This window comes from Pantherophis guttatus, chromosome 1 (genome assembly GCF_059756535.1).
Source record: "Pantherophis guttatus breed Tessera chromosome 1, ASM5975653v1, whole genome shotgun sequence".
Lineage (NCBI taxonomy): Eukaryota > Metazoa > Chordata > Lepidosauria > Squamata > Colubridae > Pantherophis > Pantherophis guttatus.
This window is the reverse complement of record NC_142063.1, coordinates 156,006,631-156,078,719: the sequence shown is the minus strand read 5'-3', so window position 1 is coordinate 156,078,719 and position 72,089 is coordinate 156,006,631. Positions and strand designations below refer to the sequence as shown.

Sequence of the window (72,089 nt, the reverse complement as noted above, 5' to 3'; positions counted from 1 at the left end):
AGGAATTTTATCAGATATAACATTTTTGATTTTGCAAAAGAAACAAACAAAAAACCCCAAACTTATTGTATTTTGCTTGCTTAGATCTTCCTATATACCACAAGCCTACCTCCATGATTCCAGACTCTTGGTTAAAACTTCAATCATTGGAAAATACCTGGTCTAAAGACTGACATTTGATGAATGATTAGGCAATAATAATGTTACGTAGCACAATCCCGCATCTACTTATTTTACTGATTTCAAGGGGACAGAATAAGATCGTGTTTCCACTGAAATCAAAGGTTTTGTTCACTGCAATGAATTGCTTTTTGTTATCTTGGTTTAGCATAGTGTGTTTTTAAAGCAACTTTCTTTTAACCATCACAAACCTCAGCCAGGTTTCTGTGCTGTGAAAGAGATGTCATTATAAAAGGGAATTCAGTGCCTTGACATTGAAAACTGTTTGAGATATTTCATTATCTCTTGACCAAAACACCAAGACTTTGGGCAACTGATTTCTCCAGGAAATCTGAGCAACAAATTAATGTGGTGTCAGCAGCATCTTAAAACAGATCGCAAAAAATTGGGGTTATTAAAAACTACAAACATTAGGATTTATGGTTTTACAAATATGTCATATTCTATCCAGGCTTTTAAATTTAAATCACTGTCCTTCCATGTAAGATGGGACGGGTGGGGGAAAGTATTGAAAACTTAGAGCCTTTCATCCAGGGGTGTGGAATTTCTAAGAAAAGACAACAGGAAACTATAAACGTAGTAACACCATGAAAATAATTTTCTGATGCACTATTTCTTTCAGTGTTCAAAGGCTACATTGCCCAGACCAGAAAGGAAGCTGTTGTATCATTAAAAACCCAGGAGCCTCAAACAGCAGCTCTTTTGTAAAACAGCCCCTCCTTCCTCTTCGGATTGGCATATCTCATAAATCTTTGCTTCAAACTCTGCTCAAGCCATTGGCTGACTCTACCTCTTGCGTTAATGGCTGGAAACTGTTGTGCATCAGGTTCAAAGGGAACAGAGAACATCTCTGAAAACAACTCCTGGTAAAGGAGGCAATTATAACTGACAGCCAGATGCCTCCTCTGTCTGGCCCAACCAGTTTACCAAGAGCTTGTAAATGGTTCTTAAGGCCACTGGATCTAAACAGTGTGTCTGGCTGACTGACAGCTTAAGTAAACAACAATGCTACAAATCACTAATACAAAACAGTGGATTTGCTTGGGACTGATAACAAGATTTTAAACATGGAAGCCAACCCTCCCCGCCTCGCCATCCACCACCCCAGGTGCCACCTCCAGCTGTCTTCCTTTCTTTTGCCTTTTTTTTAAAGTATCCCAGAAAGAAACAGTTCAGAAGGATTAAGAGCATAGTCTTTTCTTATTTCATTCCCTGAAGAGGACGTGTTGAGGCAGCAGGATTTGATGCATCCCCATCTTGGGATCACATATCTCATGAAGTTGCTTTATTTTTATTGCATCGTTCACATTCTTTCTTTCTTATAAAATATTCCAGCTGTCTGGAATGACAAATTGCTAATTGTAATTTTTTGTAGGGTAAGTGTTCCACCAAATCCTAAATAGTTCCCCAACCTGGCAACTTCCTGGTTTCTTAGACGTCATCTATTTTAGAATTTAGAATAGAATAGAATAGAATAGAATAGAATAGAATAGAATAGAATAGAATAGAATAGAATAGAATAGAATAGAATAGAATAGACTTTGGAGAACTTCTAGTCCAGCCTCCTGCTCAAGCAGGAGAACCTATACAATCTCAGACAGGTGACTGTCCATTCACTTCTGAATGGGCAAGCTGTTCCACTGGTTAATTGTCCTCCCTGTTAGGAAATTTATCCTCAATTCCAGGTTGCTTCTCTCCTTGATTAGTTTACAACCATTATTTCTTGTCCTGCCTTCTGGTGCTTTGGAGAATAATTTGACTCCCTCTTTGTGGCAGCCCCTCAAGCAGGGATGAAATCCAGCAGATTCTGACAGGTTCTGGAGAACCGGTAGCAGAAATTTTGAGTAGTTCGGAGAACCAGCAAATACCACTTCTGGCTGGCCCCAGAGTGGGGTGGGAATGGAGATTTTGCAATATCCTTCCCCCAGGAGTGGGGAGGGAATGGGGATTTTGCAGTATCCTTCTCCTGCCATGCCTATCAAGCCATGCCACACCTACCAAGCCATGCCCACAGAACAGGTAGTAAAAAATTTGGATTTCACCACTGCCCTTAAGTACTGAAATGCTGCTATCATGTCACCCCTAATTCTTCTTTTCTTTAGACTAGCCAAACCCAAAATCTTCCTTGATTCCATCAATGGCTGTGTTGACTGACTGAGGATTATAGTATGTGAAGTGCAACACATGCAGAGAACACCGGTTAGGACAATACTACCAAGCACAAATCTAAGGTCTCACCACCAAGGAAGCCTCCAGGGTCAGTGCTAGATTTTTAAAAATGCAACAAGAGCGGAAGCCTTGCTACTACTTAGGAAAGAAAGGGATCCAAAATGTGCTCTGGAAAGTGAAAGTATGCAAAAGAGAGAATCTCAGGCAGGAGAAACTGGAAACAGGAGAATCGAAAGTGGGAGCACAGCCTGTATTCATTCTCTCCTCCCTTTTTTATCTTGGCAATTCAGTTAAAACTCCTTCCTCTCAGCTAGATTGCCACACATTCTCCAGTCCCTGAGTCGGATAGGCATAAATTGCACATTTCCAAAGTTTGAGCCTATTCTGCCTCAGTAATGAGCTTTTGACTGGTGCTGTCCCAGCAATATTTGTATGGGACAATCTAAGGGTAGCACTTGGCTGCCTGTTCCCCACCAAGAATCATCACCCACTAATAGAACAAAACATGGATCACTGCCCTTAATCAATAGCAAGGTGAGTTTGGGTAATTATTTGTGGGGTACCAATAAAGGAGAATATTTGTAGCTCCAGGTTGAAATGAGGTGTCCTTGGTGCTTTCTGAGCTTGCTTGTTTTCTAGTCTAGCACTGATGATGTTACCTATTTAGGGTAGTAAAACATCTGCAAGAACACAAGCAAACTCAGAGAGCACCAAGGACCCTTTATTTGTGGGTACATGGAATAAAGACTTTATTCCTTTGTTGCCTGAGTGAAGGTTGCCACCACAAATGACTGCTGTACCACTAAGGCAGGGGTGGGCAACTGTGGCCCTTTTACAACCTGTGAACTATCCTCTTTGAGGATATCCCTGTACTTTGCTCCATTCAGCTTTCCCTCAACCCTGACCAGTCTCCAACTTCCTGCTGCTGAATAACACCTCCATAGCATGATGCTGCCACCATCATGCTTTACTGTTGAGATGTATTGAATAGGTGATGAGTGGTGCCTGATTTCCTCCAGACATAACATTTAGAATTGAGGCCAAACAGTTCGATCTTGGTTTCATCAGACCAAAGAATACGGTCCTTCAGGTGCTTTTCTGCAAACTCCAAGTGGGCTTTCATGTGTTTTGTACTGAGGAGAGGCTTCCGTCTAGCCACTCTGCCATAAAGCCCAGAGAGATGGAGAGCTACAGTGATGGCTGTCCTTCTGGAATTCTGTTCCAACTCCACACAGGATCTCTGGAGCTCAGTCAAAGTGACCATTGGGTTCTTGGTCACCTCTCTTACTAAGACCCTTCTCCCCAATTGCTCAGTTTGACCGGGTGACCAGCTCTTGGAAGAATCCTGATTGTGCCAAACTTCTCCCATTTGAGAATTATGAAGGCCACTGTGCTCTTAGGAACCTTCAGTGCAGCAGAATTTTATTGTAGCCTTCCCCAGTTCTGTACCTTGCAATAATCCTGTCTCTTGAGCTCTGCAGGCAGTTTCTTTCATCGCATGGCTTTTGTTTTGCTACAATATGCATTGTCAGCTGTGTGGTCTTCTATAGAGAGGTCTGTCCCTTTCCAAATCATGTCCAATCTATTTAATTTACCACAGGTAGACTCCAATCAAGGTGTAGAAACATGTCGGCAACAATCAAGAGAAATGGGAGGCACCTGACCTAAATTTCAAGTGTTGTTGCAAAGGGTCTGAATACTTATGCCAATGTGATATTTCAGTTTTTTTCTTTTTAATAAATTTACAGACATTTCCAAAATTCTGTTTTCATTATGGGGTACTGAGTGTAGATTAATGAGAAAAAAAATCAGCATCTGTAGAATCAGGCTGCAGCATAACAAAATTGACAAAAGTGAAGGGGGTCTGAATACTTTCTGAATGCACCGTATATGTAATCCACTAACCAAGCAAATTATTCCACTTGCTTTTCTTTTGCCTTTTGATCTGGTTGAGGCCTCTGCCAAATTGAGTTGCCATTCATAGATGGGAATCATTTTTCCAAGATTTAAAGTGCCCCAATACTTTAGTTCTGATACATCTGGCTGTATTTGGGAAAGTAAAAAAAAAAAAGACAGATGAAAAATGGGTTGCTGCACAAGTATGTCAGGAATCATCTCATTGACACCATGGAAGGTGGGTGTGGATGGGGGGAGGATAAAGCAAATGTTTCCTGCCACATTGTGACATTCACCCTGTGCAGAGAACTCCCATTTCCACTGGCGTCATTGGGAATACCATGGACAGAAGAGGCTGCCAAGTTCACTCTAGCTGCATGTACAGGGATGAGAATGCAGGGAAAGACATTTCAATGAGCTATCCATTTTTTGTTTCTAAACAGAACAAATTCTTCAAAATGAAAAAGGTCTTCTGCAGTCATGACATAAGGCTAAGACCGAAAATCAGGCTTGTCAGATGTTACATCCTTTCTATCCTGCTCTACAGGGTAGAGAGTTGGTCTCTGACAGAAAACCACTTGAAGAAACTAGAAGCATTTGAAATGTGGATTTACAGATGGCTGTTACGTATAAACTGGGTTAACAAAATCACAAATGAGGAGGTGATAAGCCGTCTGGGAAAGCAAAGGGAAAACAACAAAGCCATTAAAAAGCGAAAGGTAAAATATTTTGGACATGTGATGCGACACCCAGAAAAATACAGCATCCTTCACTTAATCCTCCAAGGAAAGATTGAAGGCAAACGAGGTCCAGGCAGAAGAAGAACATCATGGCTTCAAAACCTAAGGGACTGGTTTGAACAAAACTCAGCAGCACTTTTTCATACGGCTGTTGACAAAAATAGGATTGCCAACATGATCGCCAACGTCCAATGACGTTGGCACAAGAAGAAGAAAAAATAGAACAAATGGCTTGGAATGAAATTTCCTATCTGACAATATGTATAGGTGTTGCACTACAACTTCCATCAACTCTAGCCAGCAATGCATAAACTGCTGCTGAGGGATGGGAGTCACAATAGTTATAAAGTTGTATACATTTTTTAAATAGATGATAAATAGATGACAGGTAGACGGATAGGTAGATATAATAGTGATTAAAAGAAAAAGTAGACAAATGGACAAAAAGAAAAATAACTGCAGGAAATGAAGTAACTGTGCATCTGTATACTTATATGTATGTTTTGTGTTCAGAGAAATACAGGTTTTAAAATAAGATTTCAATCACCTATATTTGATACTTATATTCAATACAGTATCAGAATGACATTTGTAAATATGAAGGTATTCTATTCCAAAAAAAATCATTGTTGGAAATAAATGGTAACTAGACCTGAATTAATTTATCTTCCATTGTACAGTTTTACCAAGTGACAGGTTTTTCAACAACAGCAAATCCTCAGACCTTTAAATGCCACCAATCAAATGAAAGATAAATTTAAATGCTTCTGTGTTTTCCCATAGAAAACCTGGCAGCTAACAAAAGAATTGAATCCATTTCTTAAATTGCATAGATTTATTTGCCTTAGAAAACATGGACACTAAAACAAGATTCAGCATAAAATCCACTCGAAGTCTTCATAGAGTTGACCAGCCTTCTAAATCAAATCAAATCGATCCAATCCAATCCAATCAATTTGGAGTGATTTTCCCAATTTCTTCAAGAACTTTCGACCCAAAAGACTAACTACTATTTAGAAAGATCTCTCTCTCTCTCTCTCTCTCTCTCCCTCCCTCTCTCTCTCTCTCTCTCCCTCCCTCCCTCCCTCCCTCCCTCTCTCTCTCTCAGAGAGAGGGGGAGAGGGGAGAGGGGAGGATACAATTTTGGTGGAATAGCGAGCCACCAACTTCCTTATCAATTCCTGACATGTGCTAAAATAGATTTCATCAATATATCCTTGGCTGAACCACTCTCAAAGAGTAAAAATGATTTGAGAATCAGGTTTTCTGTTCTGCAAAACTGTACTATCTGGGATTATTAGGAAAAAGACATGACAGAGTTACTGAACTGAAAAATTCACATTCAGCTTCACATTTTATAATAAGTCGGGATAATAACACAGGAAATGTGAGGAATTAATTTAGAAGCCGTTCCTAAACTCTGCTTCAAAACATCATATTTAGAGGCATTTTTTCTACATTTAATATTTTATCCTGTAGCATTTAATTGGCCAAACGCATCTATGGGATTCACTCTGGATGCTTAGAACAAACCCCCTCAGTGTAAAATATTCTAGCAAAAATTTCATATTAGCAATGTTTCAACACAATAAAACTCAAAATGACTCAAGCATTCTCTATTTTGCTGGAACTAAATTATTATTATTTTTTTTGCGAATATTACAGTCTTAACAAAACAATGAGGATAAGGAATAAAGTAGGCAAAAGTGCCAGAACTGTTATGTAAACATGGAGTGTGGGTACATTCCACTTAAGGTTGAGAAAATAACCACCAAGAGTTTATTAACAGCAAAGGCCATGTGAAAAGTCAAGTTTTACATCCTAGCACTGACACAGATACAAACATAAAGATTTCTTTACCTGCATTCTGTAGATTTTCAGTCTATATACGACTTTGGGGGAGGGGGTTGTCTCTAGTAAAAAAAAAGTTATTTATCAATAGGGAGATTTTGAAGTATTTGCTTTTATTGACTTCCTCACTACTGTGTTGGGTAAAATAGAAGTTTACAATAATGCTATCTTGAAATCTTGACAATCGGAATTCAGACTAATCCCTTTATATCTTTATTTTTCATCCCAGGGCTAAAAGGCTAGATACTGTGCCATCCATGCTGATTGCTACTATCCAGCAAACTTGCTGAAAAATTGAACAAAAAGATTACTTTTTTTTTAATGTAAACATTAAAACAATTTCTCATAGAAATCAATGAGAACATAGCTGTGTTTTCATTTACTGAAAAATGATCTGGATTAAAAATATAAATGTTAACATAAAAAGTACTTTATCTTTGAAATTTCAAAACAGAAATTTCAGTTCTTTAAATCCTGAATGGTTAGTGAAGACATTACCAGCCCCTCCCTCAAAAAACTGATCTATGTATTATTCCGTGTACTAAGCAACTTTCCCAGCTTGAACATAATCAAGCCAACCTGTTGCTATAACTCATACTCAGGGGTGACATTTACCTACTTTCGCTACCGGTTCGCAAATGTGAGTGTGCATGCCTCCTTCACACATGCGCAGCCTTCTGCACATGCGCAGAAGGTAAAAAATGGGACTCGATGACATCCGGGCGGGTGGGCGGAGCCTCCCGCTGCTGGCACTACCATTCGCCCGAAGCGGATAGAACCAGCTCAATTTCACCACTGCTCATACTGCATTCCATCGCTATGAGTTTTTAATTTTTTTTAAAAAAAAGAAATAATCCTGGCCAATTTTTATATAGACATTGCCACCTCACCTACTTAGCAAACTCAAGGAACAGATTTGGCATGTTATAGTTTTGATGTTGGTTTGCAACTTGCTTGCCAAGCAGAATCTCAGCAAAAGGAACTGTGTTGATTTATGTCACTCTTTTTGCCTGCACCAGAAAAGGAGGGAGGGAGTGGACAGAAGGCAGGCAGGTTTTTCTTAACTGTGGGAATTTTACAATACAGTGAAAAAGCATGCTTAAAGCACATACACATACTAAAGCTCCACAAACCAAACACAAATTGTCATATCAAGCTTTTATTTATATAATTTCAGCAGCATTGCCAAAAAAAAAAGCCAACACATAGCCAGTGGTGAAATCCTCCGAGGTTTGCCACTGGTTCTACCGTGCAGCACGGAAAAATGAAGCTTAAGAAGGTAAATAGAACAGCAAGGGGAGGGGGAAACAGCTATGCAGGATTTCCTGCTTTCTAGCGAATATAAATTGCGCGGCACAGCTGATCATCGGAAATACCGGTTCAGACAAACTGGTAGCATTTCACCCTTGCACATAACCCAGGCGTCCCCAACCCTAGGTCTGGGGACCGGCATCAAGCCACAGCATAACAGCAACCAGGCCACATAAACAAGCAAAGCCCCATCCGCAGGATGCAGGCAGCACATGAAACCACGCCCCTTCCGGTCCACGGAAAAACCTCTCTCCACAGAACCGGTCCCTGGTGCCCAAAAGGTTGGGGGCCGCTGACATAGCCTATCATGCATGCCCTCCTTTGTGTTACCCGCCAGCAAAATAAAGCATGATACAACACGCTGCGATCCAGGCATCTAATTTCTAACTGCGGCCTGCCCACCCACCTGAACAAAAATATATAGAACAAAAATATTTGTTTAAAAGAGCCGAAACTTCTAGGGGCGGCTGGTCCATATGCTCTTCTGTTTGGCCACCTGCTGAAAAAGTTGCTTAAAATAGCCCAAACTGTTGAAATACATTTCAAGTTTGGGACGGTTGGAATGATTCTTATCATTTGGAACGTTTTGCATATCTGTACAGCTGTTCTAGGGAATAGGAGGCTTCAGCGGAAGGAAGGACTTGTTCTCCCTCTACCTTCCCCCTCCCCTTTTCCTCTAGTGGGAGTTTTGTCACAGGAAATAGGGATCCAATCCAAAATAAGTACGAAAGAGGTAAAAAGTCCTCTGGGTGTAGAGTTGATCCTTAATGAATTCATGGACATTTCACACAGTTATCTTGGTAACAGGATAGAAGTGGTTTGCTATTGTCTTAGAAATTGTTTTTTAGCTTTTCAATTCCCATCAACCTAAAAAAAAAAAAAGATGAAATATTGGAGATCGTGTTGGAAAACAAGTGCAAAGTAATACCACTGGCATACAAACAATCCACCTATCCATTAATAGCATCTGAGCTGGCAGGGATTTGGAGGTGTTTTTTAATTTGATTTATATGCCACCCTTCTCCGGAGACTCAGGGCAGCTTACAATGCGTTAAGCAATAGCCTTCATACTTTTGTCTATTTATACAAAGTCAGCTTATTGCCCCCACAAACTGGGTCCTCATTTTACCTACCTTAGAAAGGATGGAAGGCTGAGTCAACCTTGAGCCTGGTGAGATTCGAACTTACAGTAATTGCAGACAGCTGGTGTTAATCACAATGCTTTTTAGTCTGCTGAGCCACCAGGCCCAGCAAGCCCAGTTATGACAGAAACCTCAACAAAATAGTTAACTCCGCATGCAGCTCCTGCATCAAAAGACGTGGAGGATGAAGGCGAAATTCGTGCTAAGGACCACTAGGGAGGAACCTGGATATAAAACACCCTATTTAAAATTATGATGAAACCGTTTCTGGGTGCTGCTATTGAAAGGGGCATTGTAAAACTGGAAAAGGGATGAAAAAGGACAACCCAAACCATTAGGAAACCAGGATAGATCCCCTGCAAGAAAAGACAATATTATCTGGGGATTTTTAGCTTTGAGCCAAGTAGTTAAGGCCAGACAACATGAGTACAAAAAAAAAAAAAATGGGCTAGAGATTCATCTTCTGCATAGGCTGCATCAGTCCTGTAGCCGAAACACACTGAAAACCTGGAAACTATTGGCAGAAAAGGAAATATATGCCCTTTTATGATTTCTGCTATTTTTTTTCTTAGTGGAGGAAAAAAAAACTAATTAAGAAGAGAGATGGCTATGCTGGGATTTTGTATAGCTACCATTAAAAAGCAGCATAAATGGTTCAACTTAAAAGCTAAAATCTTGAACAATATATGCTTGAGAGGAAATAAGGACAGGAAAGGTAGCCTTGCTGGTTTCCCTCTCCTTTTTGCAGTATTTCAAAAAAAATAAAACATACACAAAGAGGAGGAGGAGGAGGAGGAGGGCCAACTCAGTAAATGTAGTTTAAAAATACTGCCTCCACCCCCAGCTTTCACCCCCCAAAATCCTCTTTCCTATGAATGATTTTAACATCATGAAACAAATAATTGTTTAAGGTAAATGGTAGTTGCTTTTAAAGCAACATAGTGGAAGATTAGAAAGCACATGGCAGAGGTGTGATTAAATCAGCAGATTAAATAAACAAGAAATACACATAGAGTAGAATATTGTTACAGGCCTTGTTTGCGATGGTTGATTCCATTACATACCAGTGAAAGAGGTCATCACTGCTGCCTGAAAAAGCCAAGGTTTGGAGGAGTGTGTGTGTTTGTGTGTGTGTGTGTGTGTGTTGGGAGGCAGAGTTGAGAGACAGAGAGAGAATGTGTGTTCCTGAAACAGTCCAGAATCGCATGTCCAAATGCTTAGAACTCCTTTTAAAAACATATTTCAAGATCACATGATTCACTTTCCAGCATACATAGACAGGTGAAGCTTGAAACATTCCAGAAATTTACCAACTCCACTCCTCCTATTCCAGCCTTGCCTTTTAGCTTGCTGACGTGTGGTGTGTGTTCGTATACTTCGCAGCACATCTGTACAGCTATTAAACTGCATAATCCCTCTGGCCTTTGATACATTTCTGGACATGATTATTTCATTACTCGCAATATATCAGTAGGATCATAATAAAAAGGACTTCTGACAACCTGCCAAGACTTTTGTAGCCTTGTAAACACAAAAGTGCTCTAATAAAATTTTATTAAGTGTTAAAAAGTCATAAAAAGTGAAATAACATAAACTGCAGAATTTACTGTCCTCCGAAAATGCTGAAAATATCGTCCACAGTAAAATTAAATTAGCCTGTAATAGAAAGGAAAAGAAAGTGACGTAGCGTGGGCCGAGGATTAAAAGATAGCAGAAAAACAACCATATTGCAAGTAATATGGGTCAGGGGGATTTAACTTAATCTTTTTTTTATAGGAGTGGAACATCTGACTAAATATGTAGGTTAAAGTCCAAGAATCTAAGGCCACACACTCATATTCCTGAATTTGTGGAAATCCTTGGCTGCAAAATACGGTAATGTAATTTCGGTAGTCGGAAATAATGGGCGAAAACATCTCCGCCGTCCGCCAGGGTGCGCTGTGTGACTATGAATATCTAGGTTATATTCCAGACGGGAGGGAGAAATCTTACACTGAAAATAAACCAATACGTCAAGAAAGAAGGCTGTCATTCCCCCCTCCCCCCCCTTAAGAAAATCATTTACTTTTTGGTGTTTTCTTGCCAACAGGAAATTTTGAAAAAGGAAGTAGCGAAAACGAGGCAAGGGTGTGCACAGCCTCTTCCCTCCTGGGAATCTGTTGTGAGATGCCGGGGCTCGCTTTCAAAACCCACTTGAACTCTTGGCGCCAAGAGCAGGGAGAGGAGCCCCTTACCCAGCTACCCGTTCCTCCCCCTCCCGGCCGGGGCTTATTTTGCAGGGGTTCCGGGGGGTGCGGTGGGGAATACCACGCTCCCTTGGGCTTTCCTCAAATTTCTTAGCGACGATTTTGGCTCGCCCTATCGGATTGCCTCCGTTTCCTCGGCAGAATTGGGGCCAAGATCAAAGAGAAAGAGAGCCAAAGGATCTTCAGACGCGCCCTTGCCGAGAAAACCTGGGACTTAAGCCCGCTTCTTCGAAACTGAACTCAGCGAGGCTTACTTCCATAGTAAACTCCCACAGGACTGGACTGCCACCGTCGCTGCGGTTTACAGATTAACAGAGTTGGAAGGGACCTTGTAGGTCATCTAGTCCAACCCCCCGCCCAAGCAGGAGACCTTACACCATTTCTGACAAATGGCAGTCCAGTCTCTTCTTGAAAATCTCAAGTGATGGGGAAGCCGAGCGCAAACCCGTCCTGGGAAGTACGCCCCGTTGAGTTCAGCGGGGCTTGCTTCCAGGTAAGCGGGTTTTTAAGCCTGTCAGGGATGGCAATTCTGCGCCCGTTCGTTGGCGTCCCGGCAGGGCAGAAAAGAGGGCGATGCGGGGCAAGAAGGTGGATCGGTGGGCCTCCATCCGATCCGGGTTCTGCACGCCGATTCTGCCGGCAAAGCAGCGCGAGAGTCACCCGCGATGCGGGTACGGGAAAGGAGCGAAGCCTGTTTGTGTGCGATTCGCACGAACGTCAGCAGCGCTAACGAAGCTAGAATCGGCGCCCGAGCGAAAGGCCACAGCAGCCTCTGGGGCAATTACGTGCCGAGGAAAACTAGGTCGACCGCCGTTCCCAAATAGCTTTTGTGCTCAAAGCCAGATCCTCTCTGGTTCGTTTCATACACAAGCACACACGTCGCTGCTGGAGGTTCACACCCACCCGCGCCCCAGAGCAAAAACCGGCAGCCGGGCTGCCGATCGGAAGGGAAAAGGGATCGGCTGCATTTCCTGCTGGCATATCCTCTGATTGTATCCCTATCAGAAACGCGGGAGGCGGCGGGGAGGCGCATTCCTCCGGAGTGGGGCAGCCAGTCTTGCGGGCGCTCCAAGCAAACAGGAAGAGGCAGTGCCAAGTTGGCGTGTGTCGTTTTTTCCCAGGATATCCCCCTTTTTTCCCCCTCGTGGTCCCTTTAGGTTTGGCCAGAAAGGAAGCCCGCGCGTTCCTCACGCTCGCCTTACAATTCGCGAGCAAAAAAAAAAAAGCGGGGGGGGGAGCGGGGTAGCCGAGGGAGAACAAACAGCAAACAATTCTGTACTGTGGGGGGGAAGACATGCTAGTCTCTTCGCTTTCCTGTTCGGGCGGGGAGTCCGGAGGGAGTTTCCTGTCAGGGGGGCTGATGTTCAAGGCCAAGCAAGACCTTGATGTTGAATTAACACTGGTGTGATGCGAAACACAAAAACAAAGAACTGCGGTACTTAAAGAGGAACCCTTTTGAGATGGAGCCGGTCCGCTTTGACAGATCGGTGGTGCTTGTTTGCCTTCCTTCCTTCCTTCCCTCCTTCCTTCCTTCCTTCCTTCGATCCTTTCTTTCCTTCTTCCTTGCCCTTCCTTCCTCTCCCCTTCCTTCCTTCCTCCCCCTTCCTTTCATTCCTTTCCTTCCTTCCATCTTCCTTTTCCTTCCTACCTACCTTCCTTCCTTCCTTCCTTCCTCCTTCTTTCCTTCCTTCTTCCTTCCCTTCCTTCCTTCCCTTCCCTTCCTTCTTCCTTTCGTTCCCTTCCTTCCTTCCTTCCTTCCTTCCTCCCTTCCTTCCCCTTCCTTTCCTTCCTTCCATCTTCCTTTTCCTTCCTACCTACCTACCTACCTTCCTTCCCTTCTTCCTTCCTTCCTTCGATCCTTTCTTTCCTTCTTCCTTGCCCTTCCTTCCCTTCCTTCCTCCCCCTTCCTTTCCTTCTTTCCTTCCTTCCTCCCTCCCTTCCCCTTCCTTTCCTTCCTTCCTTCTTCCTTCCCCTTCCTTCTTCCTTCCCCTTCCTTTCCTTCCTTCCTTCCTTCCTCCCTCCCTTCCCCTTCCTTTCCTTCCTTCCATCTTCCTTTTCCTTCCTTCCTTCCTTCCTTCCTTCCTTCCTTCCTTCCTTCCTTCCTTCCTCTTATAATGATTCACCCAGCCAATGGAATGAGTGGAATGTGATCTATGAAAGTTTATTCCACAATAAATGGGTTTCTCTTCTTTGCTCCCCCTTGAGCCTTAATTGTTGACTCTGCATTTGTTTTAATCATCAATCTTAAATTACTCATCAGATTGTTATGGAACAAGGCACAAACTTTCAGAAGGGCGCATGCTATGCACAAATTAAAAGCATCAAAGGAAAAGGATTTGTGGGAACATTTGTTGGACAAGTGCAATGGTTTCAGCCCGCCTTTCTAAATATTTGGGATCAGTGGAGGACAAGTTTACCTAAGAAATTCCTCAACAAGTAGGAACTGTTTTCTGAGAAGCTCCTTTTCTGCTTTTATAAGGTTGGCCCGTGTTCAACTCCATCATAATTTAAGGGAAATCCAAACCATTGTGTGGAAAATACAGTGGTGAATGAACTGTGTGCTTTCTATTATATGTACAGTAGCTAGATTTTAAGCATATTTTTGTAGATATGAAATAAAGTTCAGGCCGTGGTAAAATTGAGGTTTTGAAGTTAAAGTTGTATCCCTTCCCCCTCCCCCCTTTCTCCTTAATTGCAAAACCACAATTCTGCACAATTTGCTTTGTAGTAATAATGATTAAGGATGAAGATGATGGTTTTATAAATGAGAATCTGAGGCATTTAACTAAATCACTCATTTAGAGAACTGGAAATGAATTAAGAATAAAGAATGAAGAGTTAACCTCTGATTGTTTTATTTATATAAAATCAATTATCTAAAAGTTTTTTTTAAAAAATGGACACAGAAACCTAACATAGTCCTGTACCCACTACTGAAATTACAACAGCTTGATAACTTGTCAGTAAAAGTGTAAAAAACTTGAATAAAAAAAGTAGGTGATATACAATGAAAATTAGATTTTTTTTCTTCATTTGGATAAGAGATCTGATTTAGGGAGGTATTTTTATCAAACTTTGGACTACAGTACAAAGATGGATGCTAGGCTGCTGAGAGTTGTAATTCAGTACATCTGGAAGGGACTCCAAATCTAAATAAATAAGCAAGCTTGGAACTTGCATCTAAATCAGTATCTTTCAACCTTGGCAACTCAAAGCATGCTGGCTGGGGAATTCTAGGAGTTGACGTCCATACATCTTCAACCTGGTAAGGTTGAAAAACACTTTATTTATTCTATAATTTATGAATTTATTCATTAGTTATGCCTTCTTCCAACATCAATTGTTTAACATTAGTCAAATGATAACTGTGTTTAGTTCAGAGTTATGGCTTAGAGACAAGTTATACAGTATTAATATGTAATTTATATGTTAGAGGACTGAGGCATGTATATGAAAACCAGTTTTTCTGACCTCAGCATATCATGGTAACCTACTTCAGGGAAGCTTCATTGTAAGCTTGCAAGAAATGAGAGTATCCTTTCTCTTCCATTCTGACCATATCAGATTATCCAATTCATCAGCCTACATTATAGATTCTCTTTTTAAGGGTAATTGCTTCAGGAAGAATAATACGTATTTCAGGTCTGGTGTGTCTGTCTGTCTGTCTGTCTGTCTGTCTGTTGTATGTTTGTTTTATTACAGTCCTGGAAAAGGCAACAGACATGTTATAAATATATCTTATAAGGCTAAAGTCTGCATAAATCCAGTCAGAACAAGAAAGGAAGTCTAGTACAACTGAAGAAAATGGTGGCTTTGTAGAGGGGTTACATATTCAGTTTTCATTAGCAACCCAGATTGCTATCAAATCTCTTTTCGAGTCATCTACTATAACATTAATTCTTATCATTTTGCAGGTTCAAATTTAGATGTCATCTTTTAGACTTAAGAACAGCCTATTCTGCATAATCATATATATGACATGTTTCTGCAGGAAATTAATAGTTTCATCACTTCCCTGATTATATACCAAAGTTGCTTAATAAAGGAATGTGTATAAACTGAATTAACTGCATATTTTTAAACTTTATTGGAAGAAATTTAAATATCTGCTGATGTTGTGTTCTAATGTATTTGTTCTGTTTGTGAAATCATTTTTTTCACAAGTACATTACAAAATCACAGAAGTACAACCCATTATATAGCATTTTAATTTTCTTAATTAGTCAGGTTCTACAAATGTATTATTGTAATTTGTCAATTGTGGGCTAAAGCACTTGGGTGGCATGTAATTTAATATATTTGAATTCACTCTCAAGCATTCTAATAGGAGATTCCATTTTAGACATTTTTTAAAGTTGGACTGATGGATTAAGAAACAAGCAAATAAAAAGAATCTTTCTCCATTCTATTAGTCATTCTCTCTATGTTCATATCTTTATTTATTTAAAACATTTTTTAAAATTTAAAAGACATATATTTAAACATTTAAAACATATACATATGTCATATTCATATTCATTTTTTTAATTTGGAAATTTAAAAGTTTCAGAATTTTTATACATGTCTGGCATTAAAAAGTACAATAATAAGCTAGGATGCAAGCTGGATTTGGTTAGCTTTTCCCAAAATCAGACTTAGTATCTAAATAATTTAAGCTACAGAGGTTGTTAATCAATACCTTTTTGCTAAGATAGCTAAATAGAATATCCAGGCTCAGATATCATGGATTCCTGATTACTAAAAGCTGGAAATAAACTAGAAACATCTGTCCTCCTGATGTTCTTCCTTGTAAGGTCTACAGACATTTGGATAGCCATAGCTAGAAACTTTACACCAGGCATTGCCTTATGTAAGAATCTGCTTATTGTCTGGTTTCACACAAGACACTACATCCTAAAGTTGGGTTAACAAAACACAACGAAATAATATGTCGACTTAATCTGGTGATCTGACTCAAACAAGGTGCATAGATGGTGTTTCCAACAGTTGCACACTGAACCACCCATAATCTCATTCCATTTTGGTCTAGTGTGGTATGTTTGAATGCAACCATTATTTTTTAGGATTTAATTTGCTGGCTTCATTATGAAAGAAAGCATATAGCTAGTTTTCTGCAAAAAAAAAAAACCTAAAAATACTATTACTAACTTTGTATTTCTTATACTTACATTGGAACTATTGCAGAAGGTAGACAATTGGTTTGTTTGTTTGTTTGCTTGTTTGAGATTTCTTGGGAAGGGTAAAAGAGGAATAATATTTTTAAAAAAACACTTGGTAAAGTCTATATACATTTTATAGACTGAGTTTATTGTAGTGCTTAAGGCATCAGTCTAGAAACTCGGAGACTGTGAAATATAGTCCAGAAATGTGTGTGTGTGTGTGTCAGAGAGAGAGACAGAGAGAGACAGAGAGAGACAGAGAGATGGTGGATGGATGGATGGATGGATGGATGGATGGATGGATGGCAGGCACAGACAAACAGACATTTACAGAATCAGAGTTTCACCTGCCCCCTCCCCCTTCATAGAATAAGATCACATTTAAGGTATAATCTTACTGAGAGAGGCAGTATTGGTCATGGTTGCAAAATTAGGCATTTATAATCTACACTTCTACCAGTAGTGGGCTTCTAATCATTTTCACCTTTCACTCTTGCGAATGCCATGCTTGTGGTTCCCAGCATCCTAAAGTTTATAGTGGTAAGGAGAAAATAATTTAATAATGTAAAGGGATTTTTAACATATTTTTATAAAATTCTGTTCAATCCATTTGCATACTAAACTAAAAGAAGTATTGCCAGGAGCATGAAACTTTGACCATTGAACCAAAGAGTTCATGCAAAGGGCATATAGATTTATTTGGCTTCAGTGTGAGATATTTAAGCAGGTACTTGATCCATTATTCCACTTTAAGCATGTTAAGTACTTGAAAATATCCATTGCTCTACTCCAGACTTATGCAGAAAAGTCAGACTTTATGCTGGGTATAGTAATTGGCTTATTGGTAGATGTAATATTTAATAAAGAGAAGATGATATGTTCCATCTGGCCAGTACTAAACAATAACAGCATTTATACATGAAGCAATGAATATTTCAGTATCATCAAAATTTGAAATTATTGAGGTAACCATGAAAGGTACAGTAAGACCACAGTCCACTGGAAGGAGGCCTCAGTTTTGATCTGCAGATTACTTCTATATTGGTTGAGGACCAATATGATGGAAGAGAGAAATCAAGCATGCCCTACAGCTGGAAACCATGTATTGACTCCTCTTCAAAGACACATTTGTTTCCGTTTGTGGAAGTGATATATTCACTATGAAAGTTAGTGCAATGAAAAAGCCAAAGAAAACCATAAGGGTTTGGCAGTGTTCTTTGAGTGCTTGCCAATTCCCTTTCAGATTTTAAGGGTTCTTGCAGGGAATTATTGAAAAACCTTGGTGGTTATTGAGACAAACCAAGTGCCAAATAACAGCATAAATACTGACCATCCTCAATAATTCCAGCACTTAGTTACTACCATTGATCAATCTATATATATAAAAGCCAAATACCACTCACTCATCACGAAATCTCCAGAATGGTAAAGCCTACAAACCTGAAATATGGCACGTATGTTCCTCTTGGCTTCTAGGTGCTAAGAAAGTTTTTTTCAAAATAACAATCAGATCATTAGTATTTCATATTCAGTATGATGATTCACACGCTCTGATGCTAAGGAGTTAGACATTCTACTCCCCCTCCCCACCTGAAAGGAAGTCTGTCCCAACTGCCAGTTGCCTTATATTAACACGCTCTGATGCTCTTCCTTCGCTAAACCAGGAGTGGGCATGGCCAGCGGTGACTCATCCGGTCTCCAGCAGGGGTGAAATGTAAAATTTGTTCCTACCGGTTCTGAGGGCGTGGCTTGGTGGGCGGGGGGTAATGTGACTGGGTGGGCATGGCCAACTTTTTTTAAAAAAACTTTTCAAAGCATTTTTTCTACAACCTCTTTGGCCGAAGAGATTGCAGAAAAAAGTACTTTGAAAAGCCTCTGACGATCAGGCAACACAGCTGGAATCGTCAGAGGCTTTTCAAAGCATTTTTTTTACCACCTCTTCGGTCGAAGAGGTTGCAGAAAAAAATGCTTTGAAAAACCTCTGACGATCCCAGCTGAGCCACACGATCATCAGAGGCTTTTTTAAAAAAAACTTTTAAAAGCATTTTTTCGGCGGAAGAGGTTGTAGAAAAAATGTGTTTAAAAGTAAAAAAAAAAAAAGCCTCTGATGATCGTGCGATTCAGCTGGGCATGGGGGGGGGGCGGGGATTTTTGCTACCGGTTCTCTGAACCACCCGCTGCCATCAGTACTGGATCAGGTGATCCGGTCCAAACCAGGAGCATTCACTCCTGGTCTGCAGGCTGGGACCTTCTACTCCCCCTCCCCCTCTGTTCCAACTGCCAGTTGCCTTATATTAACATGCTCTGATGCTATGGAGTTACACATTCTACATTAAGTTTCAGGCTTTAAGTGTCAATTTATCAGCCCAATCACATAGTTTCATAGTGAAGTACGGGGGTCCAGCTAGTACCAGATAGAATTCATTAAGATTCACTACCTTCCCCTTTTCCCAAAGGGCTGGTGTAATGTAGTGGCTATTAAGAAGTTGAACCAGATTTGAATTTTACCAAAACCACCAATGGTAACCTTCAGATGGAAGGTCTGTAATCCTACCAATCCAAAATTTTTCCATCCTTAATAAACTTGACTTGGTATGAGAAAATAAGTAGAATAAGTATGAAATTCCATGAACGTAGCACAGGAATTGCAGTCTAAGATACTACCTGGAACCCATCAAGAAAGGCTTTTGACAATTTTCATTTCCCCAAGAATTAAGTGTACATTAAAGAGCTGTGAAACTAGCTCTTCGGAGAAGATAAATCTCAGAAGACATACTGTGTTTCAAAGCCACCTTTATAACTGTTGCTGAGAAAATCAGAGGGACAAGTTCACACATTCACCAGCAGACAAGTTCAGTTTGAGGGAAATTGCTTTTTACTGTAATGATTACTTAGATGTGTGAAATTTTGTGACCACAAAGTACACAGTGATGGTATAATATTAATGTTCAGATGTGAGAAATTAATAGAAAAATGGTCTCAGTCCATTCTGTTTTGGAAACCAATTCTGTGTAGGCTGACTTTGGAATATAGTATGCAGTAAGTGTGTAAGGTTTCCTCCCCACCCACTTCTGATCTTTTTCCTTCCTGAATCCTCCACCCCATAACTCTGGGGAACCATGTTGCTGCCAATAATGCCACCTGTGCACAAAGAGAGCTTCCTCTGCGTATGTATGTATGTATGCATGTATGTATGTACAGTATGTATGTATATATATTTGTGTGTGTGTATATATAAATACCCTGTTTCCCTGAAAATTAGATGTCTCTTGGACTCTTTCTCCGTTGCGACCATGAGCAAGCAGAAGTGGGATGGTGGCCACATGGAGTCCAGCTGGATGGGGCTGCTGGAGCCACCGCCACGAGGCGAGGCAGGTGTCGGGGCGTGGGTGGCCTGGCTGTGGGGGCCATGAGGCAAGTTGGTGCAGAACATGTGAGGCAGCTCCACCCCCCTCATGGCACCGCGAGCAAGCAGAAGAAGTGGGCCTCCCATACATGGGGGGGGTTAGATGACCCCCAAAAATAAGCCCTAGTGCTTATTTGGGGAGCCAAAAGAAAATAAGACCCGGTGTGTGCTTGTGTGTACACACACACACATACACACACACTCACACACACACACACATCCCATTTGCAAGTCCCTGCCTGCAGAGATCCAGTCTTGTGAGCACAATTTGGTTAAAGCCCCAGAGTTCAAAGGAAAGCCTGGAGCCATGCATTTCACCTGGATGCAACAGAAAGAAGGCAATGTTCAAAAACAACCCAGCTGTATCCCTAGAGCTATGCAATGGAGTAGTGTGCAGTACACAAGGTGTAGGGTCCATAAGAAGACAGACCAACAGCTGCTGCAGAGCTAGCAGACGCAATCATGTCTTTCATATGTGTATTAACCACAAAAGGCGAGGGGCACAAAAGAACACTGTTGCAATATATAATGTATTGTGATTCTTAAGCAGTGGTGGGTTGCCCCTGGTTCGGACCGGTTCACAAGAACCGGTAGTAAAACCGGCGGGAGGCTCCGCCCACCACTCCAGATGTCATCATCAGCGATCTGCGCATCTGATCCCATTGCGAACCGGTAGTAAAGGTAAGTAGAACCCACCCCTGTTCTTAAGCATGCTTGTTTTGTATGGCTCCTGGTTGCTGATATGTCTGGACAACCACCTCACTTTTTACCTTACCTTTGCAAATAAGATAAATGCTTGAAACGTTTCATCCTCCAAGGGCTGGAGGTTCTTCAGAATCACAGTTCACTTGTTAAACATTTCTTCCTTTTTCATTTCTATTGCTTGGCTCATTTCATATCCTCAAATGAAAAACCATTCGCCTCCCTGGCATAAAGTGATGAATCTTTTCTTCTTCTTCATTGTCATCTTGGCTCTAGGGTCATCTACAGGACATTCTTTTTCTTATGGGAGCCGCTATAGCTGAGAAATCGCTGACTTAAATCCTGTGGTGGCTGATTTTTATTTTATTTTTTAAATCAGAACATGAAAATGCCTCCAATTTGCATGTTCTGATTTAAAAAAAAAACACATGCAGAATATATCTACCTTTTTCTTTTTCTTCATTTATAATGTATACATTATAAAATACAATGGTGTATGTATTATATTTTGCTGCTTTCAAGTAACATCCAATACTACCCAATTTCTTTGTGGGTTATGTTGTACTTCTGACCAAATCAAAACGAGGAGGAAAAAAAAGCCTGGAGCATATGAATTTCCTGAAGGACTCCTCCATATTGTTGAATGTAGGTTTGGTTTGGTTCGCAGGCTGCTCCAATGGCAAACAATTGTCAGATTCCTGCCTAGTATTGCTGGGACTGAAACAGAAGCAGACATCGCAAAGGCAGGATTACTCAGCTTGCAAGATGGCGGAACGGTGAAGATCTTTTCCTCCAGTGTATAAAATTCTTTTGCCTTCGCAAGAAGCTGTTGCTGCAATCAGTTGAAGCCCTTGGGTTTAATTATATAAAAGAAACAGAAGAGTCATGAGAAATGGAACATAATTATACAAAAGCTGTTGCATACAGGATGGGCGGTAGTAACTCTGAGTAGCCCAGGCATAGTTGAACTGTCAATAGCAAGTAACACACACTGCTCTCTGAGTGACTTGAGGCAAACTGATGGAAAGGAACAGACTTCAGATCAGCATTTTTATAAAACTCTGTATCTGCAGTTCTACCTGTGCTTGCCACTGACAAGAAAATTGCAGCCCAAAAGCTGACAGGGGCAGAAAGTGTCTGTGTATACAGAAAGATGACCTTTCACTCCTATGAGTTTGTTTCCTTGATGGAGAACCAAGGAGCCTTGAAATATCAGACACCAGGATTTTGATTGTCCATTCTGATGACTTCCGCCAAGTCATCTCTGTTTAAATGTCTTGGGCTTTTCAAACTCTAAACAATAAGTTTAAAATACCTCCACTGTTAGGCGAACAAGCACTTGGTGTCAAATGCATTCTACCCAAAACTATTATCATTATGGGAGTGTAGACCAGCTTTCCATGCCTCAGCAACCTCCCCCGCAGAACACCTGGAAGGTACTAGCTTAGCAAATGTTGTCAAAAACAGTGCCACCTGCCACTCATCACTCCTTGGTAGCCACAGCAATTGTCTAAAATATTCACAGAGCTTTTCTACAGCTGCAGTAGATGCTCCAAATACATCACCATACAATAGAAAGGCTGACCACCACCCGTTTAGCTGGGGTTGTATGATTGGCATCTCATCATGTGGAAATAAGCATGTCAACAAGTTTTAATTCCTACGTTGTTTAACTGGAACACCCATCCCTTTTCTGTAGGGCTCAAGTTCAACCTTTCAGTAAATGATCTGATGGGGATCAAGAGCAGAGTACTAATACATTCATGTCTGCTCCTAAAAGGCATTCAAAGGACAAAACCTCAAACAATCCTAGCTCCACATCAAACAGTCAAACAGATCCATCTTCCTGCAGCACCTGTTTTGCTACAGATGCAGGTGAGTTAAGAAATCTGTCAATTCATCATGTGAAATGCATCAATCTTTGAAAATCTTTTCAGCACTTGCATTTTTACATACTGTGTGTAATATAGTAGAAACAGACATACATTTGTTACTCTGTCTTTTAGAAATAGATTATTTCCTTTTCTTCCTCCACCTCCTTCCCAGGTTCGAATTCTTTAGCCCAGAGAGCAAGATTTGCTAGGGCTTGTTGAGATCAAAGTGGGATCCCCTGCACATTGTATCTTCACAACAATCCTGTGAAGTAGGCTAAGCTGCAGAGGGAATAACTGTGCCTGGGTTATACTGTATACAGTATGAGCGCCTCAGCTGAGAGAAAGTTAGGTCTCAGCTTCTCCAGATTGTAACACAGAGTCTAGCAAAATGTTGCATCTCTTAGCTTTATTTTATATTTATATGAACTGCAAAGGACGTGGCGGTGATGCAACAGTTGGAATAAGAACGGAATTGCAGCCGTTATATACTTTTTCAGGTTGCTTTGGGTTTATTCAAAATAGATATATTAATTCTACAGGAGGTTTAAACAGTCCGGTTCCAAGTGTTATTTCACTTTTTTGAAAAAGCACCGTGAAAAATTGATTACTTTCAGTTGACTGTTCAGTGGGGTCAGTTTTGGGGGGACAGCTGGAAAAATGGCACAACTCATGAGCTGTTGGGGCACAAGCAATTCAGAAAATCCAGTGTCCACCCCACTCTAATGCCTGTATCAACCTTTTGATTATATGGCAAAAACACACCTTTAAAATTCTGTCTCTTATGGCTCCAGTCTGCTACCGATATAATTACTGGAGCACTTACTTCCATAATCCACTGGGAACATTTTTCCCCCTAGATTAAAAGCAATGTGAATTTCATTACTGACTCTAAATGAATAGAAGATTCTACCCACTGACTTGGCTGGATTCTCTGGGAAATTTACCGTATGAGCTCCTTTTGAACACTTCAAGTTGACAGCAGTAGAAACTTTTAACCATAATCCAAATATGCGGTTTTAAGCATGTGACTTTCCCCAAATTGTCTGCAACTCATTTCAAGCCCCTGGATGCCTTTTGTGTTTTGTGTTAGATGCATCATTCCATTCAGTGAGGCTATCATTGCTTTTGGCAAGGAAGAAGATGCTTTCCAGGAGGCGGATCGGTGGAGAGATTATGGGATTTATGGAACAGTGATAAAGCGAGGATCTTGAATATTACCAGCAAGTAGGTGAACCACAATGGAGATACGGTCATGTGTTCTCCATCTGCTGCCATGTCTGTGTGGTCCAGGATTTTGTGGCAAAAATGTGTCATCCTCCACCAATACTCTTACCCTCCAACCTATGTGCCAAGAATTCATTTTCATTTCCTCAGTGCCATGCAATTATTTTTTTCATCCTGGGATCACTTCTGTGAAGAAGGAAACATCATCTCAATTCTGTTTGGCAATATACATTTACTATGGCTTGCAAATTGTGATGGGCAATTTGATTGGATTGAATAACCCCATCAAAGAAAAAACTGCCACACGACAACATATGCAAGTTCAGAGGCCAAAGTTCACACTGCTATAGGGCATCTGCCTCTTTCTTCCAATACTCACAAGAGGCATTTTGTGCTCATATTTGGCAGTAAGACTGCTGTTGAAAGGGTCAGGTCAAGACCACAAGGTAAGGAGATTCAGTTGGATTTGACAGGGAAAAGTACAGCACCTCTGTCTGTGGCACAAGGCACCTCACTGAAGATAGCCCAAGCCACCTCCCATAGACTTAATAGTTACATTAGCCCACAAGATATGATATGATCTTCACTCTAAAAATAAAATGGAAACCTTGCATGTTGCAGAATGAAATGTTTGCTTCAAGAATCACCTTTCCTTCTGAGAATGCTTCTGAGCCTTGCATGTAACACAAGAGAATTGTAGTGTTAGAAGATAAAAAAATGATTGGGCATTGGCGACCAATGTTTTGTCTCTCTAGATAAAAAGATAGAAGTGAACAGACATGGTAGGGTAAGAGAAGATGGGGAGGAGCATGTTTTTCTGTATGCCTGGCCACACTTCCAACAAAATGCCATTTTAATGAGTGTCTATTATATGCTCACAAGTCTCCAAATGTTGCCACCAGCCAAAAATAATTGGGAGTCCCCACAACAATGTTTGGTGGACTGTTATTAAAGGTTCAAAGTTTACAAATTAAATATCGCCAATCATAAAACTAAGAAGCCTATGCTCAATTCCACAAAACAAAATTATACGCCAATCTCAAGTCCAAGCATTGAAGAGTGGAAATCCTTATCCAAGATGCAATCCTATTCACAACCACTGGAGGATATTTACAGAAAGTTTTCTCAATGTATCTCCGTACCTATTGTCCAGAATCTATGAGAATTGCTGGAGCCAAGCAAAAACATTAAGAAACCGAAACAAGCAACTTTATGAACAACGAATTGCTCTTGAGGTTCACCGTACAATAGGGCCTCAGTGATTGTGCAATTACATTTCAATGGTTAGTTTGAATGGTAGAGTGATTTGTTTTCCTTTATGACATGCATGCTCAAGAATAGTTTGCCACAAAGTCCCCCTGGACTTGAGATGTCTGAGGGGGTGGGGAAACAAAAATCAACACTGGTGACCATGACTAGATGAGTCACTATTTTTACATGCACTGCTCAGGTTACAAACATTTTTTTAAAAAAAGGGTTGGGTCTTTGACCAGGGAGTTGTGACCATCATTCTTTTATTCAAGAATTCCCCTGTTTGGCCATAAGTGGGAAAATTGGAGAAACTGTCAGAATAATTAGCCAATGTCAATGAAAGCCTCTTCTCTCTTTCTGTTGAATATGCACATGCGTACATGACAACTTTTCATGCCTAGCAATAAATACAAACTGGGCAGTCAGAAATGGAGAATAAAAAAAAAAAAAGATTTAGTTGTACAGAATCACCCTGGCTGGGTGATCACTTTTGCATGCTTTATTTGATGGGATTTCCACTTTTTGTTGATTACAGAATTGCTATGTATCATCAGTATAATTTGTTTTGTTTTTAAATCTATAATTTGTTCCTTTTTTGCACTTTGTTTCAACCCACAGCAGCCCATCCAGCCTTGGATAAGACCAAGATATATTTTGATATATATATATGTCAGGGTCAGGTCAGCTTCAGGGTTGACAATATTCCCATCCTTTCATATTCCCTTCTTTTTTCCAACCCACAGCTGTTTTATACATCTGTGTGCATATATTTTGCTTCTATTTGTTTAGTCTACTGTTTATTATAACACATTAAATCACCTCAAGGATGGAATTCCTAATCATGTGACCCAAAGTCTGTTCATCCACAGAATGCTTAATTATATCTCTTCATACTGCAGTTTCCTCACCCTTAAAATCAGATTCATTAGAATACCCACTGCTCAATGCAATTTCACAGAGATAGAAAATGTAATTTCTGCTATGGTTCATTACTTCATGTTGGTATGATTGTATATAAAATGGGTACTAAGCTGTGAGTTTGTGGTGGACTCTTCCAAAAGATGCTGGGTCCCTGAATCATTTTATACAATGATACCACGCTGACTTCTCCAATGGTTGAACAATCAGTAAACATCACTAATGTTTCACAGACATTGAAGTACTGTGTTAGATGAAATTCTCAGCATTAAGGTCATAAAGTATTAGTTGAAAGAGCCCATTTGTTGCAGATGATGGATTTTCAACAATACAGATAATAAATGGCTTATCCAGCTAACACTCAACTGCTTCTGATACTGAAAGGGTTTGTTTGTTTGTTTGTTTGTTTGTTTGTTTGTTTGTTTGTTTGTTTGTTTGTTAACCATAGTCTCTTCCTGATAACCTCAAGAAATGGCTTGGAGGTCACAAGGAAATTGAACTTCCACAGAGTACCTTGAACTCCTGTTCCTAGATGTCAAAAACTGGTTTAGGAAACAGTCGTTCATCTTCATGTCACATTTTGGACATTGCAATAGTTGAGAGAACCTCATATGTGACCTTCTTCAATGTCATGCTAAATTAGTGGCAGAAACAAACAGCCATATCTTCCTATCTCTCCTTGGCCCCAGCAAGAATTAACATCAGCTATTAACATGATCTGATTTTCCTTACTATCGAGATAACTTCTGTGGCAGAAAATTTCCAATAGCTCAAATACAAATCGTATTCATAAGACATAAGCCTGGTAGATGTCCTTTATATTTAGGTAGAATGATATTGCATTGTAATATTATAATAGTAATGTTTATGTATTGCAAAGCTTATAAATCACTTCAGATAAATTGACTCTGATCAGCATGCAAGTCCCCATTGTTCCGGATTCAGATTACAAGCAAAATTAAATGGAACGCTATAAATAATAGCCGTAGAACAAATCCATATATCCAAATACCACATTTGGTGGATTAAAAATTAAACCACAATTGCTCACCAAAGAGAGTCATCATGTGGCCTGATAGAACAACCAGATTTTAAAAGATGTTCTAACAGCCTGGAGACTGGGGGCCATTCTGATCTCTGGAATATCTATTCTGATAGCCCCAAGAATGCGGATGCAACTGAAAAGCTACAATTCAGTGATGGGTTTCAAATTTTTTTACTACTGGTTCTGTGGGCGTGGCTTGGTGGGCGTAGTGTGGCTTGGTGGGCGTGGCTTGGTGGGCGTGGTAGGGGAAAGATTCTGTAAAATCTCCATTCCCATCCCACTCCAGGGGAAGGATACTGTAAAATCTCCATTCCCTCCCCAATCCAGGGAAAGATTATTGGAAAATCCCCATTTCTTCCCAATCAGCTGGAACTTGGGAGGCAGAGAATAGATGGGGACAGGGCCATCAGAATTTTTACTACCGGTTCTCTGAACTACTCAAAATTTCTGCTACCGGTTCTCCAGAACTGGTCAGAACCTGCTGAAACCCACCTCTGCTACAATTCCAGAATCCCTGCAAATGGCAGTCCCTCAGAGGAGTCACCAGGTAAGTAGATAACCCTAGGAGAAAGAAGCAAAGATTCCTCTGTAGATCAGTTAACAAAATAGAAAATGTTATGCTGAGTTAGGGATGAGATACGCGGGCAGTTATAGTTAAGCAACAGTTTGAACCTTATCTTACAATTTTCGATGTTTATGAGAAAACGGATATTGCTCAATAATCAGTGAGGCTAACCAGCTGCTTACCAAGTATAGTACATATGGCTTTTTTAAACATTCCAATATGGTGAATCAAGAAAAACATCTATTAAGGCCAGAAAAAGAGATCTGAATGTTTAAAAGCACAAAGCAATAATTAAGGCAGTTTCAAGCGGGCAATCATATTATGTCTAGCTTACTCACAACTGGAGCAACTCCTTAGAAATGACTTTATATCAGAATAAGACTCTAAAAGTCTCTCTTTCTTCTGAAAATGTATAAATCCCCCCCAATTGTTGCTGACCCACATCTCTTGGTGTCCATTGATTTTTACATGATACACACACACAAGCAAAAATTAAATTATTGGACTCTACCATTAAGAAACACAGAGGAGGTTCAGAAGCCAAGAAGGGGGTGGGGAGGAGGGGATGGGAGGGAGAGGGAGGGAGAGAGATTTGAACATTTACTTGCCTACTTTTGGGGTTTACACAGCTATAATTAATTGCCCTAAGACTGATCAAGTGGTTGCCTTGATTTTTCCTTTGTTTTGCTTTGTGCATCAGCTAACTTTATTGTTTCAAAAATTGTGTGGTGTGTTTTGACAATGCCACCTCAGTCTCATGAGGACCCAATTTAAAAAAAACAGAAAAATATGGCAACAATTAAGCCACAAGTAAAATGTATGTCCTCTTGACTGGTCCTGTTCTACCCAGGCTAATCCCAAATATGAAACAGACGGACCAGACCTGAATTATGGGAACAATATGGGTTATTAAATAGTTGCAGAATCACCAATGCTCTTTAGGTGGCCAGTCACAAGCATGAAAAATGAGGAATGTTGTGAAGCAAAGCAAAGGGATAAGCTGCAGATGTGGCTAAGCAAAAGTTTTGCTACCTTGCAACTGGGAGCAGAGGATGACCTAAGAGCATAAAGACTGATTAGGACTTGATAGGCTAGCTCAGCTTCCCAAGCCAGCTGTCACACCACACAAACCACCTGGGTTGTAATGAAGCAGCTCTCCATCTGCTTAGACTGAATTCATCCCTTGCAGAAACAGCCTTTGTCAACAATCATTCACATCATCAGAACGCAGGTAAACCATTGCAGATGCAGCCTCCCACGCCTCCTGGAGCCTATGTGGCTTAAGTCCTTCACTGCAGACAAACCACATGTGGAGGTGATGGGAGAAAATGTAAGAAAGATCTCATATTGGCTTCCTTCTCACTTCCTGGCTTTTTTCCCCCCACTCCCAACCTGTTTTTCACATACATTTTCACATCCCTTGATCCTTGCTTGTAAGCATTTCTCTGTCCAGGTTTTTCTTGGAAAAGTTCCTTGTAGAGGCTCTTAGGGATTCTCTTTCCCAGAATAGACTCCCAGGAAAAAGGAGGGAAATCCACGTATCCCTGCTGTCTGCAGATGAAACATTTTTGACCTTATTCCAGGAGTGAAATCCAGCAGGTTCTGGAAAACCAGCAGCGGAAAATTTTAGTAATTCAGAGAACTGGCAAATACCCCCTTTGGCTGGCCCCAGAGTGGGGTGGGAATGGAGATTTTGCAGTATCCTTCCCCTGGAGTGAGGTGGGAATGGAGATTTTGCAGTATTCTTCCCCTGGAGTAGGGTGGGAATGGAGATTTTGCAGTATCCTTCCCCCGCCAGGCCCACCAAGCCACGACATGCCCACCAAGCCACACCCACAGAACCGGTAGTAAAAAAAAATTGGATTTCACCACTGCCTTATTCTCATGCTTAAGAATGTTGTCCAATTTTTCTTGAAGTTTTGAACAGTCCCATCCACATTGAAGAAGGTGAAAGTGTTTGTGCTTTCACTATTGTCCTCTTGTTACACATTTTCTCATCCCTCTGAAGCTTTCCTGGCTGCTCACACTTCCTAATATTAAGAGGAATTTCCTTCTGGTGTCTTTTTAGGGATTTAAGTGAAGCGCAGAAAACCAGAGAAGCCACAGAACTTGGGAGAAATTATTGTCTGATGATAGCGGGGCCGTTCACAAACACATTTGGTCACTTCTTCACTGTAGATAGGGAAGAATATCCCTCTTTACCCACAAGAAGTGCATTGAAATAGTCTTCTCCTTTGAAATCAATTCTAAAACAGATCTTCTTTCATCACATTGAATGAGAACTAATAGGGAAAAATGCAGGAGAAAATTATTCTCAGAAGCATTAGTTCTGAAATTACAATCATTTTGGGAAGAGTATTTTAAACAATAGAAACTGGGTGTTTCTGTCATGTTTCTTATAATTGATTGGTATTATGTACAAGTTCTTTCACTGTGAAATGCAAAACTGTCTTTATGTGACCTATAAAAATGTGATTTTGGTACCTTTATCAATGCTATCCACTCCCCAATTCTATGTATGATTAGTTAAACATTTTTATATTTAAATATTTTATTTTTATTTTTGAGACATGGTCAAAATTCCAGTAAAATCAAATTCTGAATACACATGCTTGAAGAGCAGATCTGAAGAAGAAGGGAGGGAAAAAACATTAACTGGTGTCCAAACTGGCTGCAGAAAGAGGTGTACAAAAACTTCCCATTCTGAGCACATGTCTGATTTCCATGAATTAATGTGCCAATGTGTGAAAGATTTTGTTGTTTCAACAGATGGAAATAATATGTTTGCACCTAAAACAGATAGGTTGTGATTGCCTTTGATTTCACAGCAGTATCTCTGGAAAAATCAATATAACCCCTTGGCCAGATCTTAAATGATGGTCTTTGGATTAAGGAACTAAGTATGTAATTTTATTGTTATTCTTTTACAACAAGTAACATTACTAGGGATTTTATTCATAAAGAATAAAGTCAAATCTTTTTTTGTAAATAAATGGAGCCAACATAATACCTCTGATCTGATAAGATGATATCTCACTGTATTTTTTATTTGTTACATTTTTGTCCAAGGAGATCACATTTCCACTTTACACTTTAGAGCATGCTTGTGAGTAGGCTAAACTGAGATTGAGCAACTGAATCCACATTAAGGTTAGAGTTAGTGACTGAGGAGAGATTTGAATGCAGGTTTCACTGGAGAATCTAACACTGAACTTAGATGGCAAATGTGAGAGAGTGCTATATGTTTTTGTCTCATCCAGTCTGTGTATCTGCAATTACTGTAGATTTGTCTTCTCTAGTCTTCTTTTTGTAATGCTTCTTTTCATTAGATGATTTGCTGCAGGGCTGATTCTTAGAAAATGCCCAAATATCATTCCAATCAGCCTACCATTTCACAAGCAGATAAGATCTCTTGAGCTAGCTCTTGCACATTTTGTTCTAGATCTGTGATTTAATTCATCTTAATAATGTGGTGAGAAATACAAGGAATTGTATTTTCACACTAGCTGAGCTCCAGGCTATTCTATTGACTCCTTTCTTGGCACTGCCAGTTGTTTCTCATGCTTCAGATCCACCCTTCAAAACTCAGATTCTGGCTTGCTGCCAATAAAGATGAGATGAAAAGCAGACATCTGTTGGTTTTGATGTGTTTTTAATACAAAACAGCTTAAACATTGAAAAGAAATGCAGAGATAAAGCAAGAAAACAAATTGGATACCACTATAAAGCAAAACCTTGAAACTTGTGACAACTCTCTCATTTTGTTGAAGATAAACCAACCATTTATGATTCATGAAATGGAACAAAATGAAGGCCCCATTCTTAGGGCATTCTCACCCACTTGCCTAGTCACCAAGGCTACGTAGACAGAGCATACGTAACCCAGCATATTTTGTGTTACCTCATAGACTGGAACCAACTATATTAAACCAGCTTTCTGGAATTATCCAGAAGACTTATCCTGGCTGAAAGTGCTCTCCACCCACTCTTTATTTGGCTGCAAACTATACTGATATAATATGTACTGTCCCCGTTGTTGTCTATCTCCCACCTCCCTGTCCAATCATTGTTAGTCACTGATTGCCCTCCCAAGGCAAAAGGTAACAGCCTCTAATAGATTGTGTACGCTTTGGAGAGCATTGTAATAAGGGAGAAATTCTACCTAATGCTGGTACTACTAAAAGCAACTTAAACTTGTCTCACAGAAGATAAACCGAAGGCAATAGCATAGGCTCAGGGGGGAAAGCCATATATGGTTTGCAGCAAATGAGGGAAAGATCTCAGTATATTTTGTAAAGTCAGGTGGAAATAAATATTCCTGCTAAATTCTGTTATGCATACAAATGAATAAAAGGATAAGTTGGAGTGTCAACTTTGTGCCAATGTAAACTATATATTAGCAAAGCTATTTGTCATTTACCCAGATATTTTTGCATCAGGGAATCAATGAGCTATCACCGCATGTCACCTTGAATCCCTTTTGGGTGGTGGCACTGGTGCTCCCCCAGGATTACAGTACTGAAATTCAGTAGAACAGTATGGTGTGACATTCTTCCAATCTTCATGGGTAGCAACCTAACAAATGAAAAAAAATGTAAATGGGTTAGAACCCTGATAAGCTTAACGTATCTAGAAAATTTATAGTTTTCATCCCCTCCAATCTTTCTCAATTGTCATGGGTGACATTTCTACCTCACTTCTTCCAATGTCAGTTTCACGTTATGTATAAAAATGTCACATATCCAACGCAATGACACCAGGAAACTGCCTGGGTCCAAGCACCAACAGTGAGTGTCTCCTAAACAACAATGTCAAATGTGAGGGGCAAAGTAGCAATTTCTCCCTCTTTCCTTTTTCCTGTTTCCTTTCTTTCTCCTTCCTATGCCATTTACCTCCCTATTTAATAGATATTCCTGCAAGTAGAAAAGTAGCAGTGGAAGGAAGAGAACAAAATTAAATTATTTATCTCTGATGTACTATTTTTTATTTACAAAGATTTGTTTTTAAATATGAGATTCTTATTCCAGAGGCTGAAGGATGTAATGAACATCTGTTGCTTCAGGGTTACACCCACCATATTACTAGAACTAGAGAACAAATGAAAATATACAATCTCATCTAGAGAGTAAAAGAATTCAAATGGAAATGAGCTGCTCACATAGCAAGAAGAACTGATGGCAGGTGGACCAAGGCAGTCATGGAATGGATCCTTTTGATAAAAAGCATCCACGAAAGAGACTTAAAACAAAATAGATCAATGACATCAGCAAGTATTGCGGGGCCAATTGGCAAAAGAAAGTTCAAGACTATATTGGTTGGAAACATGCAGAAGAGAGGCCTTCATCTTACAGTGGGTAGACAATGGCTAAAATGATGATGATGATAGGGCTAAATGACAACAACTATAACTGAAGTTTCTCTTGGGCTGAACTTGGCCTGCATCTCTCTTGTAATGCTAAACGGCTGCTGTTCTTGAAGTACTTAAAAACATATGTAGAGACTTTTTGTTTATCACCACATTAAGCTTATGTAGAGGCTCCCTATATGGAGAGGCTTCCATTCCTCTCCAACTATCTATTTTTAACAGGCAGCTGCTGTTTGTTTCTTTGCTGCAAATGGTTCTGTGGATTTATCCTCAGGGAACACAACACAAGTCAACATACAAAACAGGAGAGATAACAGGGTTAATTTCCTATTGGGTGAAGTCTGGAACATGGACTCAGTTGAAGAACATCTGCTTGTAAGTAGATTTGCAGAAGGGACCAAGGTTGTCAGCCATTAAATATCTTGGGTGCATCTACATTTCAAAGCTTTTACATCCCACTGATTTTGCCAGACAGTAACAAGATACAATGAACAGGCTGATTTAATCCAGGCTGCAAATCAAATCCTGTGAAACGTATAGGATAAAGAGCACAGAACTCAAGCCAAAAAAGAGTTTTCTTTCAAGTTGATCACATGAATATAGTTTCCAACCCAGGTCAGGTTTAAAATGTGGAGTTAGTGAACCAAGTGGCAGAGGTTTACTGAGACATAAAGCTGGCAATTCAACCCCCTCAAACACTACTACAAATAGAGTTCTATTGTATCCAATTTTTTTGACTTGGAAATTAGATATACAATATTCATATATGTAGTAGAATGCACATATATTTAGTAAAATGCACAGACTGTGCTTTTTCATTAATACTTGGATAGGTCTAGTACGAATGAGAAAACAGGTATGCAAATGTATGTGTATCATTTTCAAATATAATCACTGAAAATCAAAGTATGGGTTTATTATTATTATTTATTGGTTAATCTTTAGTGAGATTCACAGCCTTTGAGGCTGGTTAATAGCTCAGCAGCTTGAGTCCTAACCAAGGACCTAGGAACTGTTAAGGTATCGTCGGAGGATGTAAGCTGTTCCAAGTAAAGTGGTTTCTTTTTCCACAGTCGCTCAACTTCAATTTGCAAGTCCCTGTACTTTGTGATTTTTTCTTGCTGCTTATCTTCAATCCTTGCAACACCACATATTGCAATGTCAATGAACCATACTTTTTTCTTTTCAACTATTGTTATGTCAAGTGTGCTGTGGACCAAGTGCCTGGCAGTCTGAATCCTAAAGTCCCGCAAGATCTTGAGTTTCTCATTCTCTAAAACTTTCTCAACCTGATGTTCCCAGTGGTTTTTGCTGTACTCAAATCCAAACTTCTGGCACAATTTTCAGTGAATGATCTTAGCAATGCGGTCATTGCGTTGTAGATAGTCAGTTTGTGAAATTTTGCTGCACCCACTGATCAGGTGGTCGACTGTCTCATCTTTCTCATTACAGAGTCGGCATTTGCTGTTGGTAGTAACATGTTGAATTTTTGCCTTCATGCAGTTTGTGGCTAGGGCTTGTTCTTGAGCTGTCAAAATAAAGCTTTCTGTTTCTTTTTTCAGTACTCCTGATCTTAACCAGTTCCAAGTTAGTTTCTGGTCAGCTTTGCCTTCAACACTTTTCAAGTATTGGCAATGCAGAGCTTTGCTTTTCCAATTTTCAGCTCGCTGCTCAATTACTTCTTTCTTATATTCTGCTTTTGCTTTAGTTGTCTTTAAAAGGCCTCCTTTATTTACTTCCTTAATCATTGGTTCTTCACTTTTTTGGATGTAATCATTCAAGCTGCATTTTTCTTCTTCCACAGTCTGCTTTACTTGTAGGAGTCCTTGACCACCCTCTGCTCTTGGTAAATATAATCGGTCAACATAACTTTTAGGGTTATTATTATTATTATTATTATTATTATTATTATTATTATTATTTACTTTATTCATTAAACACAAAACTCAGTCAACTAATGATGATGATGATGATGATGATGATGATGATGATGATGATGATTACAGTTTTACTGTATATTCTTGGAAAAATCTTGCTGTACAATGTGTGAAATGGTCCATAAATATGCAGTATTAACATCTGTTCTAGCTATACGTATAAGTGTAGTTCATGAAACATACTTAAAATAATACTCCAAATGATAAGATTTCTTGTTTTCACTTTGCAAATGGAGAATGTCTTGGACATTTGTCTTAGGTATTCCAGAAAGAATCTAATCTGAAATCTAAGGATATGCAGTTCATAGATCATTCATTTAAACACTACAATCCAGTGCAGATTGTCTTGAAAGAACTAACAGGTACTCATAAATATTTCCCAAAGGGCCAGAAGAGAGGGAATTTTCATTGTTTCACTTTGTTGTATACCATTCAAAGTTGAAAGATTGGGGTAATTAACAAATATAGTTGTATGCCTTTGAGTCAGTACTGTATAGACTCCTAATGACTGATAGGACTAGTCCTGTAGTTTTCTTGGCAAGATTTTTCAGAAATGGTTTGATCTTGTGTTCTTCCCAGGGCTGAGAGAGAGTAACTGGCTTAGGGTCACCAAACTGACTTCTTGCCTCAAGCAGGATTAGAACTCCCAGCCTGGTGCCTTAATACTACCCCCAAACTGGCTCTGAGACACTAAGTAATTAAATAAATATTAGATTCACCATTCCCAAATAGCGTCCTTTTTAATATTGCTTTCTATTGTGAAGTCCAATGATATCTGAAAGGATAAGGCTGGAGAAGGTCGTCATAGATTTAAGTAAAGAGGAAATATATTGAATATGATGGCAATAGACCTGTTAAACTTTAGTAGAAACCTCAAACAGCTATGGTAGATTAACGGCCCCTTTGGAAAGGGAGGGTAGTAACAAAGTTAGGCAGACAGTGAAAGGTGAAGGAGAAGATAGCAAGCCACATACTTGCTGTCTTTATCAAAGAACGTGAGATTTTTCTTTCAAACGAGCAATTTAATGTTTTTCAATTTCCAACCTGCCAAAACAGCCTACCATCCCATATTCACCCCCTTCTACTTTTTTCTAAGTTTCTGCTTCTATTTCCCCTTTTGCCTTGGCTGAGCAGGCTCACACTTCACTACATTTCCTTTCCTTTGAATCACAGACTATATATAATCCACAAATACACAAGAAAAAAAATAATCCACAGAGGTTTCAATTTCCCGATGCAGAGGTGATGAATAAACTATCAATCAACTTCAATAGCAGCTGGAGATTATTCTGCTCCAATAAATGGCAGCAGATTTTCTAAGATCAGTCATGTATGTGATCTCTAGATATCCAGGGAGAAAATAGCCTCTAACAACTAGATACTAAAACCTCCAAAAGTTCACAAGTATGAGCGTCAATTCGCTTGCACTTATCTGGCATTGGTGTAACCTTCAGTTGCCCTGTTCTTCTTGCAAAAACTACAGGTTGCTAGGAAGCTTTTAAGACTTTCGTCCCCTTTCACTAATCTAGGACTAGTTGCTGCTCCTTCCACAAATTGCAAATATACCAGGTGCCTTGTGTAAAGCTTCAGAAACTCACATGATTAACTCCAGGCCTAATTCCTGGTCCAATTTTGCAGCATTTCACGTGGAACTGCAAAATGCACGATTTCTTATTGACAGAAACGCCAGTGGGAAGAAGGCTCCAAGGTCCCTTCCAACTCTATTATTCTCTTAATCCAAATCTCTATATCCAGTAAGCTTTTTATACACACACATGCAGTTTTAAATCAAAACCCATAGTTCCTTTCAAATACCTGCCTAGTTTTTTAAATGAGCCCTCTTGAATTGGCTCATTCATCTTTCTACTCAGGAGGTCAACTGCTATGTCAGGTTGCCCAAAAGGCAGCATATTGTAACTTTCTCAACCTGTTCTATGCTGGTCATTACTTCCCAACTTCCATTGGTCTCCTTTTGCTCAGGTTCCCACCTTCCATGAGTGTACCTGACTCTTTTGCCTCTCTTAGAAGTTTCAACAGGACCATTACCTTTTATTTTGATCAAGCGAACGTACTCCACCCTTTTCCTTTTTAATTTCAGTTCCAAGACAGTAGCTAATATTTCCAAGCTGTTTTACTTGCATTCTTTATTTAAAGTATTCTTTGTTTGCAAGCTGTTTTTTTATGTTTTACACATACCGTTAGATCAAGTTTTTTTTTTAAAATTTGATTTATATGCCGCCCTTCTCCGGAGGTTATATCAAGAGCTGTGATGGCGCGGTGGTTAGAATGCAGTACTGCAGGCTAATTCTGCTGTCTACCAACTGCCAGCAGTTCGATTCTAACCAGCTCAAGGTTGACTCAGTTTTTCATCTTTCCAGGGTCAGTAAAATGGAAGACCCAAATTGTTGGGGGAATATGCTGATTCTGCAAACTGCTTAGAGAGAGCTGTAAAGCACAGTGAAGTGGTATATAAGTCTAAGTGCTATTGCTATTTACATAACAGAGAATGTATCTTCATTTTTAATTCTTGAATGCTGAATAACCATGTTATCAGCATTTCCCTACTCAAAGCCCATGTTTTGCAACTTTTCATTTATCAGACCCTGCTTTGGCTGCTTATTTTACAACATATATGGTTTTGTAAAATTTACATACCAGTTTTTCTTTACCCGATTATTGAAAACCAAGTAGATGGCTCATGCAAATGTCCTCATCCAGATCACAATGCAGAAAAGCTACTGTGATAAATAAAAGTGCTCCATGTGCAATCTTCTAATTGATGCTACACTTAGAACTCTAAAGTTTGCATGTTTTAACTATTGGTGGAGAAATTTTGTTATATTCCTCTTCATATGTTTGTGTGTAGCCCTTTGCTACCAAGTTGTTTTACACAGTCTACAATTCGAGGCATGTTATTTAAAATGAAGCCCTTACTGAGGATTACCTAGAAATGTAATAAACTTCCAAAGTGTGTATGTTGTGATAACAGATTTCTTCACTTTTTGAGTTACATCACCAAAAAGCCCTCAGAACTTTAAATGTAAAACAGTTTATGAATGATACCAAACCAGCAGTGCCCTTGAGAGAAACCTCTTCAGAGAGCAACTTCAGATAAGGATGGGAGGACAGGTTGCTGCCTTTGGAAAAAGAGGTAATTGATATCTTTGGAGCTCTGCCAAGTTGCAAGCAGAGGATTTATTGAAGAAACTTGATGATCCTAAGCAAACATCAACTCCTGTACATGAAACAGCTGCTTTTTTAATGTATTTGTTTGCTCTGACTCCTCTATAGGAGGAGCCATAACAGAAATGGGTTGAGATCTTTTCCAGTTACTTTGGACGTTAGAAGTTTTGCATCTGTCACCATGTCTGGCTTCTTTAGATTTTAAATACACCACCCAGAGAAATGAGCCTAGTCTCATAGGGAATGTGAAAAAGGCCTTGTTCTATTTTTCATGAGGAGCAGAGAATTATCAACAAGTGTGCAGGAACAGTGGGCTGCAACTCATGTGGAGTCTATTGAGAAAAATCTCCAGTGGCAGGTCTCCTGCTTGAGCTGAGTGCTTACCCAATGCTTATGTTCTGGCATATTGCAGGATGGGAAGCCAGAATTAAACCTGATCATAGAAGTCATCAACTTTCCTTTCATCTGCAACAGTGGTTGGAGCATAAACTTGAATGATCATCAAATTAAAAAGTTGGCCATGAAATCTGATCAATTTTATTCAATCAGTGATTACACTCTAGCCAAATACTGTTCTTGCTATACCCTTCCTAACTCTAAATGCAACATCATTTCTTCTTTGTTTTTCATGTCCTGAGTAATAAACAATGTATCTTCTGACTGAAAGTCCATCCCAATTCACCGATTCCTTAAGATATCAGTCCTTAGCTGTTTCATTTCATTTCATCTTTGAAATGAAGTTCCCCATGTTCATGCTTTTTACATTCCACATTCCTATTTTAATTCTGTCTTTGCAATTTCAGATTTTTCTGTATGGCAATTAGATGTCCCGAAGGCTTAGCTAGCTACATGATGAACCCCATTAGTATTCCAAAAGTTCCTCCAATCTTCCTCGGTAGCCTATTGAGTGTCATCTGACCTGAGGGACCCATCATCTGACACTATATCATCAATCACTTTATATTTTCTATTCATGTGGTTTTCTTAATAAAAACACAGAAATGTTTTACCATTTCCTTCTCTTGTGCATTATGAATTGATGCCTTTGCCATGGTCAGTAATCATCTGCTTCTAGCATCTTCTTACATTACTACTGTCCAATATAGGTGTTGCTTGCTTTAGCTGGGTAGCTGGGATGACCCCCACATGTTCTTCATGCATACTCCCAACATTTTTTGCTTATCCCTCCCACGAACACACACACACACACACACACACACACCATGATGAGGCAGCACAGCTGGACTGGGGGGGGGGAAGTGTCTGCCAGTCTTTAGATCTGGTAATAATCTTACACCACCAATCTAAAAAAGCAACTAGAGATTATAGAGGAGTCTGTCTGGTCTAAATGCTTACCAAATTGTATTTGTTCTTGTTAAATGAGTTTACTAGGAAAGACCATCCAGCTGAATATACACACTGGGCTGGTCCTATTCCTCCTTTATTAGAGTGCATTGTGGATATCACAGAGCATAATTCCCTACCAATCCAAATTTATCATAAATAATCACCCTGAAAGTGATCATCATCTTATTTCTAAGTGCCTTGACAAGTTGCATTTACTGCCTGTCAAACTGTTACTGTAACCATTGACCTCTGCCCCATCGGTGCTAAATGGCAACCTTAGCAAATTGTGATGATCACTAAATTAATTACCCTGAAAAGAGCTAAGCTACTCCATTCAGCAATAGGGGGTCATGCATCAGATGCCATCATAGCAGTAAATTACAATAATTTATTTGTTAACTTCTGCACAATCCCCATATTAAGGAGTCACCTGAGTCTTCATCAAACATTGGCAATCTCTGTGTACATCTTTCCATCAACTAGGATCTGGCACTTCCCTTGTTCTATCTGTGCAACATATTCTCTTGGGAAGGATTCCTTTATTAGATCTTTGAGATCTTCTTAATCTAATTCTGGGTCTTAGTCTTCCTGTGCGTCAGCAATCCCTTCTGAATTTGATGCTATTTCAGGGTCTTCAGACTCATTTTCAGTAAACTTTTCTGACTGTGCAATATTGTTTGTGTTCGGTTCCCTTTGTGCACTTTCCGAATAGATTCAAGTGCTGGAGCTAGTAGACTAGTTTCTAATAGTATCAAAATATTGCAGCTCATCTGAGGTTAACCTTCATTAAAATGAGGAATACCAAATATGTTTACAGGTCATTGTTGCTTAACAACAGCCCCGTTTAGCAACTGTTCAAACTTACAGTAGCATTGAAAAAGTAATTTTGGGACTAGTCATCACACAGCCAAAGTCCCCACAGTGGGAAGATTGAGATTCAGGCACTTTGCAACCAGCAGGCATTCACAACTATTGCAACACCCCACAGTCATGCACACGTCACAGTCAACTTCCAACAAGCAGCATCAATGGAGAAGCTGGCAGTAAAATCACATGTCATGGTCATATGATGTGTCACTTGACAACCGCAAGCAACGAAGTTGCCAGTCTCAGTTGCGGCTATTAAGAACTGCTTGTGTTTCTCCAGTTTTAAACTTCTCCAAAACTCTGAACCTTTTTGCTCCTACTTGGTAGTCTACCCTTATTCCTGATGGGGTTCTGTAATTTAATTTATCCCTTTCATGTCCATAAGTCTTGCAATCAAGTATATGTAGATGTTACAGATTGGATCTGCACCTAGTTCATAATTCACATGAAGTTTTTTCTATGCCCTTTGTTGGTAAATGATAATGCAAATAAGTGGTGGTGCTGATGTGCTTCTCCTACAAAATAATCAAGTAATCTACCGTGTTTCCCCGAAAATAAGACCCTGTCTTATGTTTTTTTGAACCCTGAAATAAGCGCTTGGCCTTATTGCCATGAGCTCAAAAGCCCGATTGGGTTTATTATTAGGGGATGTCTTATTTTGGGAGAAACAGAGTAGCATCAACCAGAAGACACCTTGTCATGTCAGCAAGTTTTGATTTTTTTTTATTTCTGCAATTCCTCTTTCTCAGGGCTATAATGTAAGTTTTTAATATGTGTTATATCTTTACTGTTCAAATATTCTTTTAATTCCCATTTGCAATATTCTCTTCTGTTATCCGACTTTAATCTCTCTATTCTGCTATTGAACTTGTCTTCTACATAGTACTATGCAGTGTGAATTTCTCAAATATTTCACTTTTATTGGTTAAGATATAGGTAGATCATCTATAAATATTTCAATTTCCCTACCCCGCTTTATTTTGATTGGCCAGCCACAAACATCTGAGCAATAAATTCCAATGGCTGTCTTGCTTGTATGAATTTGAATGTGGGAAAACCATTGCTTTTTTCTTTAGTTTTTAAACAATGATAATATTTTTATTCCCTTTGTTTCTTGCAAGGAAAAGCATTTGGTCTACTTGTTAGCTTCTCACCCCTTTTATCTTCAAGTGACAGACTCATCTCTGTGAATCCCAGTATTTCTTAAACCGTAGTCTGAGGATCCCTGGGGGTACCCCAAGACCTTCTCACAATCCATGAAATCAAAATGATTTTCCAAATATTGAAGATATTTGCAAAAATTTAAAACAATGTCACTCTTCTCTTGTTAAAAATAGGATTTTCCATGAGAAATTTTATGTGAACATCAGATGCATTTAATATTGTTATTTTTATATGTTTCAATGAATCATAAATGAATATTCCAAAATTGCATCCATTTTAATTTTTAATATGGTAAATATCAATGAATGTAGCCTATGTAAACAAAAGCCCTTTGGGGGGGTACTCCATAATTTTTAAAATTGGGAAGGTATCCTGAGAAGAAAAAGATTAAGAAATACCGTTCCATACTATTTGCAAGATGATTATTATACATGTGTCCTGCTATGCTGTTTGCTTTAGGTTGCATAATTTCTATCAAATTAGCTTAATTGTGTTTCCCCATTAGCATTACTTCATAGCCCTTTATAACAGTGCAGGGTCCATTCTTAAGCACAATTTTACAACTACATGGCATAAGATTACATAGATGTAAGTAATTTGTATCCATTTCAAGCATACAATAATGCTTTTTTAATATTACAGTATGTTCTAACTTTCATTATGATTTATAGGCATTTCAGTTTAATTTTACCTTTTCTACATCTATCAACATACCATTTGTGAAATTAGTTTTTTTTTTCTTGGTAGGATTCATCAATACTTACAAACATGCATCACTATCCAGTCAAAATCTGTTTTCAAGCTCAAAAATCATATCCAGATACAAATAACCATTTATCTGCCAACATAAATATCTTTATTCCTTGTTGTTTTTGGATTCCTGTGCAGGCTAGACTGATTTTAGAACATTTGATCTCATTATCTCTCTCTGTTATATTTATATATATGTCTTAGCTATGTAAAGACTACATTGTTCTATGACATGACCCTTTTATTGGGGGGGGGAATATATATATATATATATATGTTCTGGTAGTGATCTTAATAACTGTTCCTTGATTAAATCATCATCAGAAATGTTCACCCTACTTTCATTTAGTGTAGTCTGAACAGAGAGATACTCTGAAATATGTTCCATTCAACTTCCGTTCTCTGAAAATTTAAGATTGAGGTAGTTCATAACATTAAAGTATCAGGGCTCATTCCTGAAAATGCATATGACTGTCTCAGCTGCTTCCAAATCTTTCATGAAGTCAATATCAAATCAACTTACAGTCAAGTTCAACCTCAGAATTATTTCAGATTCAGTAATGTATCTTTTTTCATCCAAGCATCTCCAAGACTTCTGAGAGGTTCAACTTTTCAAAAAGTGCTTCCATCTTCATGGTCTCTAGACACCGTATTCTTTCCCATTTCCAAGAATGAAGGGTTTTCTCCAGTCCAAATGCCACTGCTGTTTTCAAAACTTCATGCTATCTTTCAAGGCATGCTATTTTTCAAATCCTCTTCAGGATGTGTTTAAATCCTAATGAATATCCTCAGTTTGTAGACTCTTGGTACAAGTTTAGATGATTGCCTGAGCAAGGGCCTAGAAATACACTGAGTTATTTTATCACTAGAAAAGAGTTTAGTTTTGACTCCCTACTGAGGCCCTTTGGTTGGAAAATAATTTGGCTAATGCAGCACACTCCCACTCAATCTCTATAGCCAGATCACAACAGTTAGTTCAACTACAAAAGTGGAAATTTATTAAAATCAGAAAACGCTTAACTAGCAAAATGGGATAAAAGACGGGCAAAAAATAGGGAGAGAGAAAGTGATGAACAACAAGCAAGAATTTATATTATTTATATTTATATCAAAAGGCAAAGAACTTCCCAGAGCTATTGGAAATAGCACTGGAATATTACAGTTCAGTGCAGCAAGTGAGCATGAATTAATTTGAGTGCCCTTTGGTTATTCCAGCTTTAATCCTTTTGTACACGAAAGCAACAAGACAGAGATAGGAAGCAGGACGCCAAGTGATACTTCCTCTATTCTGCACCTTTGAAGAAACAATTTAGTGACTTGGGAATGGAATATTCTACCTCCTCACTGAAGACAAGACACCAGGATACCAGGTATCCTCTCCTTGTACTCATCAGTTACTCCAAGGTGTCACTTTTACTTTTCAGTGGCTGGTTGTTCTATTTTCTTTCTCATTGTACAAAATACATACAATAAGGGAAAAGGGGTGGGAATTCAAGACCAGTTGCCTAAAAGAAGTGCTGGCCAATTCCATATGGAGTGTATCAGTGAAGACAATAGTACAGTGGTGCAGACCATCTGCTAAACATCTCTGCTATGTGGAAGTACCTTACACACCTATCTACATTGCACCTTTGCTAGAACAGGCCAGCCATCATTTGGGGAGGACAGAAACAGATTACGTTGCTCTGCATTCAGCAGGTGCATTTTTCTGCTGTGCTCTTAAAGTAATCTTTCCCCTTTTCCACTGCCTCCTCAAGCACTCCGGATCATTTTGGCTGATGCATTTTATCTCATGACAACCAACGGAATAAAGTGCACCAGTTGCTTGGCTGGTTTGTAGCAGCAGGAATGAAATTGCAACTGACCCAATTATTGCAATGGTTTCTCATGTTTTCTGACTTGTATCAGGAATGCTATCATAGCAAAAAGAGATGGCTCACCTAATAGATATAGGATGATGATGATGATGATGTTATCCATTCAGTTGTATCCTTAGTAGATACAAGGTTGCTGTTTGAAACTTGGCAGAATTTCTTTTAATTGTAGTTTTCCTTTCCCCGAACAAGCAACTTTTCCTTTGGCTTTTCCTCCCTTTAAAGTCCCTCATCTATTTTTGAGGTATGACTGGTAAAACAATGAAACTGTGTATCTCTTGAGAAATTTACAGTACCAAATCGTATAAATCAGTGGTCCTCAACCTTTGAGGTCCAGTGGCTTGGCTGGTGGGGGAGGGTAATCGGCTGGTGGGGGAGTGGGGAACCAGGCCGCATGAACAGCGGGCCAATGTGCGTGTGCAGTTCGACTTATGCAAGTTGAGCTGCGTGTTTGTGTGTATGCACACTGGCCTGGCGCTCACGCAAGTCGAGCTGCGTGCATGTGTGTGCACATCGGCTCCACCGCTCACATGGTCCGGTTCCAAATAGGCCACAGCCCGGTAGTGGGCTGTAGCCCTGTGGGTTGGGGACCTTTTATATAAATTATTTTTCTTGTTAGGAAATCTGACATTTCATGACCTAACTCCTCTTTCCTTTCCTTTTCTATTCTTTGACTACAATCACATTTCACAGGGCTACTAGTTAGCACATGGTCTCTGATGGTAAATCATGTTTTTGACCTTCTACATGGGACATTCTGCATGGGATGTTATTCTCTTACTGTACTGTGGGTCAAAAGAGGATATCAGGAGTGTCACCTAGGACAATGGTGGGTTTCAATTATTTTTACTACCGGTTCTGTGGCCATGGCTTGGTGGGTATGGCTTCATGGGTGTGGCAGGGGAAGGATACTGTAAACTCTCCATTCCCACCCCACTCCAGGGGAAGGATACTGTAAAATCTCCATTCCTTCCCCACTCCAGGGGAAGGATAATGCAAAATCCCCATTTCCTCCCGATCAGCTGGGACTCTGGAGGCAGAGAATAGATGGGGGCGGGGCCAGTCAGAATTTTTACTACCGGTTCTCCGAACTATTCAAAATTTCCGCAACTGGTTCTCCAGAACTGGTCAAACCTGCTGAAACCACCTCTGACCTAGGAAGCACAAATCACAGTTTTCTAGTTTGGCAGTAACTCCAAACAGACAAGAAAGACAAGAAGCAAGGAAGTTGTGTGGGGAGAAGCAATGTATGAAGGTCCATGTTCTGAAAAAGAATTAATGCTGTAGGTGGAAAATGTATTGCATATATTAAGGAGGAAGAAAATAAGGAAAGGACAGCGCCTTAAAATCTTGTTGATGATGGTTTGGTGCCATTTCCTATTAGCAAATTTCAATGCTTTTGAAGCCAGAACAAAACAGCCACTGGCCTAATGTAATTTTGGAAAATCTGATGCTATTGATTAGAAGGAAGTTCTGTTTCTCCTCTGTGTGCCTGTGTGCCTCTCTCTCTCTCTCTCTCTCTCTCTCTCTCTCTCTCTCTCTTTCTCTGTGCATTCATATTTTTTGTGGTCTGCTTTATATGAAATATTTTCCCCATTGGCCCAGGATAAGTTTTTCAACTGAACATATCCTTATATTAAATTAATAATAGAAATATAACTTATGAAAATGAGACCACAAATTAACAGGAACAATTTCATTTTAATGGAGTGGGGGAAAAGAAATCATTACCTGCCGTTTCCTTACTGGAGAGTACTGCATACCATTTTGGGCAAATCCTCTGAGACTCAAGGGATACTTATGAAAACAAGAAGCATTTGGAATAATTTCATTACAGAGAACATTTCAGACATGCCATTTTTCTTCTTGAGAGAGTTCAAGGTTGCTCCTTTGGATCATTTGTGTGCCTTTTATACACAAAAAATTAAGTCCCAGCAAAGGGAAAGCGCATTTATGCAAAAGCAATTTATCACCCACTCCTGTGCTCAGAATTCACTGAGGTAATTTAGATACTTTAATGGTGAGGTAGTTTAGAACTGGTATGCAAATAAGTGTTTTCTTCCTCATCTTCTCTGTCAACTGGTACCAGTTTCCTAATTTGTTCAAAATGTTTCCTCTCATTTTTTTTTTTACCCACAGAATAATTCTCTGTTAGGAAATGCGTAATATAAGAATGCTATGAATATTCTGTTCTACATATTTTCACTCGAAAGATTTCTTGTTACCCTAAGGACAATGAAAAAGCTAGCTTAAGATTGCTCCAAGCACCATTCTAGTTTCCATAACGCTCAATATGTACCAATAATTTTAAAAAGCCTTTTAAATCCACTATTTGCCCTTAGCATTTTAAGTCGTGGCCTTGACCTTACTGATGTGGGGCATAAATGACAGCTCTTCTGTAATTTACAATTGACATCATGGATTAAATTTGTTGTTTCTGCTAATGCAACAGAACAAGCTGAAGGAGATTGTGAGATGAGGCCTCCCCCTGAAATACGAGGCTTGTCAAGTATAAATTCACAAAAGATATTCAGACTGAGCACACAAGACACAAATAAATGGACGAAGAAGCCATTTTTGACAGACTGTGAGGGGCTAGAGACTTAAGCCTGAACACTGTAAATCCGCATGTCACAAAATGCTACTTCAGAGTGAAAGACATATCTATTCTTCAGGAATATAAATGGTGAGATGAAAAACAAACTTCCAAGATATGGCACATTTCAGGAAAGTATATCACTACTTGTTTATAGAATAAATCTGATGAGGTCTTCAAGACTTGCTTCCCCCCTCACCCCAGTTTCAATATCAAAAGATTAATCAGTCAAGAATGACAGGATAGTAGGAGGCTTTGAGAAAACATCCCATTGGGTGGTTTTGTACTTACAGAGCAGCCAAAATATTAAAGTGAATAATCCTGTACTTCATATCAAATGTAATCATGCCATTCTGTGTGTGACATGACTCAAAATGGAGCAGATCTGATCCAGTCTATCAACTGCCAATGTAATAACCCTGAAGGTTCTGAATCATGTGGTAGGATAATAGATAAATGTGTAAATGATTCCAATATCCATGGTGCACTTAATGGCATGGTCTCACACAGTTTATGCCTGATGAGCATCTGCATAGGATGCATAATGGCAGATGAAATTGACTTCAAACTTGGGAGAAAGGTGTGATCAATTCAAGGAGGTGACAGTCACCTTCTGGTCTGTTTCAATTTTCCTTCCTTTTTTTGCCATTGTCACGATCTCTCATTCCCTCTTTCCCCATGCTTTTGACCTTGGCAAACCTATCACCGAGTGAACATCTTCCAAAACCTGAAAGGATTTCCCATTTAAGCTGCTTTTTGTGATGAGAAAAATAGCTTTACTACAATGGTAGATGATCTGTCTATCCTGGTTTGCTTCTACAGGACTTTATTTTAAGTATGTGATGATGATCTGATTTCGAATTTGCTACTATTCTAATACTCTTTTTAGCTCTCCAGTTTCTGGGAGTAATTGAATCTGGAAATTAAAGGCGAAAAGCCCTGCTCTCAATTTTGCATGGAATGGATGCATTCCCCCCAATCGCCACTGTTTTTTGCATGGATAGCCAAATGCAAAAATAATAACAATAACAGTAATAATATCACTAATTAAGTGGATACCTTAATTGGAGGTATTTACCTTAATTGGAGGTAATTTCATTGGAATCTTAATAAGAATTATAAATTACTAGCAACAAATTACCAGCAACAAAAACTTTGATGGCATTCCAATATTGAAAAAATGGTAAAAAAAATAAAACACAAAGAGAAAGAAGATCCTCTTGGTCTTCCATGCTGATAAGCCTTTAGCTCATAATAAGCTAGAAATGACTGCAGTTATAAAGAAGCCAGCATTGACAATTGATATTGCTGCAGCTGAAGAAAAGGTGGACAAAAAGAAAGAATCAGAAAAAATAGGAAACAATAAAGATTGTTCCCTATAGAGACTGAGTAAGGTGTCAATAGTATTTGGTCCACTTGATGCCATACTAAAAGATCTGGAAAGCCAGATAATAAATAAATAATAAACTGCATTTCTTGGGACAGTGCATTCATTACAATAATATTCTAGATCTGTGCAAAGTAACTCATAGTCAAAGGTAGCAAATCCAGTCAGATCCACCTTGCAGATTATAAGGAGAAATTTCCTAACAGGTAATCAGTGGAACAATAGTTAATCAGTTAATCAGACAATTAATCAGTGGAACAACTTGCCTCCAGAAGTTGTGAATGCTCCAACACTGGAAGTTTTTAAGAAGATGTTGTCTGAAGTGGTGTAGGGTTTCCTGCCTAAGCAGAGGGTTGGACTAGAAGACCTCTAAGGTCCCTTTCAACTCTGTTATTCTATTCTATTCTGTTCTATTCTATTCTATTCTATTCTATTCTATTCTATTCTATTCTATTCTATTCTATTCTATTCTATTCCATTCCATTCCATTCCATTCCATTCATAGCAGTAACAATAACAACAGTTAATTTCTACTTCTGATTTATATTTAACAATGGTTTTTCCAAAAAAAACGTGGCTTGAGACTGCTTTTTTTCACCTGGCAATTTAACTAAATGTATGATCTGCCTGGACAGCATTTATTATTGTGTGCTGGCACTAGAGTTATCTTATGTCCAATATTTCCCTGACATGCCTGATAGTTTTAGACTGATCACTCTGTCCAACCGTGAGTCTAAAAGAATGGAACATCCTGGACTGCTTGTTCTTAAAAAAGATAGAAAACTTTCTGCTCCTCTACCTTCTTCATACAGCTACTGTAGTCCCCGATTATCAACCATTTGCTTAGATCAACCATCTGAAGTCACAATGTCATTGAAACGTGATTTATCACTGGTTTTCACACGACTGTTGCAGCATCCTTATGATCATGTGATCAAAATTTGGGCGCTTGGTAACCAGCATGTATTTATGATAGGTGGAATATCCCGGGATTAAGTGATCACTATTTGTAATCTTTCTGACAAGCAAAGTCAATGGGGGGAAACCAGATTTGCTTAACAACAACATGATCCACTTAACAACTGTGGCAAAAAAGGTTGTAAAATGGGACACAATTCACTTAGCAACTGCCTTACTTAGCAACAGAAATTTTGGGCTCAATTGTGGTCGTAAGTTGAAAATTACTTGTATTTCCATGTTTGAGTCTTTTCCCACCATCCTTTTCTTCAGCCACTGGGTTCATATTCCTCTTCCCATGTGTCTGTTCTTCTCTTATTTCCCTTTCTACTCATTTTAATCCATCCCTCTCTTTGCCTGTCCACTTTCTTGCCATTCTCCCCATCACTTTTCTTGCTTCCCAAAACCCACCAACAGGATCCAGCTTTTTCCATCCCAGCATTCCCCCCTTTCTCATGTTGCTTCCTGAGAGATAGTTGTGTGTAGGTGTGTGTGGGATGTGCAGGTACAGCTGTGAGTAGCCCAGTTTCAAATTCCACCAGGAGGAGAGCCATTTTAGCCTAAGAGGACAAAAGCTCGGGAGTCTGGTAACACTTTGACTAAGTGTTACCGCTCCTACGCGACTTGCATTGGTTACCGGTTGCCCTCTGGGTGAGATTCAAGGTGCTGGTGATGACCTATCAAGCCCTACATGGCTTAGGCCCAGGATACTTGTTGGACCATCTGCAGCCAGCAACGGCTTCCCATCGCCTGGTGCTTTTCACAGGGAGGGCCTTCTTCGGATGCCATCGGCTAGACAATGTTGGCTGGCGGCCCCCAGGGGTAGAGCTTTCTCTGTGGGCATGCCCACTCTTTGGAATCAACTCCTCCTGGGGCTTTGGTTGGCTCCTGACCTTCGCACCTTCCGCCGCGAATTAAAAACATGGCTGTTCACATCGCCCAGCCTGGACTGAGGGGTTTTTGATTATTTTAATGGGTTTTAATATATGTTTAAATTATATATGTATACATTTATGTATTTTATGTATGCATATTTATGTATTTTATGTTTTATTGGGTTTGTTTTTATTTGTTGTGAGCCACCCTGAGTCCTACGGAGATAGGGCGGCATACAAATTATATTAAATAAATAAATAAATAAGACATTTTATTCAGAGACAAAAACTTACATGGGCTGCAGTTGACTTCATCAAAGCTCCCTGAAAGACTTTGGGCCAATCACTGAACATACTTCACAGGATTCTGGTTGTGGAGGATGAAATAAAACAAGAACTCCCTGTAAGCTGCTTTTTGCTCTCAAAGAAAGATGTGGGAAATGTAAAAAAATTAATTGAATAAAAACATTTGTTTTCATGCTGGGCTTTGCTCAGTATGTTAACTAGAGCAATCATCTCTTCTCAGAAAGTTAGTCAATATGTGAAGGAGTTATAAACAAGCAACAAGTCCATAAGAAAATATGTAGTTCCTTAAGAAGAAGGATCAGGTGCAGCAATGTCTCCAAGAAAACGGTCTTGGGAGTTTAGCAGACATTTAGCAGGACGAAGTGGTGCATTTTAGCATTTGCCATTTTAAGAAGTGCTTCACTTTGCCTAATTGTAGGAATAAATTTGGGCTAGCATGATAGAAGGACATTGGACCAGTCCTTCTACTTCCACCAAAAATTACACAAAACTGGCAGAAGAGGCTAGGAATAGCTGCATAAAGGGGAGCAGGAGGTTTTGACTCCATGGGAAAGTGATGCCCAGGATGAGTTAGCTGAGACATCAAGGAAGGCCATTTTTGTTTTTGCAATCATGTCTTGGGTTTTTTACTTTATATTGCAACATTATAATGCTATCCTGCTCCATTTACAGTCATACATGAAGGGGAAATGCAATTAAACATCCAAACTGTTTTGGAAGGGAGTCAGTGATCAAAGTATGCAAGAAAAACTAAAACAAAATCTATCTTTCAAATGCCTCAGCCAAAGTGCTCGATTCAGACACATTTTAAGCTCTTCATTCAAAAACATAACAGGATTTAAAACAGAGAAATAGAAAATCAAATAACCCGACTTCTTCAGAGCGATGCAAATTTCTCACTGCGTATTTCAACCTTCTTTTGTATCTTATGATTATGGCATATATTTTTTTTATGGAGAGAGAAAGGGAACAGGCATTCTTTGTCACACAATCCAGCATGGCTTCCTTTGTATAGGATTTACGGCCATTTCAAGGATGATGTAGTACCTGGCTGCCTATTGACAAGATGCAATAAAGCATGACATCCAAGAATTCTGGAAGTGCAAGCTAGTATGTATGTGTGTGTCAGAGAGAGAGAGAGAATGAGAGAGAGAGAGAGAATGGGAATGAGAGACAGAGGGAGCACTGTATCCTATTGTAGAACATGTTTGCAATATTTTCTCTTTACTTCTGATGCTAAAATCACAAAGAATATAACTATGGGCTGTAAACTGAGAAAGGAAAGATTGCCCATTGTATACAGTGTAAATCAACCAAAATAATTATCTACATGCATCTATGCACACGCACACGCACACGCACACACACACACACACACACAGAGAGAGAGGGAGGGAGAGAGAAGCAAGCATGCATGCATACATTCACGACCATCTACAGCCTTTTAGAGACAGGCTGAGATTTGGGGAATAAATTAAGGAAATGAAGATGCTCTGGTTGTATGGCTCATATATCAAGAGTCAACAAGAGACTGAAGAGAAACGTGGTTGGCAGAAGCCTATCAAATGAATTAAATACAGGCAAGGTTTTATTTCAAATGAGACATCATAAATAACGAATAGGCTAGTAGGATATTTCACAGTTTGGAATCCTAAAATGGGAAGCCTTCTGCTCAGAATCAGGATGTATTTCCGGATAAATCACAATAAAAATAATCATTGCATAGGAAAATGTGTAAAAGAAGAAATATAGCAATTGTTAGGGTCTCAAAAACATGCCTAAATAAGATGGCATAGAGCCAGGGTGGGTGGGCAGGCCCATCTATGATTTCCGCTACCGGTTCGGGTGAATTGGTATGAACCAGCTGAATACCACCTCTGCCTCATTCCAAACAAAATGTAAATTAAAAATAAATTCCTTCCATACTCTTCCACAGCCCTGTAGCCTTACTTAATACAATAAGTGTGTGTCTAGTCATATGGGGGGGGGGGAATCTAGTGGTTCCTATGAGAGGGAACTGCAAAAGCTTCAAAACACTTTTCCCCTTGAGAGACCCGAGTCTGGAAGTCAAGTGGTGATGGGAGACTAAACATCCTGCAAATGGAAACAGGCATCGAAAAAGGAAACAAACCAAAAAAAAGAAACATCACAGTTTCAGATATTCCACTAAAAACTGTTTTCAGAAAGTTGCGCTAGGAAAAGTACCAGCTTCTAGTTTATGATCAAGCTCATTGTGTGATTTCAGATGAGTCATTCTCAGCCTAGCCTTCTGTTAGGACTCTTGTAAAGCTAAATCTAAGGATATAGAAGTTGGGGTGGAGGTGGTACTAGAACCACAGAATCACAGTGGAAAGTTGGGGTATGCATATAATAAAAAAATCAATGTATTTTGACTAATAAGCAAGTAACACAATTCTTGCATTGCCAGTACTATTTATTTAGTGTAAGTAATGGTACATTAGGCAGAAGACTATGGTGTTAATACTGTAATAGTTGTTTAGCTACCTGAGACTGTTACTCTGTTCAGTTCACACTCATGCACTATCCAAAGTGCACCACAGGAGGTGAACTAGCTCTGCATCCAGAATGACTAATGGCCTTCTACAGCATCATCCAGGCTTTTTTCTTCCACTGATGTCACCTCATGTTTGGGTGTCGTATTTGAGCAGATCCGGCACCAGTTGGGTTTGTATTCCATACAAAGTGCCATTATTTCTCCCACTGAAATGGTACCTATTTATCTCTTTACATGCAGCATGCTTTCAAACTCTTGATTGGCAGAAGTCAAGGCAAATGATGAGAGCTCACTGCATCCCGCTTTGCTAGGACTCGAACCGCACAAATTTTCTCCAGCATCTTTAAGCCACTGAGCCACTGCACTTCTTGCATTGCCAGTTGAGCAGACATTAGATTTATTTATTTATTAGATTTATACAATGTCCATCTCACTGTCAAGTGACAGGTAGGCATGCTGGATAATTTAGTTCTAGTTTTAGAATGGTCCTTGCCCAACTATCTAGCTTCCTCAAAAATGTAGGGGGAGATCATTTCTCTGATCCCAACTTCATATTACAGGTGAAAGCCTCAGTACCGGCAACTCCAACTGGAGTAGTGGTTGGAGAAATGATGTCGTGCAGATAATATATAGGGGATCTGAATGGGTGACAAAGTTGATAATGGAAGTGGGGTAAATAACACATGACAAAAAAGCATTCATGCCCCTTGATGTTGCAAAAATAGAAGATGCAGTCAGAACAGAAGTGGTTTGCCTTTTAGGCACTTTTGGATGAAGAATTTAGTAAATACTGTATGGATAAAGTGAAAGATAGTCATTCCTTCCACAATCCTGAAGGTTAACCCCATTTTGTCCTCTCTCAATGGTTCCTAAACAACTGCTATTTCTTCAGACTGCAGCAGAAAAAGTGTGCATGAAAGAAGAATGGAGGAAAAGTAGTATGACTGAATGAATCTCTCCCTCTCCCTCAGCCCCGACCGAATCCGATTCATTTTTATTCAAACTTTCAGAAGAGAGCTAAAAATAAGGCAGACGTAATAAAGAAAGAAAGCTACATCTATCCTTTGTTTCATATTTCCATAGAGGACTTGCAAAGTGTGTCTGGAATGGATGACAATGATGAGCATGATGATGAGAATAGTAAGAACCACAAACATGACATACTTAGTCAAAATAAGAGGAGTGCAGCATTTACCAAGAGCCTTCATTAGTTTTCCGTGGAAGTGGAAACTATGACTCTTTCTATGCCGGCGTGATAAAGAGAAATGCAAGAAAAAAATACCCAGCACAACACTGCCTTTCCAGGGGCAGCCAAAGGTTATCATCATGAACACATCCAGTGCAAATACTGAAGAAGCAACTCCCCTCTTTAATTTACCTTTCTACACCACTGAATCCTGGGCTGGATGCTAGGCAAGGCTTGCACAGAGATTCATTCAGCAGACAAAAAGCACTTCCTATTATTAATGGATGGAGAAGGCCTCTATGTAATCAAAGGGCACAGCTGCAGTGATGTACAGCCAGTGACAAAGCGAGAGATCGCTCTTTCTCCTTGCTACAAGCTTCCTCACAAGCAGCAAAAAAAAAAAAAAACCTTCCTGTGCTATATATCTGCAAGATAAATAGCCCTTGGTATGAATATACCTAGAGATTACAGGCTTGAAAAACACTGTTATAATCCACCTTATACAATCATTCTCAAAGTGACTCGGCTGCATTTTTCACCATTTGCTAGCAATTCTTGCTGTTTGTAAATAGAAGGAACTGCCGGAAACAGATTTAAACCCTGCAGAGACCAGTGCAGCTTCCCTCATTCCCACACTGACTGAACCTCATGTCCCTGCAATTTATAATGTCAGCAAACCAAGAGGTCTCCTGTCCAGCTCTTCGGTGTCACAAGGCAAAAACCAAAACGTATCTGCAAAAGGGATCTATGGAATGTAGAGGGGTTGAGTCCAATCTAAAAATAAGGACCCAGTTTCTTCCTTGAACATAGATATGACACCTGGAACACAGGATAAGCATTTCAGCATCCCATTACCGGAATGTGTTAAAACAAATTGGTTTAGATTGGTACAATGGAATACTATTGATAGCTGAATTGGATTGATGCAGCCTTGTCTGATTTTAAGGATTTAAATTTAAATAAATTTAAGCTTCCAGGAAAGGAAAATGCCAGGGAACACAAAACTGGCAGAAATACAATTTGTACATTTTTTTAAAATGCTGGACGTAGGAGGGTCTGTGTGCGAAAGAATAAACAGTATGAAAAAAACCCACTTTTCATTAGCTTAATGGTCAGCATGTTAACTTACCTCTACATAGCTCAGAGACTAGAAGTTATGCAATTCAGTGACCTCTCTGCGAACTTGTTTTGAAAAACAAATAACATTAAAGGAGACATTCAGTTTATAAATAACAATGTGAATAACAATAAAAATCATGTAGTTCTTATACACTTGTTAAGATTTGATAAAAAATACTATAATTTTTCCAGTTCTGTTGCTCCTTTTCCTAATAACAAACATTTCATTTATAAATATATTTATATAATTACAAAGTAAAATCTATATCATTTCCCATATTTATGCAGTCATTGATGATTTATTTATTTGTTTTTTGTTTATTTACTGTATATCCTACCTTTATTAGTTTTACAAATAAGGCTGCGAACATATCAAACATATATAATGAATCTAGACCCCATTCTAGTTTATTTATTTATTTATTTATTGGTTCAATTTATATGCCGCCCTTCTACGGAGACTCAGGGCGGCTTACAATGCGTTAAGCAATAGCCTTCATACTTTTGTATATACCTGCTTAGTAGGGCTTTCGGGGGGGCCCTAAGCGGTGTTCTTTTTTTTAATACAAAGTCAGCTTATTGCCCCCACAAACTGGGTCCTCATTTTACCTACCTCGAAAGGATGGAAGGCTGAGTCAACCTTGAGCCTGATGAGATTTGAACTTGCAGTAATTGTAGGCAGCTGGTGTTACTTAACAGAGCTTTAGTCTGCTGCACTACCAAGGCCCTCCACACTTTTCACACTAGAACTGAATTTCTAGTTCAGAAATTCATGGAAGATGAAGTAAAGGAATATTTAAACACTCATTCCAAAACAGGTGAGCAAGAGATATGAGATAGTGTGTAGGTTTTGCAATGAGTTTCAGCTTTATAAAGTTGTTTGTGTAAAATGAAAGCATAAACTGAGAATACCAAGTCAAGAAATAGAAACACATTGATTTTAAATACTCTGGACTCATTTATGATACAAAACATTTGGGCAAACAATATACTAATATGCAATTCAAACAACTGTGGACACTCTTGTGGCATTCCTCCAGTTCCTGAGCTTGGCAGAAATGTATATTGGTATTAATTGGTGGGCAGGCACTCTGTAACAAGGCCTGCAAGATGTGCTGTCCTAACATCTTCAATGTGGGATAAATGATGATGATGATGATGATGATGATGATGATGATATCCATTCAGTTCTGTCCGACTCTTTTTCTCTTTTTTTCTCTTTTTGCTTTTTCAAGGGGCAACTGGACTTTCTGGTTTTTCTTTGAAGACATTTTGCTTCTCATCCAAGAAGCTTCTTCAAGTTGCCTCTTGAAAAAGCACCTTTGGGACAACTATTACAGTGGTGGGTTGCCCCCCCGGTTCAGACCAGTTCGCAAGAACTGGTAGTAAAACCGGAGGGAGGCCCCACCCACCGCCCCGGATGTTGTCATCAGCCATCTGCGCATGTGCAGAAGCAAGGCACGCGCAATCCCATTGCAAACCGGTAGTAAAGGTAAGTAGAACCCACCCCTGAACTATTACCTGGATGACTGAGAATCTCCATAGATCTTTAATGGTTTTGTTTCCTTTTTGCCACTAAGTCTTCCAAGCATAATTGCTTTCTCCAGTGAATACCCCTGCATGATGTGGCCAAATTAAGTGAGACACATTTTTGTGATTTTGCTGTGAGACAGTTAAAGGACAGCAATTAGAGGAGTCCTCTGGCAGAATTTCTAGCCTCACAACATCATTTGTTAATTTGGCTGGATAGGGCTGTGTGAATCCGGGCAAAGCCTGAGACAGAGGCCTCATCCAGCTTTGATATTGCTTGAATGGAATGTAGCCAGTGTAGTGATACACACTGCACTGTCACTCAGACAGTGGGTCTTGTGTTCTTTTGGAAGAATGTTGTAGCAATGCCCCAAAATTGTCCCACTGACAGGTTGGTTGGGAGGAGGAGGAGTGTGGAGAGGTTGTTCAGAGATTGGACACAGGTATGGCACTCTTCTGAAAACCACTAGGCCCTTGTTCAAAACATGGGTCATAGGCATGGTGGAAGGATTGCAAAAAGGAGCCTATTGGACCAGTGGCGGATTTCTACCCGTTCGTCCCGGTTCGTGTGAGCTGATACTGGCGATGGTGAGTGGAGAGCGAACCGGTTCACTCCGACTACCAGCTGGGCCCTCCCGCCCACCCCTGCACTATACCTACCTATATTTGTTTGTTTTTAGCCCAGCTGATAGGCGTGGCAGAGCAGATTGCCGCATCTCAGCTGTTTTGAAGTGCAATTCGCTTGCACGGAGCATGTGTGAAGCGAACAGGTTGTAACACCGGTTGAAACCCACCACTGTATGGGGCATTTTACCTTTCACCCCTTGGCTGCGCCGTTGTCCTCTCACTTGGAGAAACAAAATTCAAGTTCCATTTTACTCCAAAGCAGTAAATGCTGCAAGGGAATGGCAGCAAATAGCCATGAAAAGCATCACCAGAAAATGACAACAGAAGGGACAAAGTGAAGCTGCTATGGAAAACAAACCCACTCATCAAGGGAAGAAGAAAAATTCTGATGCTGGTTATTTCTATGAATTCGTTTGCAATATAAGAGGGGGGAAACACTATATAGTGGTAGAAGAGGACATGGTGATAAGAGAGGAAAATAACCCATAACTTCACTTGTCCCAGTGAATCAGGAGTGTATTCTGAAAGCTGCTCTGCTTTCACAGAAGATAAGCAAGTTAGAAATGTAAAGAATGAGCAGAAAAGTTTGATTAAGTTATAGTTCCTTTGGGGAGAAAGAATGTGATCTTGCTTTTTTCCCTGATACGCTTAATTTGGAGAAGAGGCAGATGAGAGGCAGTGTAACAACCATCCTCAAACATTTGAATAGCTGTCCTATTAGATGATAAAGCCAAATCATTTTTTGTTGCACTAAGAGGCAGGTTGTAGGTTCCAAATTGTAGATTTCATGAATCACCTGGGTGTTTCATTCAAGAGCCTTTGAGCTCCCTTTCCAGCTAGATGATTCGCAGATTTAACACACTGCCACTTCCCAAATATTATTTCTTTGTGTGTAACTGCAAATGATTTTCAGCACTTGGGGGAATAAATAGTAACTTTTTGGCTGTGTATTCCATTATGTTCTGTCCACGGTGGTGGACTTGATATAGGCTTTTCCCCACTTGCAGTTTAAATTGGTGCTAGTAGGCTTTGGCAGCCCAGAATTAAAACAGGCTTTTGTTATCACATCGTGTTCCAGTAAGTAATAATTCTTACTTAAAGTGACAGAATCCTGTCACAGCAACACAGTGTAAAATAATCCATATCATTTTGAAGACTCTTTGGTGGGTGGGGAACAACTAGTCTGGGGATATGCTTCTGGCTATTTTCACAGATATGGACATAGCCAAGCCCCTTTCCTGGCCAGTATGTGCCAAATGGATCCTAAAATAGATCAATCCAGAGTTCTCACTCGAGATACAAATGATCAGGTTCAAGTTATTGAATTTTGGGCATGAGAACACCTAGCTCCCTGGAGAAATTTGTGAAGAAAGGTGGAAAGAAAGAGAAGATGACCAGCAGAATGGTAAAGGCATTCCATCACAGTAGTAATGGGCATCTTTGGAAGACCTGAAGGACCAAGTTACAGACAGATCCTCCTGGAGAAAATCTGTAGATGTTACTGCTAAGAGTTGATGCCAATGTGATGGCAGATAGTCAATCAGTAGAGAATAGCAATTATAAAGGGGCGTTTCACTTGACTATGGTAGGGGAACAAAATTTAATTATTTTAAAATAATTAATTTAAAATGACCAATTAAACATTTTCTTATAATTTGTAATAATAATGCATAGAATAATCCCAAAATTAAATCAGAGTGTCCCAGTGATTTCTGGTGGTGTCCATTCTTCTAACATTAGAGTAACACCTCCTTTATCTAAGCTTATCTTCTCATCCAAGACCCCCCCAAAAAAACCTCTCCACATGTAACTTTATATGTGGCAACAAACACAATATTTTGTTATTCATTAGCTCAGTAGAAAGTAGTAATGCAATTAATTCTTGGGACATTAACAGAGATGAGACTTCAAAGGACTCACATATCCATCCAATGGATCAAGCTTCCTTTAACATGGAATCAGGAGCCTGATAATTTCTCAGTGCATAGTTTTTGAAGAAGTGTGCCATGAATGTCATATATATAATTGTTTTTTCTTTAACCTTGACCATGTCAGCAGTGAATAAACAATATATCTTGTTGTTAGCTTGACATGCCAGATACCTCTTACTCAACATCAATCCACCCAGGCAGGCAAATTTCTAAACTGCCTCACTAACCAACCAACCCAATGGCTCTGATTAGTGTCTAATCAGGATGAATCTTCATCAGTTAAGAAATGATCAATGATATGTCCTCCAGATATTTACAACTACAGCTCATAGAATACGTTAGCAGTGAGCATGCTGGAAGAGATAGTGAGAATTCAAAAATATCTGGACAGCAATTGTCCAAAACTAGTGCATTCGGTCATGTATGTTGGAAATTTGAAGATTCTGACATGTAAATTCAGTAGTGTCTATGATTACAGAGTTGTATGCAAATATTGTTTGATAGACTGCAAAGTATTAAAAGTTAAAATCAGTGGTTTGCATTTCATAGTTTGGAAACCAATAATCGAGGCATAAGAGAAAGTTTCCCTTTGCATTATCCACATTTTGCTATTCTTAGATAAATCGATGGCTTTTTAACTGCATGACAATAATAATCGTAATTTTGAATTCCCATGTATTGAAATCCCTAAATGTCTGTTTGATTAGGGATAGAGATGAAGTCAGCTGAAATGAATCTAACATAATAAAAAATCATTAGATACATATAAGATGGTTGAAAAATGAATATTCTTCTGCAAATACATTTATCACCCACCTTATTTCCCAAATTTAGAAGTAAATCACTCTCCCCTCCCCTCCCCCTTTGTGGAGAGGGAACAGAAAATCAGCATGATGGGGAAACCGAGAGGTGAATCCAATTCATATGGAGAGACTTTCTTCCAAAGAATCTGGCCTTTGCAATATAAAGTTGTTTGCATGGGCTGCTCTTAGGCAATAATCTTGCCATGTAATATTTTAGCAAATGTTCTATTGAAAAGCGGGTTCACTTTTCACCTATTTTGGTTTTCAATCAGGCAAGTCCATTAATTTCAAGGCAGTGAACCCTCCATGAAATTTAAGTAGTTGCAGATGGTAGGGACTGGTTTATGTAATTTCCTTTGAAGTGTCTTTGAGAGACAATTGAGCAGAGCACGTTGACTCCTTTCCTGCTTTGATTTTTTTCCCCCTAGATACAAGCTGGTGCATGGCACATACTTATGGGTGTTTGTTGCTTTTCTGAACGCTGATAATTATCATTTATGTATCACCCACGGGAAACATGAATTTAGACAGCATTTGTTAGCTTAAATGGAGATATGCTCGATTCAAAGATAAAACGCTCATTATCTATTTTTATCCATTTTTTTCACTCTACAAGGATAACGGACCAAGATGTCCATTCTGTCCTTTGATATTTGATTGTTGACCTTGAACATTCATTGTATCACTAACCTCTACATATAAGTAGTCCTCTTTTACCTACCACAATTGGAACCAGCAACATAATTGTTAAACGAAGTGGTTGCTAAATGAAAATGTATCCATGCTTACAATCTTACTTCAGTTTTCCTTTGCTTTACAAAGATGCAAAAGTGATAAATGTGAGGATTGGTCATAAAGTTATTTTTTTATTACCGCTGTATGTGTGAACAGTTGCTAAATGAGACAGTCACTAAACAAGCATTGCTTGTGGGCTTAAATCCTACTAATCAGGAAATTTTCCTTTCTTGATGGAAGAATTGGGATTCTCATGAGGTAATCCATTGTAACCCAAGCCATGCTTTGCCTGTGGGGTGGTGATGCTGCATCCCTATCTTACAGATTCCTCACTATTGTCTTCAGATGTTATGGTTGAATATCACCTGCTTTCTATTCTGGTACCCTGTTTCCCCCAAAATAAGACATCCCCTGACAATAAGCCCAATCGGGCTTTTGAGCGCATGGCAATAAGGCCAAGCGCTTATTTCAGGGTTCAACAAAATGTAAGACAGGGTCTTATTTTCGGGGAAACACGGTATAACAATCAGACCCAGAACAAAATTTCAGTGATTTTAATGTTCACTGGAAAGTTTTAGTAAGAATGATACAGCAACTTTAAGCCCAAACACAACTGCAAAATGGAATGGTTTTACACATATGCAAATATGATAGCATTACTCCATACAAAAGCTTTCCTTGATCAGATAGAACTGTCCAGATTTGAGCAGCCAAAGAGTTTATACAACTCCCTATGATTGGAAGCACCATGTGATGTAATGTTTAAAAATAAATGACATCATTTTTTATTTATTTTTTAACTTCACAAATAAAGATGTCTAAAGCCAGTGCTGCTCCAGGAGAACATTATCTTAAGCTTCGAGTACTTATCTAAAAGAAGTCAGAATCTAAAATGTAATGCATTTAATGGGATTTGAGGGATTATTTGCCTTAATAAACACAGGATTAGATTGGAATAAAGATGTTGACAGTGCACTAAGGAACTAAGAATAATACGATGCTAATGCAAAGGTTTTACATCCAGTCATGCATCTTTATTATTAATCTTGACTAAGTAAATATTTTTCACTGAGCACTTCATAAATCATCCAACAACAGTACCTAACAAGGAAAAGTGGGAAAAGGAGATATGCAATCAAGAATTTTACCTGTTCTGCTAAAGAAGAGGGTGCCAAAGTTTAGGAGGCTCCAACATGGAAAAGACTTCTGAAATACAGCATAGGAGTATAAAATCTGCAATCTTACGTCGTTGCTTTACAACTTTTTTCTTTCTACACTTTTTAAAAACACTTAACCTTCCCAGTTGGACAAGCAGTAGTGAACAGTGAAACAACCAGATATTGCAAGTCACAAAAAAGACATTATTATTACAGCTATGGATCTCAGGAATCAATACCGTGTTTCCCCAAAAATAAGACCCTGTCTTATATTTTTTTGAACCCTGAAATAAGCGCTTGGCCTTATTGCCATGCACTCAAAAGCCCGATTGGGTTTATTATCAGGGGATGTCTTATTTTGGGGAAAACAGGGTAATTTTAACAAAGCAAAAGGGAAGTCTGATAGGAAGGTGCTGAGAGAGTGAGTCACATAACTACCAGATTGATGTTATACCTATAAAGCAGGCATAACTTCATTAGGATGCTTGGGCATCAGTATGCCTGCCTGAGGTTTAACTATAATTTTGCAGAATTGCTACCACAGAACAACAATGGGTGCTGATCTAATAAAAATTAAATAGGATGAACATGTCCAAAAAAAGAAAAGAAATGTCTAAAACGTCTAAGCGTAAAACTCAAAAACCTGAAGAGAAAAAAAAGGAACAAGAGGGCACCTTTTTTTGAAATTCCTAATAAAATTGGAAGGTGAGCCAAACTATAGGAGGTGCCAGAATGTGCCTAGGGAGTCAAAATGTCTAAAGAGAGCCTTGCTGGAATCTCTCTGGCCAATCTGGCTCCCACGAGGCTGTCCAGAATCAATTCAGTTCCCCAACCCTGCTTTAAAAGCATACTATCTCTGTAATGATGAGATAACTCTTTAGATCAGGGGCTGAAATCTCTCGGATGGGGAGGCCTGGCTCTCAGCTGCCTCTATGGCTTTAGCTCGGCTATGATTTGCACACATTATTGTCTCTGTAGCATCTATATCAAGGAGAGAAGAGGACAGATGCTGAAGAAAATCTCAGTGGTATGGCTAAAGGAAATCTTTCTGCACTCAGTACGTCAGATAAATATAATCTTTTGCTGTGCCAAGAGGGAATAATAAACAACCATATAAATGAAGGTATCCTCCCTTTGAAAGGCTTGAGGCTTTTACATCTGCTGAAGAAACACAGTGATGGCTCTCCCCTTATCTAAAAGGGGTGTGGGTGTGTGTAAAATATACCACAACTGAGATAGAGAGCTGGGTTTCAAAGAGGAGGATAGAATTCAGCCAAATGTTATTTCTTCCCATTTTCCAGGATCATCTTCAACAGCAAGTGAAGGAGTGGGGGGGAGAACAGTGTGTGCATTATGGGATGACATGAAGTATAAAAACACAAACGTGTAATAATGGCATTGCTGCTTTGTTGCTCTGTAACTACACAATACTTCAGAGAAAGGCTGTTTATCTCATTACATCTCCCAATGCAGAGTAGAGATTGTTCCTCGTACCTTTTAATATGCAGGGTTTGTTACCGGAGCAGCTCAATTCATATTTCCACAGCTTTGATGGTAAGTGAACAGCAGTCACAATATTAATCAGCAGTACCCTGTCAGTGAACTCTGAGGCTAATATGATGTAGTTATGATTTTACCATCAATCAGACCTGAACGGGATCTGGAAAATCCGTGTACCGCAGCCTCCCTCAAAAAAAATCTAATTGTGCAAAAAGCTTCATCTGTTTCCAACATTTCTGTTTTGTCTGTCAGAGGGCTTTTTAGTCTGCAACATAGCCTTTTATTGTTAGCCTTATTGCATTAGTTTATTGGAGAACACTAGGGGGTAGAGAGCCAACATTTCCAAGTTCCCCAGCATTTGCTTACAACAGGGAGCCTATTCAACATTTCTTTATTATTTCAAATATAGATAATCCTTATCAAAATACATGACTCTGCATAAGCTTTTAAACTATCGCTTGCAGCCACATCAACAATGGCCAGCCAACCCTGTTTTGCTATATTTCATTATTGAACAATATCATCATCATCAACAACAACAAGACATATTGGAGAAGTAAAAAAACTGGCCGTGTAGAAACTGTGGGTGAGAACAGAGGGTTCTTCTACATTAATGAAATGCTTGCAGGGATTGGAGTGGCAGAAATATAGAATATATTCATGAACTGACATAATATAAATACTGTCAGATGTAAATGCCTTATTCCCTAATGTGTAAATAATGTATATATGGGATATCAGGGGTTAACTTATTCTTTGACTCTTAATGTATTCATAATTCACCACTCCCACTCTTGGCTCCACCCTTTGTATATATAAGGAGCCACCTTCACCATTTTCTTTGCTTCTATCTGTGAATATTCAGTGAATATAGAATGCCTGTTATAATTAAAGAGAAATATATTTAAACCTCTAACTCTTATTATTATTATTGAGTCTGATCCTGAAAATATTGCAACAAGCTGGTAGCAGAGGATGGTTAATTGACTCAATAAATACCTAAAAATGTCTAAGAAAGATAGGCCCAACACCAGGGCCTACAGCAAAGAAATAGAAACTGAACAAGAAATAATCAACGAATCCACAAACGCGATTTCGAGAGAATCCGAAGAATACACCACTGAAGAAGGAGAATTAATAAATGAAAATGATGACCAGGAGGAAATCGAAATAGAAAATAACGAACTCAGGTCAGAGATATTGAAGCTATTAAAAAGCCAGAAGAATGATGAAAGCCTCATCGCGAACCTCCAAGAAATGCTGAAGAACAGCGGAGCAGCGAGAGAGAAAAACATCGCTAAAGAGAAACCCAAAGACCAAAAAACTGTGAGTGATATGACTACAGAGAAAGCCGTTATGAAAAAGAAAAAATGTGATCCCGCGCGAAATTTTGAATGGCAGCCATCTTGGTTTCAACAAGCCTCCAAAGTGAACGAAACAGAGCCAATCAAAATGCTCAGTTCAAAATTTCTGGCGCGAAAGACGTTATCAGACAACGAAAGTGAAAAGGAGGATTCAAACTCTTCGGAAGAGCCAGAATCAGAAAGTGAAGACGACTTAACAAAATCTCAAGTAAAGTCAGCAATGAAGACGCTTTTTGCTGCATTTGGGCCAAAATTAAAAATTTCCAAAGCGCCAACGAAGAAGCAAGCGAACAAGCCGATACCTCAAGACCTGCACGCTCCCATCCTGACTTCGAGAGCGACGACGCCCGAGCCCAGAGAGCCATGTCGATTCCGCCCTACACCGCAGACCGAAGCAAGTGCCAACGCACCCAAAAGAAAGAGAAGAGCAGTCGCCGCCATCAGAACTCCTAAGACCGAGCCAGAGACCGACTCGTCTGAAGAGGAGCGGAGCGAGCGAGCTACAATGGAGAGAACCTTCCACGACGACGCCAAAGAAGAAATGAACAACGCGCATGTGCGAAACTACGTAGACGGTCCGGAAAGACTTGAACTGGCCAGAGAACCGCGCAGACTCGTTGCGAGCATCCCCATGCCGTTTTGCAATTTCCTACACTTGCGAGACCACGGACTACTTCAGGTTGTAAGTAATGGACAAAATAATGTGGGAAACTTACCCAGTGACTTTCCAAAACTTAGGGTTGATGGCATTAATTTGCAAGAATGGTATCAACAGCTTCAGGTTGTCTTTATGAAAGAAAATTTACTATTTTTTATCACTAGTCCCCCAAGAATACCTTGGACTTTAAAAATAGATTGTTTACACCATAGAGCATTTTTCTTAATAATATCTAGCGTGTCTCCTGCAATGTATCATAGCATCAAACCAAATCTAACTGTTTCAGAAATAATTCAATGCATGTTTAATTTGTTTCACAGCGATAGTGTAGCTACCACCACAAGAATGTCTAAGGACTTCTTTTCTTCCAGAGTAAAACCAGGGGTTTCCATAAGTGAGCATTTAATATCTTTAAACAAAATAAGAGCTGAGCTGCATTTGAGGGGGGAAGTGATTTCAGATCAAACAATGAAAAGTGTTATTATCAATTCACTTGATTCATCATGGGATAGTTTTATGTCACACTTAGACACCATCAATCTAGGATATTTAACCATAGAAAGTCTATCTAACTAATTGATAGCAGAAGACAATTCAAGAAAAAATCGTTCTAGCAATCACACAGAACACAAATCTTTTAGGAAGGTAGCTTTCCAAGAAAAATATAATGAAACTTTTAAATGCCACAATTGTGGGTCCAGGGAACACAATAGAAGAGATTGTCCCAAAATTTCAAAGGAAAGACATAGGTCAGAATATAGGAATAAATACAATTATAAACAGTCTTCCACAGATAGACATAAATATAGAAGCCCACCAAATTACAGAGAAAGTAGAGGGGGCAGAGAAAATTCAAAAGAGAGAAAATCTGGTTCACTGAATGGACTAAATAAACAAGACAGCACTAAAACGCAACAAAATGAGAACAATAATTGGCTTATTGATTCTGGGGCAACTAATCACACCACTAATAACAAAAATATATTGTCTTCATTTACAGAAGATAAGTTTGTAATAAAGGTAGCTAATCAAAAAAAGGTTCAAGTATTAGGCAGAGGGAATGTGACCTTGCCTGGTCTAGGAAAAATAGAGGGGGTATTGTTAATACCAGAAATACCTCATAACATACTAAGTGCCATAAAACTAAGCAGAGATTCTGACATCAATATAGTTTTCTCAAAGGGAAAAGCAACTTTAGAGAAGAATAAAACAAATGTAGGCACTGTGATGATTAAAGGAGGCCTGCCCTATCTGATAGCAAAAGAAAGATGGTTACATAACATTGATTCAAATATGGAAGATTGTATTGAGGCAGATGATGAAAATATTAGTAACAGTGACAATGATGAATGTAAAATATCTCATGATCACGCAGATACACACAATGAGAAGAAACCAAAAATAGGTAAACCAATTCATGATGAGTGTGCTCACATCTTACATAGGAAGTTAGGACACGCAAGTTTTCCTGTAGTACAAAAAATGACTGAACACGCAGAAGGTGTCAAAATAAAAAATTGTGAAAATTATTTAGAATGCTCAGTATGTAAATCTACTAAACTAAAAACTAGTCCCAGGCCAAAAAAATCCACCAGATCAACTAACAAAATTTTTGACTTAGTACACATGGACTTAGTTGGCCCATTAACTCCATCAATCACTTATAGAAAACGTTACTTCCTAACAATAGTAGACGATTACAGTCGCTATGGTTTTGTTTACACATTAAAACACAAGGATGAAACCTTTCAGAAATTTAAGGAATTTTACAAACGCATAGAAACACAACATAATATCAGAATAAAGCAAATTATGACAGATAGGGGATGTGAATTCATGTCTAAAGAATTCTCCCAATGGTTAAAGGATAGAGGAATGCTACATTACACGTCTAGTCCATTTTCTGCGTTCCAGAACGGGATTGCAGAGAGAAAAAATTCCACATTACAAACCATGATTAGGTGCACATTAGAGGATGCTGGTTTAGGCAAACAATTTTGGTCAGAAGCCTTACATTATTCAAATTACACTCAAAATAGAACCTGGTCCAGTATTGTGAATAAGACACCATATGAGGTGATGTATAATAGGAAACCAAAATTAGCACACATGCACATATTTGGGGTCACTGCAGACGTACACATACCTAAACAGTTGAGAAGAAAGGGAGAAAACGTATCCAGAAGACTAAGATTTATGGGATATGAAACTGGCACCAAAGGGTACAGATTCATTGATAATAATAACAAATTTATAGTTTCCAGAACAGCTGTGTTCCATGAACAGGCCAACTGGTCTAAATTACATCTTAATGAAATATTTCCAAATAAATGCAAAGATACAAAATCTCGTGAGGGAGGGACAATAGAAAATCAAAATATCAACAAAAATAAAAACAAAACCAAAACATGGACAAATAGTCAACACAAAATAAAGACAGACACATTAACAAAAAAGGAAGCAAGATATTTGCATGACGACCATAGCAAACCTGAAAGAGCTATTAGGAACAACAGAAATCAAATACCAAATAAATACAGAGATTACATAATGCATATGGATGGTGAACAAATAACACCTAATACATATGAGGAAGTATTAAAACTCCCTCGTGAAGAAAAGGAAAAATGGGAACTAGCTATGAAAAAAGAGATGGAAAGTTTGCAAGGATTAAATGTATTCACACCTGCGATTGCACCTAAAGATAAAACAATTATTGGTACCAGGTGGATTTATAAAATTAAGAACCTAGAAGGAGGCAATACTCTATACAAAGCTAGATTGGTTGCACAAGGTTATGCTCAAAAATATCCGGAGGACTATACTGACACGTACTCCCCCACAGTAAGAACAGAGAGTGTTAAAACAGCTCTAGTAGTAGCATCTGCACTCAATCTTGATGTATTTCAATATGACATACAGACTGCGTATCTACACGCAAAACTAGATAAGGAAATATATGTAAGAGCACCTCACAGTCAATACACTAATAAAAATGAAATTTGGCTATTGAACAAGAGTTTATACGGATTAAAGCAATCTGGCAAAAGATGGTACGATTGCTTGGTAAAAGTACTTAAGACCATGGATTTCAACGCTACCACTGCTGATAACTGTTTCTTTGTCAAAAAGAGTGATGATTATATTGAATTTGTATTGATTTATGTAGATGATATTTTATATATAGGAAAACACAAAGAGAGAAGAGAAATCTTTGTAAACAAGCTAAATGAACATTTCTCGTTGAAATCTCTAGGTAAAGTAAACAAATATCTTGGTGTACAAATTAACAAAACTAGAAGGGGATTCAAACTTACTCAGAAAGATAAGATCATTGAACTTCTAAACAAATGCAATTTAAACAATGCCAAACCCTGTGACACTCCTATGCAAACTGATTTCCTTAGAAATACTGATGAATCTTCCCCTGAATTCAAGGATAATACATTTTATAGATCAGTCATAGGTTCACTTCTTTATATATCTAATTGGACTAGGCCAGATATTGCATTACCACTCAATTTATTATCAAGGCACGTTAGCAAACCAACAATGTATCACTGGGAAGCCGTCAAAAGAATTTTAAGATATCTGAAAAGTACATTAGACTTTTGCCTAGTATTAGAACCTAGTGATAATAAAGAACCAAAGCTTACATGTTACGCAGATGCGGATTGGGCTGGAGATATATCATGCAGAAAAAGTACTTCTGGTTATGTTTTCCTATTAAATGACTGTCCAGTTTACTGGTACACTGGTAAACAAGAACTGGTAGCCACTTCAACCACAGAAGCGGAATATGTTTGTTTATCCAAAGCTGCAAATAACCTTGTATGGTTTAATGATTTAATTTCAGATGTTTGGAAAAAACCTACTTTGCCTTTTGTTATGCATGAAGACAATAAAGCAGCCATTGAAATATCTAGATCCGATGCCATTGGACAAAGATCCAGGCATATAGATATAAAATTTAAGCATGTGAGACAATTGTCTCAAGATGGATTTATCAAAGCAGTACATTGTGATACATCTGAACAATTAGCTGACATATTGACGAAGCCTTTACCTTCTAAACAGCACAAATATTTAACTTCTAAATTGTATGTCTTATATTGTCCTGAATCTGAATGTAATTGGTGTTGTATAGCGAACCGGCATTTAGAGGGGGATTTGTCAGATGTAAATGCCTTATTCCCTAATGTGTAAATAATGTATATATGGGATATCAGGGGTTAACTTATTCTTTGACTCTTAATGTATTCATAATTCACCACTCCCACTCTTGGCTCCACCCTTTGTATATATAAGGAGCCACCTTCACCATTTTCTTTGCTTCTATCTGTGAATATTCAGTGAATATAGAATGCCTGTTATAATTAAAGAGAAATATATTTAAACCTCTAACTCTTATTATTATTATTGAGTCTGATCCTGAAAATATTGCAACAAATACTACTATGAGAAGAAATAAAATATCGCAACAAGCTTTTCTACACTGAAATTGTAATCACATGAAATTGTAATCACAATCACATATATAATTATTTAATGCAATACAAGGAACCCCAGGCAGGAAAACTATGGTTCCAATTGTGTAAGCGTTCTTAAAATTATTATTAAAAAGAAAACAGAAAAGCATCGGAAGATCCATAAATATTTATTTATTTTTTTAAATTTGATTTATATGCCGCCCTTCTCCAGAGACTCAGGGCGGCTTACAGTGCATTAAGCAATAGCCTTCATACTTTTGTATATTTTATACAAAGTCAGTTTATTGCCCCCACAAACTGGGTCCTCAATTTACCTACCTTAGAAAGGATGGAAGGCTGAGTCAACCTTGAGCCTGGCAAGATTCGAACTTACTTTAATTGCAGACAGCTGGTGTTAAATTACAGTGCCTTGTCTGCAGAGCTATCCAGGCTCTATAAATATTTGTATTGCTTTTCTTTTTCATTTACTCTAGTACAAATAGTACTAGAAATATCAGTAAGGCTAGAAAAGAAGCATAGAATTATATGAACTAAAGTAAATTAAACATGTTTTGTGGCAGAAATAGATGTTATTTTTGAAGCTCTAATGGCTTATATAGAATTGAATGCAACATTATGATTTTAACTTGCATTTTGGAATGCAGAGCTGAACTTTTATATATGTGTCTATCCCTCTGAATGATGAACAAGAGACAAGTATCATAGGACTGCAGTCAACATCTTAAAGAGATTGTAAAGCTTTCATTATGAGTCTCCTTCAAGGCACCTGTTATGTTAGTCTATCACCATAATAAAGTTTTGAATGAAGAGACCTGCTTTTGCATTTATAGTAATCTGATCTCTGCGTTTCCTACACATTTGATTGTAGCAACTTAAATATATAGAGGAAGAATTCATGCAAAGTTTTTCTTACTACAGATGCCCATTTCAATACATAGATTCTCCCTTGTGGTTTTAAGATGAATGACATTAGAATAAATAGGAAAATCCAGTCGGCTAAATTATCACTTCCAGTTCCATTATAAAGACTTAGCACCAACTATTAGTATCACAAATGATACTCTGGCATAGTTGGCTCCTAGATGGCTTAGGTTAATTATCCTCAATTGATCCAGGAGGTTAATTATCCTCCAATCAATCAGCTATCTCCCTCTGTCTCTTTTTCCTCATTCCATATCCGACATGACTATGTAATATTTGATGGCAGTAGCAGTTGCTATACCAACAGCAGTAAGTAACCCATTCTGATGCAGTACTGCAACATCCTAGGTTTATTCTACTCCCTGTTACTGTGCAGGAAGGAGAAAAACAAAAATGAAGAGTTTTTTTTTTTAAGTTATGAAGAAAGAAAGAATGATTGAGAAATTTTAAACAGCAGTTCAGCCGGTTCAACATCATAATTTAGATCAGGGGTCACCAACCTTGGCGGCTTTAAGATTTCGCTGGTCGAGGAATTCTGGGAGTTGAAGTCCACAAGTCTTAAAGCTGCCAATGTTGGAGACCCCTGATTTAGATCATCTTTCTTCAACATATTCCATTTAGAATATTGGGCTTCAGCTCCTACACACCCTAAACAGCATGCTTATCAGAGGTGGGTTTCAGCAGGTTCTGACCAGTTCTGGAGAACCGGTAGCGGAAATTTTGAATAGTTCGGAGAACCAGTAGTAAAAATTCTGACTGGCCCCGTCCCCATCTATTCTCTGTCTCCCAAGTGCCAGCTGATCGGGAGGAAATGGAGATTTTGCAGTATCCTTCCCCCAGAGTGGGGTGGGAATGGAGATTTTACAGTATCCTTCCCATGCCATGCCCACAAAGCCACGCCCACAAAGCCATACCACTCCCACAAAGCCACACCCACAGAACCAGTGTAAAAAATTTTGAAACCCACCACTGATGTTTATCCTATACAGATCCTAGGAGTTTGGAGAAGTGAGACTAATTATACAGGAGTAAAAGAATAACATATCTGGAGGTGCCAGGTTGGAAAAGGATGATTAAATGTTCTGATCCAATGCTTACCCATGGTTAAGGAAAATGATCCATGATGCAACATGAGGCAACATTCTGGGTTAAGGAAAATATTGAGCTTGGTTCTCTTTTGCCATTTTCATTTTCCCAACCATTCTTCCTTCATTTTTTTTCTTTTCATTAGTACTGTCTAGTGGCATTGCAGAAGATCATTGTTAT

General features: G+C 39.0%; 2 long non-coding RNA genes across 2 annotated transcripts in view; both read left to right on the top strand.

Moving 5' to 3' along the window:
* Positions 1–4,109, top strand: part of LOC132710643 (uncharacterized) — a 6,712-nt gene extending 2,603 nt beyond the window's left edge. The window contains exon 2 of the long non-coding RNA XR_009621325.2: positions 3,950–4,109. This is a non-coding gene — a long non-coding RNA (uncharacterized LOC132710643). The remainder of the gene's footprint in view (positions 1–3,949) is intronic.
* Positions 4,110–21,469: 17,360 nt separating this feature from the next.
* LOC148116601 (uncharacterized) lies at positions 21,470–26,432 on the top strand. The gene is made up of 2 exons (XR_015733685.1): positions 21,470–22,677; positions 23,767–26,432. It is a non-coding gene; the product is annotated as an uncharacterized LOC148116601 (long non-coding RNA).
* The last annotated feature ends 45,657 nt before the right edge of the window (positions 26,433–72,089 follow it).